Here is a 72,089-nt window from a genome sequence, read left to right as displayed (position 1 = left end):
TCGAAATATCATTCTACCTATAGTCTATCCTATACATGCCTTAAACCATGATGATATACAATCTTCTCAACTCACCTAATGACTCGATAGTGTGATGATATCTCCGGCTCTTTCAACTCGAGCTAAATTATAAACCTATAAGAAGTAGAAAAGAGAACACGAAGTAAGCTTCAATGCTTAGTAAGTTTTAAGCAATTCAAACAATTAATTTACTTATATATCGATTACTTCAAATTTTCAAGAAATCATTCCTAGATAATTGCCATTTTGGCCAAGTATCCATGAACATAATGCATATTTAGCAAATTCACCTCACTTGAATCTGAACTCAATTAAAACCAAATATTTAAATCACAAATAAGATCATAAGAACTCGAAAAGCATCTCATTAACTAGTTTTAACCATGTTTGCAACAAAATCACAAATTCACTACAAGCTGTCTTCCTGAGCAATAGTCACTAAATTATTTATAACTGGAGCTAAGAAACTCCAATTCAAGTGACGTAAATTTTCACTTAAAATAGACTCATATATCTTCCATCCATAAAATTTTCAGAATTTTTGGTTTGACCAATCAATACCATATTTTTATTGAAGTTTCCCCTGTTTCACTGTTTGACTATTCTGACCACTCTTCACTACGAATCAATTTTCTCATTATACAGAATTTTAAATATGTTATTGTTTATTTCATTTGAAACTAGACTCATTAAGGAGTCTAAGTATATAAATTTTATCTTATAATCATCATTGTACAATTTACAATGATTTTCTAAAAACAGAACAGGGGATTTCAAAGTCATTTTGACTCTATCTCACGCCACTTCAAATATCTCATTATCTACAATTCTTTTGCTTACAAAGTTTCTTTTATAAGAAACTAGACTCATTAAGCTTTAATTACATAATTTATTCAGCTTTTAATTCAATTTCCACAATTTATGGTGATTTCCCAAAATTAAGCTACTGTTGCTGTCCCAAGCAGATTTATTACAAATTTGCTCTTTCACACATTCCTTGCATTCAAATTATCTAAACATGTATATCATGTCATTCAAGTTCGAACTCATATAACATAGGCATCAAAATGCTTCACTAACAGCTTTAGTTCAATTGAAACGAATAAAATACAATATCATATTCACATTTAATTTTCCATGATCGTAATCACCTAAAAATAAATCATATACTTCCACAAACCTTTCCACAAGGACCAAGTGTTTATATTTGAATATAAACATAGAATCACTTCACATAACTTCACACATTTACCGAATATATCACGATCACATTTATAGTCATAACACTTATTCACAGATGCATCACTTTATATATTTATAATTTAATTCAAATTAAATCGCATACGAGTACATGATACGTACCTGGCCAACTTAATATGTAATGCACTTTCAATTTGTCAACTTAGTGTAGGATCTTGTAGTTGTATACTTTTATCAAATTCATCGGCACTTGGCCTGCTAGGTATAAAACCCGAAATTATATTACCAGCACCAGCACGAAGCCTGCGGGACTTTAGCCCGAATACATTTCCAGCACGAAGCCTGCGGGACTTTAGCCCGGATACATTTCCAGCACGAAGCCTGCGGGACTTTAGCCCGGATACATTTCCAGCACGAAGCCTGCGGGACTCTAACCCGGATACAATCTCAGCACAATTCATTTAATATATATTTATATTTTTACTAACTTTGGCCTCATTAAATATCTAATATTGCACACTTTTCACAATTGGTCATTCGGCCTTATCACATATACACACTTTCACATTCATCACATTGGCCATTCGATCTTAAGCTAGATATTACGCCTTGTCATTTTATTTCGTCTTAGGTACAAAATCACATTAGTAAATTGATTCAAATATGTAAAATTTTCCATTAGGCCTTAGAACATATCATGGCTACATCATATTTTTCAATTTAGCCATTTCTATAATAGTATCCATTAAATAAAAACTCAAAATAGGTTAATTACTTAGAGACTTACCTCGTATCTTTCTGAGTAGTTACGGGTCGGCTATTTCGTCACTTTAGCTTTCACCTTATATTGTGAATTGCTGAACCAAATTTTATCCTCGTCTGCTTGCCCAGAACACAATGTTCACAGAATTCCAATTTGCAAGAATTTGCACCTTTCAACAAGCCTTGCTTCGCCAAACTCTGCAAAGCTTTTTCACCAGCATGTCCCAATCGCATATGCCATAACCTGGTAGCCTCTGAATCTGCATCTTTCGTAAAAGCTGTTGATGTTGATCCAATAATTGTACTTCCATTTAAATAGTACAGATTATTCCTTCTTGTGCCTTTCATCACCGTCAATACCCCAGCTACTTAATCTACTTACAAAAGACTCTCATAACTAAAATCCATAAGTAAGTCATCCAATTCCACCGTTTCAATAAGTATTTTATACCAAATCTAATAACTAAATGTTATTAATGAGATTCATACCAAGACCGAATATTCATTAACAACCAAAGCATATATTCAACAATTTAACAATGTGTTTAACCTCCATGGCCGAATAGATCCTTTCTATTCCATTTAACTACCATAAATTTAAAGTATTTAAATCAAGTTCATGAGTTTCTAATTTCATTACTTCAACCATTCAAAGCCTATCTAATTTCTCAAATAGATTTCTAATACAACCAACCTACTAACCTTAACACCCACATTCGGCAAGTGACCGCACACACACTCTCATAACCGAATTTCCATACTACCAAAACCTCTATACACATATTCCCCTTATTCATCTTCAATTTAAGCTCCCAACTCATAAAACATAAGCAATAGAAATCATCTTCTAAGTTTCCTACCTTAACCGAATGCCCAAATTACCACAAGGATCAAAATTCACACATGGGCTCAATCAAAGACCTATTCATCAACTAAAATTTCATAAAATCTCAAAGAATTTACCTAAAACTTACCTTAATTAAGCAAGTAGAAGATCGAATGCCTAGCTTTTTTCCCCCCTTTTTTTTTCCTCCTTAGTTACGGCCATAAGAGAAAACAAAGAGAAAAGTTTCTTTGTTTTTTTATCACCATTCTTTTTTTTATTTAATTCATGTTTTCAAATTATAAACTATTAAATATTATTTACTAAATATAATATACACATAATGCCAAAATCATAACATCATTACCATCCACTAATGTTAAAAGTGGGCCATTTGACATGCAAGTCCACAACTTTAGTAATTTAACATTTTAATCACTTGGACATTTGCCTATCATATTTTTAAAGCTTCTCAAATATGTCCTTTTTAGCTAATTTCACATCCAAATGACAAAATTAAAACATGAAATTTTTACACATACTTATTCACAAATAATAAGCATAGAATATAACAATTAATTATTTTTGTGACTCGATTTTGTGGTCCCGAAACCACTTTCCGACTAGGGTCAAATTAGGGGTGTCACAATTTTTCAAGCCTTTATGTTACCCTTAATTTCCACAATTCATTACATATATTAAGGACATCATGTTAATGATTTAAGCTCCTTCATTAAGATATATTCTTAACATTAACATGTCATTATTCACGTATTTCGCATGCTCGTGCAATATTAAGTATAGATGCAAACATCCATGACCATTAACCTTACTATTGCACCACCTTTACTAATAATCTAGAATTATTCATTTATCACTTGTGTCATTAGACCTTGAGCATTCAAGTTCAATCAACATCATCATCTTTTTTTTTCTATATCATGCATTTTCTCATAGTAATGACCGGTTCGATTGGTCATGAAGCATTCATCATACACACATGTTATACACCAACATGCATTTTCAACAAGCATATCCACATCACAAACATTAGGGCTTAATATGGATAAACAGGCTTACAAGCCATAATCATTATAAGCCACATCTCATGGCTATATACAATGAATCATTATAAGCCAATACATTTGGCTACTTATAACAACATCTATCATAAAACTAAGTCCCTGTACATGCCACTCACTTGGAATCGCTAGCATAAATATTAATATTCCAACAAAGATGTCTCGATAGTGTGATGCTACCTCTGATGATCTCCAACCCTTAGCCGACCTGAAAATGCTAAGGAAATGGAAAGGAGGGAGTAAGCTTTACGCTTAGGAAGCTCGCATGAAAAATAATAAGCAGCATGATAACATGCTATTTTTAAAATTCTTTCTATTTATTCAAAGTCCAATCAAGCTGTTTTCCTGAGTCATGGTCACTAAATTATTTGTATCTGGAGCTACGAGATTTCGAATTGAGAACCATTAATTTTCCCTAAAACTAGACTCACGTATCTTCTTACCATAAAATTTTTAGAATTTTTGGTCTAGCCAATAAGTAAATTTTATTCTTTAAATTACCCCTATTTTGCTATCTGGCGGTTCCAACCTCTCTTCACTATAAGTTAATTATCTCATAGTACGGGACTTAGATGATGCTTCTATCTATTTCCTTTGAAAATAGACTCATTAAGGATTTTAAGAATATAAATTATAACTCATAATAATGTTTTTACAATTTTTAATGATTTTCCAAAATTAAGATAGGGGAGTCCAAGATCAATCTAACCCTATTTCACAAAAATTCAAATATCTACTCATATGAGATTCGTTTTCTTACACTGTTTCCTTTATCTGAAACTAGACTCAATAATATTTAATTTCATATTTTACTCACCCTCTAATTCAATTTCCACTATTTTTGGTTGATTTTCAAAGTCAGACTGCTGGTATTGTACTAATCTGTCTTAGTGTAACATGATGATAACCATCACAAATTTGTCATAGAAATTATTCTCATAAATATCACTCATTCATTTGCACTCTTATCACAAGTCCATTTTATTTCATATGGAAAACACATGCTCATGGGTTTCGAGTACGTACCTGTGCTATCTCTTAGCACAACCACTCATCTAAACATGATAATCATATACATCATACTAGTATCATCTAAACTAGATGAGTTTATCATTTCAAGTATTTCCATTCCATTTCTCATATTAGTTCTCCTTGAATTCCTTGGCATCTCGATGGATATCACATTTATCGTCAGGTCATGCAAGCGATCATTTCAAGTACTCACTCCCGCGAACCTCACTCATTACGACGGGATTATCAGTCCAGGCTAAATCCCCCGTATCATAACTCATAGAGTGTTGTCAGGATTACCAGTCCAAGTTAAATCCCTTACAATGACATACACTCTCATAAGTTCGGATCTGAATTACCAGTCCAGGCTAAATTCAATCCTTAATCGGATTACCCATCCAGGCTAAATTCTTAATGCACCCATATTATTCGGGAGGCTCGATCACTTGAGGAACACCCATACGGGCTAGATCCTTTCTATATTGAGATCAACGGATTACCTGTCCGGGCTAAATCCTTTTCTACAACACATGCAGGATCTCATGTCATGTAAACAATGATTTATCCATCGGATATCCCTTTTTATTCAACCAGGATTTCTCTTTTCATCAAGTATATCAATATGCATAGATGATCATACAATGTACATTCAATTCAACACATTTTCATGTTTATTTGGGCATTAGTCCATACAACCAAAAATAACATATCACCTAGTTTTCATACAAACTTATTCATTTCATTTAAAATGTCAATTTCCATCAAATGTCCATTAACATCAAATTCAATACAATCATATCAAGATATATTTCATGTATAACAATAATTACATGAATAATATGCTTATTAAATCACGCGAACTTACCTCGAATACGGAAACGGCAAAATTACCATTTTAGTCCAAAACTTGTATTTTCCCGATTTAATCCTGAATCTTGATTTCCTTAATATATCATTTCAAATATAGCCTATTTAGGACTGAAATTATTCAAATTGACTCAAAATCATATTTCAAAAAAATTACATTTTTGCCCCTAAACTTTGTTGAAATTACATTTTTCCCCCTAGGCTCATAAAATGATTTTTATTCAATTTTCCCACTCTATAAGCCTAGCCGAACCATTTTCATAACTATATCAAACTACAATTCTCATCATAACACCCTTTTATACCAATTTTATAACTTTTACAAAACGGTCCTTTCGGACATTTTCGTCAAAAATTGCTTAGTAAAAGTCATTTATTTAACACCCAACACTCATTTTCTACCATTATACATCAAAATTCATGCATGTCACACATGGGTAAATTTTTAAACATGAACCCTAGCTCAAATTAATGGTAGAAATAGATAGATCTTGTTACGAGGATTGCAAAAACGTAAAAAAATCATTAAAAACGGGGCTAGAACGGACTTACAATCGATCTTGGAAGCTTGAAAAACCCTATTCATGGTTTCTCCATGCAATTTTTGGCCAAGAGGTTGAATATGGACAAAATTTGTCTTTTAATTTTGTTTTTAATTCATTTTAATAACTAAATGACCAAAATGCCCTTAATAAAAAACTTTGAAAATATGCCTAACCATGTCCATTTTGTCCATCAACTTAACCAATGGTCTAATTACCATATAAGGACTTCCAATTTAAAATTTCATAACAATTGGATACCTTTAGCATGTAGAACTCAACTTTTGTACTTTTAACGATTTAGTCCTTTTGACTAAATTGAGTGCCCAAACGTCAAAATTTTCGAAGGAAATTTTCACAAAATCATCCCGTGAAATTTTATACCATAAAAATATAATAAAAATAAATTTTCTTACGTTATTTTTGTGGTCACGAAACCACTATTTCGACTAGCCCCTAAATCAAGATGTTACATAATACTCAAGTCAAAATGGTTAATCAGGTTAGATTCAAGTACTGTTATTTGTAACTTAGTTACATAATTTGAAATGGAATTATTTTTTCCATTTTTATTCTATCTTTTATTTATGCAATTGTTACTATTTAGAGATAAATATGAGACATTCAGTACTCCACAAGCACAAAGAGCTTAGAAGCAAATGAATTTGAGTAAATATTTAATTAAATTTCTATTATTTGAATATATCGTACATTTTGAAGTTATTTTTAAATTTAAATAAGATTATGCAGCTAAATGGTGGATAATATACGGCACATGTGTTCTAAGTTACAAAAATTTGCAATTAAAGTGCTTAGTCAAACAACTTCTGCATCAAATCGCGAACAAAATTGGAGCATATTTAGTTATATTCACACCAAGGCAAGAAATAGGTTGAAGCATAAAAAAACTTGAGAAACTAGTGTTTACCTACTATAATATGAGGTTTCAGATAAGACATCAAAAAATAATGAGCATTGATGATATAAACGCTAGTTTTAATTCTATCAGCCTTGATCATATCTTTGAAGATGTTGATCCACTATCAGAATGACTTCAAAAGTAAAAGAAATCATTGTTAGAAGGTGAAAATGCTGATGTGTTGCCGTGGAATCCTCTAATGATGAAATGAATGTTGATCAATCTCAACAACAAAATTTGTCTCATTCAAGTTCTACTGCAACGCCAAGTCAGAGTGGCGATGGACCCAATGGTGATGATTTAAGTCCAACTGATGACAATGATGGACATAGTGGTGATAGAGGTGAAATTAGGTCTTTTAGTCGTATGGAGGAGAATATGGGGTTGGTACAACTAGTTCCGTGATGGATCAAAATTTGATGGAAATATGTTTCCTAAACCTAGGAGAGATAGAAGTGAACCTAAAGCTCCATTAAGAGGAAAAGGCAAGAAGCATACTTCTGTAGGCTCTTCATCTAGTAGGAGATCATGTAACACCCCAAACCCGGCCCAGACGTTATGACCGGATCTGACATGCCACATCGAAGCGTTCAAAACATTTTATATTGTTGATCCAGAAAAACTTGCTTAGTGTTTTAAAAGATAATTTCATTATAGGTTAAAGTGAATGGAAGTTGTGCACCAGGTAGGAAACCGGAAAAGAGGTGGTGAGTCCATCGGACTGCTTAAGTACCAAGCTTCCTTCGGATCCAATCCTAGACATGCATACCGCCATTGCCACACCTTAATGTCATGGATATTTCTAGGAAACCGATTTGATTAAGTCATTTTTAGGAAAAGTGATTAATTTTGGAAAATACTTTCATTGCGAAAGCTTTGCTTGTTGTCGTGTTATTTTGAAATCAATTGTTGTTTTTGAAAACGCGCCCTAAAGCTATCCAATTTCAACAGTTAAAATAAGTAATACCTATCTTAGTAATACATATTAAAACCATCAAAAATAATTAAGCGGCCTTATTACATTTAAAAACCCCAAAACTTCAAACGTAAATAAAAGGATGTCCAGTTCACCAGAAGAAAATCAAACTTTCAGAACGGGTGGCCACTCCGAATTCCCTCACAGCTCCAAGCCCACTATGGTTGGGGATTACCTGCATGGATGAAAATAAAAGGGGTGAGTTTGGGGAAACTCAGTGTGTAAATTAACCCAACCATAGCCTATATCAGCTCAAACCACAGAAATAGAATAAGTTGGCCTTAGCCCAGAATAGAATTCAAAATAAAGCCCATAGGCCCATAATAGAACAGAACAGATATTACATGTTTATGCAGAAACCCAACCTAGATTCATCCATAACACCCCCGTACCAGCCTTACACCATGTGGGGAGACTACTCGACCCACCCAACCGCTACACACCACAGAAATCGCAGCGAGGCTGCCAGATATTGTGACAAAGTCACCAGATACAGATATTGTGGCAGAGCTTCCAGAACAGATATATATGGCAGAGCCACCAGATCAGATAATTGTGGCATAGCCACCAGGACAGATATATGTGGCAGAGCCACCATATCAGATAAATGTGGCATAGCCACCGGGACGCTTCCTCCATAGTATAACCCAAGTCCCCATGCAACAGATATATAATCATGGCATACATCATACAGAATCAGATCGTCATGCTTTTCAGTCAAAAGTAACCCTAGGGGTATAATGGTAATTTTGCATACATAGGGGTATTCAAGTAATTTAACTATTCTTAAGGTTTTCATACATAACATAGCCATTTACGTACAATCAGAAACACTTACCGCATTTTCTTAAAAATTTGGGCCCGTTGGCCCATTATCCCGTTTTTGGCCCATTAAGCCCAAAAATATCGAAATGCACAGAATTGCGCACTCTGTAGTCTTATCACTTTAATTTACCATATACATCAAACTATTAATCTCATGAGCATTCACACACTCGCAAGATCTCAAAATACCGGCTTTTCGGCATTTCGGCTTGTGCCGATCTAGTCTATAAGAGGGTGTTAGTTACACACCTGTTTGCGACAATATGCTGACGAGATCCACACACGAACCGCCTACAATTGGATTACTAACACGTTAATCTAACTATTCAAATACAAACTGCGTATTAACCCCTTACAATATTCGGCCAACCACACCTGCAGATCATAGTAAGCTTATAAGAAATCAATAAGCAACTCATTAACAAATTTTTGTCAATGTTTACCACATAATCATAATTTCACTGCAAGCTGTCTTCCTGAGCAATAGTCACTAAATTATTTATAACTGGAGCTACGAAACTCCAAATCAGGTTCAGTTAATTTTCCCTGAAAATAGACTCATATATCTTCTATCCATAAAATTTTCAGAATTTTTGGTTTAGCCAATCAATACCAGATTTTTCTCAAAGTTTTCCCATGTTTCACTGTTTGACTAATCTGACCACTCTTCATTACGAATCAAATTTCTCATTGTACAGAATTCAAAATATGTTCCCGTTTATTTCATTTGAAACTAGACTCATTAATCTTTAATTAAATAATTTATTCAGCTTCTAATTCATCTCCCACAATTTATGGTGATTTTCCAAAGTCACATTACTACTGTTGTTCCAAGCAGATTTATTACCAAATTCACTCTTTCACACATAACTTGCATGCATGTTATTTAAACATGTATATCACCAATAAATCATCACATATCTATGAATTTACTTAAGTATAATCTTCATTTTATCATTTTAAAGCACAACATGTTAGCCGATTTTCCCTTTAGCATCTAAGGCACATGCATGCTCGTTTGTTTGGCTCAACTTCACCTATCTTCCATTTTTCATCAAAAGAACATGAAACAACAACCATTTTCTTCATTTTAATTCATGACTAAATGCTCACAACACAACTAAAAACCAAAATATGCTTCAAGAGTTAAGGTAGAATCAAAAAGAACTCATGAACATCAAGATAGAAGCAAACTACCATGAACTTACCTTCAATTTTCTTCCCCAAGTGACCAAACATTCAAGAGCTTTCTCCTCTCCTTTCTCTTCTCTAACTTTCGGCTATGATGAACAAAGATGGACAAAACTTTGTTCTTTTCACCCCTTTTTCTTTTAATAAAATTTCATATTTCATCCATTTAATTCTTTAATACAAAAGACATGAAATGCCCATCATGGAACATTTACCTAAACCATTATCATGGAATATTTACCTAACCCATTATCATAGAATATTTACCTAATCCATTATCATGGAACATTTACCTAACCCATTATCAAATTTGTACCATGAATTATGGATATCAAGTGCTCATATTGTCTACAACAACATGATGGCTGGCCACTTCATGTAAAATGGGAGGTTTGTCATGCAAATCCTCCTATTTTGCACTCCTATTTATTTGGCCACTTCAATTTAGCCTATAGCATTTTCAAACATTTTCACATAGGTCCTATTTCATAATTTCACCCCCTTTTTCTTAAAGAACAAAAATTAACTAAAATTGTCGGGTTCTATCTTAAGCTTGGGCCTTCTAGAGGCCCACTAACATAATTAAACCTATGCCAACATTCACAGAATTCCCGAAAATTGGGGCGTTACAGATCAAGTTCTACTAACCTTGGGTATAGTGATTCATCTAATAGCACTCAAGGTTTTTATCCACCAAAACAACCTTCATATTTTCAATCTTCACATGTTTATCCACAACCATACGGTTATTATCCACCATTTCCTAATTATCATGTGTCATATCAACCTCAAATGCATCCTCCACCACCAATGTATCACCCACCTCCACCTCTCATGTATCCTCCTCCACAAATATATCCTCCATATCAATTATATGAAAACTAAGGTGAAAATGTTTTTTTTTTTTGAATATATTTTTTGACAAAGGCCAAGAGAAACAAAATTCAAGAACACTCTCATAGTGAATGTGAAGGATCTGATCCTCCTCGTCATTCCACTAATTGGTGAAAACTAAATCATACCACAACCACTATTTGTAAGGTATGTTTTTTTAAAAAAACTTTTTGTTAATGTTTTTAATTTAATGATATTAAAACATTTAAAATATATCTTTTGATAAACGAATTAAGTATATTTTATGAAAAGATAATTAAGAATTGAAGCATGTTGAACTATATATGAAAGTAGAATGAGAGTGAGAATAAGTGGTAGGAAATAGGAATAATTAATGAGAATATATACATTTATCTTTTCCTTTTTTCCTTGTGCAGCTTAGAATGTTTTGATATCTTCACCATCTTCAAAGTTGTTAATAAATATTGAAGACCTCTCTCATATATGAATTTTTAATTATTTTATCTATAAAAATTTCAAACTTATTAAATATGATGAATGTTTAATGTTTCCTTTTTTTTTTTACTTTTTTATTAGTTAATATAATATTTTTAGAAAATTTGTAAATAAAAATAAGAATAATTAATTATTGTAAAAATTGTTTTCACATATTAATAAAAGTTTATAAGTGTTAGAAAACCCTCTAAAAATCATTAAAAATGACTTTTTATAATTATGATTATAATGCTTTACAATAAGTTGCGCGAATTGAAAAAAATTTCACGACTGCGATACTTGCAGTGACGGCAATAGCATCTATTATGTCCGCAACAACGATAAACGCAACGCGACCGCAACCGCAATTTAAATCCTTGATCAAAACTAAATTCTTATTCTCCTTGCAAAAGTCTATTCAGTCAAAATCATAAATCTGTAGTCATCTAAATTAAATAAATCTAGTTTCCAACAATAGTTGAGCCTTTAATCTTGGATTACTTCATAGGTTGATTAACTGAGAAATTCTGTAGTAGAAGATGGTTTCCAAGCTACCCGGTCATCTTCAGTAGGAACTTAAGAGATGAAATAAAATTACGCGACCAATCCCTAGGTCAAGACCTAATCACTCTGTATTATTACATTGAAAATATATTAGAAAAAGGAAAAAAGAAAGGGACAAAAAATTTTGTTTGGTTGTCACAGTTGGAACTTTGAATTCGTCTCTCTTTATATGCCGAATACTGCAACTTGGGAACAAGGTGAATGATCTAAAACTTAGCTCAAATACTCTTGCTGACCCGCCATCCAACGCTTCTTAACCCGTTGCCTTGTCTCATGAACTCAATGCATGCCATTACATCAAAGAATAATAAATAAACAAATAGATCTTCATCTTGATTTCACAATTTTAGTATGATAGTACATGTTGACCGAGGATCCTCTTTGTGTATTTTATGCGGATGTTGTTGAGCAATTAAAATTTAAATTACAAGTACATCAATCATTTTGCATTTGCTTTGCAATTAAAAACTATATTAAGATGTGATTGATTAACCAAGGATATCGGGTTGGACCAGTTAGAGTATCAATTCGGAGAAGGGTATTGAACTGGTTGAATCGGATTTTAATATTTTTTATTTTTTAATGATTTATTTGGACGGATCAATTGGACCGATTAGACCGGTTGGCTTGATCGATTTAACCACCAATCCGATTCTAAAAACCTTAAAAATATCAGTCAAAACATTAAAAAATATGTATTATATCCAGATAGGATTTATGTCGCCAATAACATTTAATTAATATGATACTAACTAATAATTTTATTTGAATTTAATTAATATTGATTACAATTATTATTACTTTTACTTGATTAATTTTAGAGTTTAAAGTTTAAGATTTATTAGATCTTGATTTAATTGTTAAAGTTTAAAATTTAAGGTTTATATAAAATTTAAGTTTTAGATTTTAGATGTAAAATTTATGTTTAAAAATTTATTACTATTTATTTATAATTATGCACTGTTTTTATTTTTGTGTTGTCCACTACCAAATATACACTAATGACACCTTCCAAACAAATTAGGAAAAATGATATATTAATATTAGATTTGGTAAGAGTATTATTTTTCACATATTTAATATATAAATTAGTAATAAACTAATTATAATTGGTCAATTTTATAATACACAAAATTTATTTGTGACAAAACAAAATAAAAATTTTCACTTATTTTAAAAAATTCATATTTTTTTCAGAGTTTTACTCCTCCTTTTTACTTTTATGTTTAAAATTATTTTACTTATTTTTTATTTTATATATAGTTATTTTAATATATGTATCAAGTATTTTTTTTCTCCTATTATTAGACAGTAACAAAACATGTCGTAAATACAAATGAAAGATAAAAAAAAAAACCAAGGCTCATATGTCAAAAGAAAAGCATTAAGAAAATGAAAAAATATATATAGTTAATTAAAATAATTAATTAAATTTTTTTTATTGATCACGTTGATTGTTAAAATAAATTGATGAACTAATTAGATGATGGCACGTGATAGTTTTTGATTTATCTAATATTTTTGAGATAAATCTCAAAACTAGACATGAATTTTGATTGAATATGCAATTGTATACATAAACTTTAATTTGGTGCAATTATATACTTAAAACTCTAATTGTGGTTCAAATATATACTTGAAATTTTAATTTTGATTTAATCATACACATTTAAACAAATAAATACATCAATTTATTTTTAAATTGGATAAATATAATTATTTATGTATGCAATATATAAACATAAAATGATGTTATATCAATAATTATGTTAATAATTTATAAAAATTAGATCAAATTAAAATTTCATGTATAAAATTGTAAGAAATCAAAGTTCATGTATACAATTGCACATTAAACATAATTCATGTATAGTTTTGAGATATATCTCAATATTTTTCCATAAAAATGATTAAAAAAATTATAAAAAAAATTGGATAAATTTCATAAAAATATTAAAATTGATATATATTTAGATTATGAAAATTTATAAATATTATAAAATATAAAAATATAATAAATTCTAATAAATTATAAACAAATTATAAAATTAACAAAACTTATTTAACACGTTTAAAATTAAAAAAACATATTAGAATTCTTAAAAATTGTAAATAATTATAAAAAATATTAAAATTGATATAAACTTATAAAAATTATAAACAAATCGTAAAAACTTGAACTAGATTAGTTAGCCTGAGATTGGTAAGGGTATCAGTCTAAGAAAAGTCATTAGATCGACTGACGTGGGAGCCGAGAGGTTGAACCAATTTTTTATTTTTTAATATTTTTTATCAACCAAAATTTCATTACCCAACCATTAGCATATGATAAAATAAATTATTTTGATCAAGGTTTTCAAAAACGGACCGGTGGTTGAATAAATCAGGCCAGCTGTTTGTCAGTTAGACCGATCCAACCAGTTCAATTAAATGAAATATAAAAAATTAAAAATATATTAAAATTTAAAAAAAAAAATTGGTTCAATCGTCTGGTTCCAAGATCAACCGATCTAATGGCTTTCTCTGAACCGGTACTCTTACCAGTTTCGGTCTAACCAGTCCAACCGGCTGATCTAGTCCAGTTCAAGTTTTTATTTTTATTATTTTTATAATTTTTATAAGTTTATATCAATTTTAAAACTTTTAGTACTTTTTACAATTTTTATGATTTTTATAGAATTTTAATACGTTTTTATAAAATTTTAAATATTTTAATTATGTTTTATTAATATTTATAGTTTTTTTTATAAATTATTATATTTTGGATAATATTTTTATTTTTTTTATAATTTTTATAAATTGATATCAATTTTCATATATATTTTAATATTTAATAATGTATATTTTTTGATCCTTTTTTTCTGATTATTTATAATATTTTTTTATTTTTAATCATTTTTATTAAAAAATATTAGATTAAATAAAAAATTACCACATGTTATTATTTGATTAATCTATTAATTTATTTTAACAATCAATTTAATTAATGATAAAAATTGTTAAATATTATTTTAATTAATAACAAGGACTTAATTAAATATAAATTTAAACAAATAATTATTTTAATTAATAAGAGGGCTTTTTACATTGTCTCTCGACATGTAAGGCAAAAAAAAAAAAACGGCCAAGTTACAAATTTCCAAGTAACTATGTTGAATCAATGATTTTAACCAAAATTTAGAGGGGGAAGAGAACAACACGTGTCAACTTCCCATTGAGACATATCTACCTGATTGGAACTGGGGTGCGTAGATTAAAGTAAAACCATCCAAATTTCCACGCAAAACCTCACTTAACTTGAAAGACTCTACCCTACTCTACCCTACCCCTTCCTGGAAATAAAAATTAAAAAATAGAAACAAGGCTTCCACGGAAAATGTCTCTTCTAACATCTCTTCCTTCCATCTTCTTTTTGCTCTTTCTACTAAAACCAACGGCTGCTCAACCTTGTCCCACTTCATGCCCTGGCGGTGGACCACAAATAAACTTTCCTTTCGGGATCAACCCTCACGGCAACCCCAATGGTCGCTGCAGCTATCCGGGTTTCGGTCTTTCTTGCAGCAACAAAACACAACAACTAGTCCTTAATCTCCCCGAATCAGGAGAATTCATAGTCCGGTACATCGACTACGAGGCCCAACAGATATGGATCAACGACCCTAATTTCTGTCTCCCTCAACGGTTCTTGCACTCCTTCAATATATCAGGAACTCCTTTCGTCTCTGAGTTTTGGTATACCTTCACCTTCTTCAATTGCTCTGCTATCGAAGTTGCCGAAGGTGGGTTAAGGCCAATCCCATGTCTTAGCAATCAGAATTATTCTATTGTGGCTTCTCAGGCGCCGGCAGACATTTTCGTGGATTCTACCAATGCTTTGCAGTCAGCATGTCATCCTATAACAACTTTTACGGTTCCATTTGTTTGGTATGGGTGGTGGGACGGCGTCCGGTTAGAATGGACTAAACCCGATTGTCGATCATGTATTCAAGGTCGAGGAGACTGCTGGTTCAAGAATAGTACTACTCTGGAAATTGGGTGTTTTAATCTGCCAACCCAAGGTAAGTTACTGCTTGCTAAACTACGGCCATGGTGAATGCTCTGTTCTGAAAATGGTGAACTCTTTTACTTTATTTGTTTATGGTGACTAGGAACCTAATAGCACTTGAAAATAGAGTATTACTTGGTAAAAAAAGTTTTAGAAACCTTAATTTGGATCCATGTCATGAAATCATGTTGATTTTACTTTGTTTTATTTTGAATCAAAAGCTTTCAAGTAAAACTTAAAATGGAACAGGTGATGCAGAACAGAGCGATCAGCTTTTGTTAATTTAATCCAAAATATCAACGTCACTGTAGTTTTTTTGAAATGCAGAAATAATGCCAACACAAGTTACCAAGACTCCTTACAAACCATTGAAATGGTTTATTCCATATGTTCTTATAAAAAGGTTAAATTCTATAAAAGCTCCCTGTACTATGTATCTTTGGTGGATTTAGTCTCTCTACCACAATTTAATCCGTAAAAGTACCATAGAGGTCTTTATATTAGGAATCAGATTGTATTTTTATTTCTTTATTCAAAAAATAGGTAGATGAATCCCCGTACGTTAGATTAAAGAGCAAATGATCTTTTTTTTAAAAAATTCATCCATTTGTACTGTTAAAATTTGGTTCATATACATCAGCATGAGGTACATATAGCCCACCACGTAATACTATTTGATTATTCATTAGCCACACCAGTTTTTAACAATACCAACAGATAAAATTTTTGACAAAAATGATCAATTTATTTATTTTTTTAGTAAAGGAGGCAAAATTCAATTTAACTACCAGTAAAGGGTCTTCACGATACTTCTTCTACCCAATTTAATCATTTTCAACCTAATAGGCTGATACTATTTTTTTTTTTTGGTTATTTACGTCAATTAATTTGACGCTACTTACTTTCAAAATCATATGATGATATAATATATATATCTTGATTTAGATTTGGATTTGAATTTTTTGCATAATGAAAGGAAATTGTATAATATTTATCTAAACTATAAAAAAATGACAAATGTATATATGCTACCTCACTATATGTTAAAAATTATTAAGATAAATCAAATTAATTTACTGAATTAACAAAATAAATGGGTTAGGACTCTAAAAATACAAATTTGAAAAAAAAACCTAGTATGGAATTATCACTAGCATTGGAAACAGAGAGCTTAGACCCTGATATTGGTTTTCCCATTACAGGCGGTCTTCCAAGGGGTGCCAAGTATGGAATTATCATTGGCATTGGAATTCCAGGACTCTTGAGCCTAATTGGGTTGGTTTCGTTCATTGGTAGCCGAGTGAGATGGTATGGACGTGGAGGCAACCTCACCAGTCTCGAATTCTCCACGTCAATCGCCCCTTCACCGGCTGTTATCATAACAGGACTCGACGGGCCAACAATTGAGTCCTACCCCAAGACTAAGCTTGGTGAAAGCGGGCGTCTTCCCAAGCCGAACGATAATATTTGCCCCATTTGCTTATCCGAATATCAACCTAAGGACACATTGAGGACCATACCAGAGTGTAGCCATTACTTCCATTCCGATTGCATAGACGAGTGGCTAAAGATGAAGGCTTCGTGCCCTTTGTGTCGCAATTCGCCTGGTGGATCTGCTCAAGTTACCCCCTCTATGTCTTCTTCGCCTTCATCGTCATCTTCACTCTTATCACCGTAGACAAGTTCTAATTTATGCCATTATGTATATCAGCTGTTGTGAAATATATATATCCTGAGTTCTTTCTTTTGTCGTTGATGAATTTGGGTTATTAGGAAACATGTTACCTTTCTAATTTTTTATCTAGTTGTCATTTAATTTCACACATTTTCCCCTAAAAATGATTCCTTATCAGTATATGTGATACATATTTATTTATGAAATATTTGATTTTTAAAAAAGATTATTTGGTATACTATTAGTGAAATTTTGACTTTATAAAGTTAAAAGGTTGACAAATGTCCTATAAAATTATAGTAAAATAATTTTAAAAAATACACATATTAATTTTTTTTAAACTGTTCATGGAATAAAAAAAATACATTACCAGCAAGATCAAGAAACTATTATGCATTTCTTTTTTTTTCCTTTTTTTTTGGGTTATTTTTTATTTTGTTTTTTGTTTTCTTCATTATAATATATATATAAATTATATTCTTCAAAATATATAAAAAATTGAAAATTAAATTATCTCACATTTAAAAAAAATTAAGGTTTTGTTTGGTTTTAGGAAATAGATGCTATTTTTATTTTCGGTGTTTGCTTGAAATTTTTAAAAATAATTTTTGTAAAATAAAATAAAAATATGTGAAAATAGAAAATAATAAAAAGTTGTTTTTATTATTTTCACTAAAAATACTTTGCAAAAATGAAAATAATGTAGTTTTTAATTTTAGATTAATTGATATTGGTTTAAACCTATATAAACACAAAAACATTCCTTTTTTTTAACAATTTTTTAATATTAAATTTGGTATCCTAGTTCAAATACATATTAAGTTAAAATATTTTATTTTATTTTTTAGAGAAAAATAGTTAAAAAAATATGTTTTCATGTTAAATGAGAACTATTTTCTGAAAATAAAAATGAAATTGAAAATAAAAAATAGTTTTTAAACCAACAAGTGTTGGGTGCAATGGTAAGGCAATCGTAACATGCTACAGAATATGCTACAACATCTCTCCCATTCGTCAAACATATAAGATCACCCGTAACATGATTTGAACACCTCGTATCAAGAATCCAATTATTCTTAGACTTACCATTCAACCGAGTGGCAGTTGATTGTTATTACCAAACATCGTCAGAAGAGACTATCATTACTTAGTAGTAAAACAAAGAAGGGTTGCCCCCTAAAGGTGGTGGTGGAGGAGGAGGAGAAGTCTTGTCGCCGGCCATTTAGAATGATCAAAGAGAAGAAAAAATTGTGTCAAAACCTTGCTCAAATGCCATGACAATAATAGGATAATCTCTTAAATTTTATTGATAGACCTCAAGGGTATATATATCTATATAGTAGTCGTTACATATAAATCAAATCACTAAAAGATAATATCACATAATAATATCCTATAATATCCTATTAGGAATTAAATTTCTAAGAGATAATATCCTATAATATCTCTTTAGGAATCAAATTGCTAAATGATAATATTTCATAATAATATCCTAATAGGATTGTAATAGGCCCAATCTGCCCGGGCCCATCAACCATACAAAAACAAAAAAACAAAAATTAATAGAAACTAATAAATCCAAATAATTACAAAAGTCCATTAAAGCCCAACAAAAATACAAAGCCCAAATGGCCCAAAAATTAAAACACTTTCAGAAACCTTAGCCTTCCTAACCCTCTTCAACCGCCGCTCCACCTCCACGTCACCCTCCATACACCTCCACGTCGCCTCTGTACCTGCAAGAAAGGATGAAAAAAAGGACAACAGTAATGCAAGGACAGACAGCAACAGTAGCAAACAAAATAGCATGTATCAATTTCGGCTATAAAAAAGCCATGAATAAATTTTGTAATATGGGTACACACGAAATATATACAAATATCAGAGAATCAAAAAATTTCTAAAGGTTTTTCTTTCATCCTGCTATATTCTCTTTTTCTTTCTATTTTCACTTCGTTGTTGTTTCATTTTTCATTTGCAAAACAAAAAGTAATAAACGAAAGTATAAAAAGGGAGGGCGAACTAACCTGACTCCTCGAATCCCACCGCAGTGGGTGGCTGAGGTTCGTCGTTTTCAATGAAAAATGACGCCTTTAGGTATTTTTTTTATTTTTCAGGCCACCGTAGACAGCGACGCCATCGCCGGTGACCATCGACCTCCACCGTGGTCCGACGGCCGGAGTCATGGCCAGATTCTGGGAAGGGGGAGAGAGTTAAGAGGATTTTTTTTGTTTTTTTTTTAGGAATGAGGGTTGAAATGAAGAATAAAAAAAATTAGGCTTAAATAGGGGGTCAAAATGTCGTCGTTTTAGCTTAAGCTCACAAGCCTCAAAACGACGTCGTTTTGAGGCAACCCATGCATCGACCTGACCCGCTCCCAAGGATCCGCGTGTTTTCAACAAAAGGGTTATTTGCCGCGGTCTTTCCGCTTTTGCGACGCTTTGCAATTGGGCCCCTTTTTTATTTTTTCTTTTAAAATTTATCCGATTTCTTTTTCTTTTTTTTTTCATTTCAACCCTTTGAGAAAACGCTGCACATAAATAGCCTGGGACATTTTTTCTTTCGCTCCTTGGTATTTTTAGCGTGTTGCGAATTAGTCCCTTATTCCATTTTTGTTATTTTGAATGCTTACCTGAAATTTTATTGAGGTTCCAATTTAATTTTTTTATATCCTTGCATTTATTTATTTAATTTTGGACCCTAAACTTCATTTTAACTGCAATCAAGTCCTTATTCTTTTAAATTTGAACTCTCTTTATTTATTTTAGCCCTTTTACTTATTTAGTTATTTATTTTAAAAACCGTTTTATTTAATGTACTGTTTAATATTTTATTTATTTATTTAATTGATTTCTTTTTAAACCAAATTTGTATTAGCTTTTATTTATTAATTTACCCACCCTTTTTTAAATTAGCTTGTTTATTTTATTTTTGCCCTTGTCATTGTCATTTTATTTCCCTTTTTTATTCATCAATTTACTACTTTTCATGTACTTCCAAAATTTAGATTTATTATTATTATTGTTATTATTATTGTTATCATTATCATTTGCATTTTTATAAATATTATTATTCATGCATATTAACTTTATGATTCATTAATGTTAAGGTTATATATGTTATATTTTATTATGCAATATTATGTCATTGTTACTTCAAATGTATGTTGCACTATCATTATTAGCCACGCATGACCTTTTACGGTTTAAACAACTTTTTTTAATATAATCACTTAATCATATATCTTTTTAAATATTTCATAGATTTTTTTCCAAATTCGTAAAAAGGAAAATCTTGAAATAAGGTAATGTTTCGCATTTAGAAAATTCAAAAAATTGTACCCTAACTTTCAGGGTCTCAATTTTCTCGTTGAACCTAAATAGCCAAATATCCTTTCAAATTTCAAAATACATGAATTTTAAATAAGATAAAGGCAATATTCCGCGTTTAGAAACTCGAGAAGATCGTGCCCTAACTTACGGGGTTTCAATTTTCCTCATTGGATCTAAACAACCGAATATCCTTTTAAAAATCAAAGTGCGAATTTTAAAATAAAACAATTAAAGGGCGAGCTTATTTTCAAAGGTTCAAATGCCGCGTCCTAACTTAAGGGATGTAATATTTTGTTACCTCGAGACAATAAGGCCTTCAATGTTCGATTCAATTTATTCAAGCATTTCTTTTAAATCAACATTAATAAAAAAGATCGTATTTTAAATTCTTTTCGAGTTTTCAACTTTCGACGTTTAGACATTAGTTAATCAATTAGGTACCAATTTTGGGCATTACGAGAGTGCTAATCCTTCCTCATACGCAACCGACTCCCGAACCTGTTTTCTTGAATTTTGTAGACCAAAATTGTTGTTTTAGTAAATCAAAACGTTTTATTAAAACGATCGATCACAAGGTGACCCGGTCACACCTCATCAAAAAGGATTTTGGCGACTCTCATTTTTCGTTTTCTTTTTAAATAAAAGTCGACCTTTTTTACAAAAAATGGTTTCGACAAGGATTCTATTGAGAATTACAACCATACAAAAGATTGCACTTTTGATGGTATTTTCAAGCACCACAATTTATCAAATTCAAAGTTATCATATGGCAATAAAATCTAATTTAGAACCAATGAGACTTTTTTTTAATGAGAAAATCCCATGAGCATCCTTTTTCCCAAATAACAGAGCCTTTGATTCTTCTAGTTTCACCGAAGTTGTACAAGGAGCTCCACTTCCCATTAAAAAACCTCTCATTTATAGCATACTTGACAATCTTTGCCTACTTGTCCACAACAAGCATAAAAAACCTTGGGTATTTGTTGAAAAGTGGCTAACCATGCTGCTACGATGAGTGCATACAGCTTGTATGCATGCTATATTAACAAGTTTTTTGTTTTAATTGCAATTTATTTTAGTTTGGTTGAAAATGAATAAGCTTAATGACAGCTTGATGTGTTTAGATAGTTGAATGAATTGTTTAATTGGCTTGTTTGAGTGTACAAGCAATGTTTCACAACTTATTAGGCTGATTAGTGGTGTTAGTTGTGTTTGGTAAGATGATTGTCTACAAAAATCATGTATTGTTATGATAATGGTAATAAAAATCAATTTTTCATTCCTTACTGCACGTTTTTTAGCAAGTAAATTATATTAAGTTTCTGGTTGTTTTGTTCTCTGTCTTGTTCTTTGCTTTTGTTGCTGTAAAACCCCAACAATTGCTATCTAGAGCCTGTGATCTTTGAGGGCCTTTATTCTTTTTTGTTTGATAAGAAAGGAAAGAAAAGCAATGAGAGACAGTCGAAAGGAGAAATATCCACCTTGGTTAAGAATATGGACAAAGTAGAAACAATAGATTTAACATATCATTTTTTATTGCTAACTGGCTCGTTCCTTCTAAAAAAACAAGCAAATAAATTGAGTGCTTCAAAAACAAGTAAGAATGATGTAGATCAGATTGCAAACAAGATAAACTACAATCTTTGGCTTATTCTTGCTCTTATTCTTGTTTCTTTAGTAGTTTGAATCAATTGTTTATTGTTTGAATCAATTCATTGTTATTTAAATAGATTCTTTGTGGATTAACTCGATTTAAAACCCAACAGTATTGGTGCTTGAGAGCACATTCACCATGCTATCTATCCCACCAAAACAAAGTTTCTCTCCTATTACCAAGACACCATGTGCAACCATTAGCACCAATTAAACTTTCCACCCCTTCCTCTTGTTGGACATCCACAATCTATCTCCATACATTCAACATGCTCATTCTTTTTCCAATTGCAAGAATCCATTGTTGTACTTACACTCTATATTTTTGCAGTGATTAATTTGCACCACAAAGAGTTAGGTTCTTTAGTGAATCTCTACCACCATTTAGATAATAGTGCAGTGTTATTTGTTTTAAGGTTTATCATGCCAAAACCCTCGACTTCTTTAGTATGCATACGATATCCCATCTTACTTTACTATTTTACTTTGTGAATTAGTTTTTCCTTAAGAAATCTTCTTATCATTTTATCATTTTTTTTCAGAACACCACTCAACGTATAAAACAAATTCATGTAGAACAATGACAACAAAGACAATATTGAATTAACAAGAATTACAAGTATAAAATTATTTTATTTATTTATTTATTTTTACTACACAATTCTTGCATGAAAATTTCTTTTACTAAAAAGTCTCACACGAAGGGCAAAATGTAGATTTTCAAATTTAATTACTAACATTTTATCTCTCCCTTGAAATAAAGATAAAGAATGTTATATTTCAAGAAAATGTGCTTTTAAGCATATCTCTTCTAGAGCAACAACTATTATTTAAAATAGTTATTGTTCAGAGCAACTATTGTTCGAAAATAACTATGTTTAGAATAAGGCTTTAGTTAGAATAATTGTCATTCAATATAGTTGTTATTTGAGAACAGCTCCTGTTGAGAATAGTTAAAATTCAAAATAGCTTTTGTTTAAAATAATGGCATTTTAATAATAATTATGTTTAGAACAATAATTGTTTGTAATAACTTGTATATAGGACAATGGTGTTTTCTTTTCTAGAATAGCTATTATTTAGAACAAGTTTTATCAAAAAAAAGTATCACCATATAACAACTCTTGTTCAAGAACAACTCTCATCCAAGAACAACCATCATTTTGCGTTTCAAGAGATGTTCCATGAAAGATGTTTCGCGTGGTACTGCTTTACCAAAGTAGAAGAAGTGAAAGTATCTCGGAATATGGTAAGGCTTTTGGGTTATCTTCACTTTTGAGATGTTTCAAAGAGCTTGGCTTGGTGGATTAGATATAGAGATAGTTAAGAGTTCTCCTCTTAACCTTTTCTTGTAATGTTAAGTGTTTTTCCCTCCTTTTATAAATATAGTGAATTCTTCTTCACTATTCACCATCGCTACCCCTTCTTAATCATTAAAGTAATTGTAATTGAAAAATATTTATCATTACTATCATTAATTACTAGCTTTGTGACTCATATTCTTGAAACACTATAAATAGGTGCCTTTCACAATTGGTGAATGACTTTAGGCACTTTTGACATTTTTAATATTTTGAATTCTTAAAGGATTCTCCTTTAAATTCTATCAACTTGTTTTTTTTGTTAAGTCTGATCTTCAACCATATTTCCTTTTCTGTACCTTATCAACCACCACCTTGTTGGAAAAAAAATCCGATTTGAAAATGATTTTCTTGCACAACGAAAATTTAAAAATTTGATAACTAATCCAGTTTGTGATTTTTATAGCAATAAACTTTAATTGAATTCATACCTGTGTTTTTGGATAAACGGATCCTTGATGTTTTCCATATTTCAACCAAACGGTCTTCTCCGCTATTCTTGTACCATGAATTGCTTCAAGTGTGGGCTTGAACCAATTGAATCAAAGTACAAAACTAGAAAAAGAAATTCTTTTAGGGTGAAAATGAAAAATCTTTCTTCTTTAAAAAACTGGTAAAATTGTTATTCTGAAAAATATGTTTATAATTTGAGAATAAATTCTCTCTATTTTTTGGAAGAATAACAATTTTACAAAAGTTGTGTTAATAGCTCTACCGTGCCATCTATTTCTAGAAAGAGAAGGTAAAACCCTTGTAGACTTGTAGAGGTTTATTTTAAATAGTAAAACAACATCCTACTTAGAGTAGGAGATGGGTGAAAGACTTACCCTTGTATTTCTACTAGGGTTGCCGCCCTCTTCATGTTTTATGAGTGGTTTTGGGTCTCTCTCACATTAGGTAAAATTACGAGATTTTTTGAGCCTTTTTAACCCAGTACTCTGTAACATGGTCCAACTCGATTAAGTTTTTCTATTTCCCAAAATAAGTTTTAATATTTACATATTAAATCATTTTCTCATCCCAAATTTACCCCCAGTAAAATTTTGATAGTTTTACCCGCAATAAAATTTCAAGAAAATTCGTTTAATATGTCACAACTCAATATGTTCACTATGATCGAATGATTTATTTTTATTTTTGGCCTTCAAAATAGTCCGAACACATAAACTCAGCCTTCCATCATTTTTTAATTAATCATATATAGGATTGCAAGTTTCTATTTTCATTTTTAAAAACCTACATTCATTTTCAAATGATTTCATTTCTCCATTTCGGAGAAAACCATAATCATTTCTGCATGTTTCTCATTTCTCATTTTCTATTTATTTCGTTCATTTCTATTCAAACACACAATTCATTTATGGTTTCAATGAGCTAGTGGAGGTGCTGTGATCCGGCCTGGGTAGTTGAGTCGAATTCACTTAATTGCCCGATCGTAGTCGAGAGAATTGTTCGTGCCTCGAATCTTAGAATTAGAAGTAGATGAAAAGGAATGGATAAGCAGAAGGTTTCAAGAAATGTAGGATTAGTAATAGGTTCGGCTATGGGTAGCAACAAATGGATGAATGATAGAAAGCTCGGTTTGGTTAACAAGAAAGAAATTTGAAATGGGAATGGAAAAAAGAACTCAACGTCAGGAATGATTCAACAGTAAAAAGTGTCACCCCGATTCCTATATTGTTAAGGTGAAAAGGATGAATAATTGGATAGGTGAACGCCACACCAAGATTGGTGATAAGTTCAAATAAGGACGATTGACGCCACTAGCACAAGCTAGATAAGTCTTTGGAAACTTGTACGAGATATGAGAGAAAGCAACCTCACAAGAACAATGTTCATTAAACAAATTGGAAAAAGTCTTTTTACAATGAAATGCACAAACTATTTATAACCTATCAAGTAGTAACCAAATGGACAAACTAGTAGCTTAAAGACTAAGTACATTCAGTTAAGAATACACTAGAATATTCTAGAATAAATCATTAAAGGGTTAAGTCCACATTCGGCTGATTGGAACTTCAATGGGCAGCTTCATGGTTAAGCAAAATTGACTTGGATGAATGTGCATAGATGGCAGCCCATTAGCTTGTCTAAGTTCATCCATGGATTGATTGGTGCATTAAAGAAGTGTCTTTTGGCCGAATAGTCACCTAGGGAAGTCATTTGGGTAGCAAATGATTCATGTATCAAGAACTAGATGCATTCTCCCATTCGTTGTAGCTTGTTGTCCATGCATCTTCTCTTAATCTTTATTCATGAATTGAATTTGGAAATTAATTATGCAGCTACCCCTTGGCTGAATAAGTACTTAGGAAACCCAATAGATCTCCCACATACATTCGGTCAGGCATGGAACTAAAAGGGGTCTTGAATCTACTCATTCATGAACAACCATTAATTACTCTCCATTATTGCATGTGTGCCGTCCAAAGGGAATGGATCTTTATGGATTCATTGTACCGTCCAAATAGGGAATGTATGAAATTAATCCTTATGCATGTACTTAAGCCGTCCATGTACATGTACATAATTCTTCCCAAGCATTGAACCAAGTCGTACATGTATCTTCTCATCCATTGAATTAAACCTGTGTATGCACCTAGCCTTAAATGCTCTTCAAATATTCAGCTGAACCTACAAGAGAAATGAACACATTTAATTATAATATTTAGACATAATTAAATAGCAACTAACAACTTAACTAATTAGGACAAATTAAATTAAAATTAATTAGCTTATTAATTCAACTAGCTCAAACTGAATGAAAACATTTAATGAACTAATTTAAGCTAGGGAAATCGGCATGAGCTGTAGGAAATTTAATTTAAAACTAAATTAAAACTTAGTTTATTGAAATGAAGAAGGAATGAGCTGAAACGAGCTAGGTTCGAACTCAAACGAGCTAAATCGAGCTCAAGTGAGCTGATTGGAGCTGAATGGCGCATGGGGAGCTGGAGAGGAGCTGAGATTGGATTGCAAAATGGTGCATGGAGTCTTCAAGGCATTGTCCTTAGCTCCTCCAACGTCATTGACCTTGTTATCATCCCAAATGCGCAACATCAAGACTGATAAAGCATCTTGAATTTGCTTGGTTCGAGCTCGAGTCATGGGGCATTTTGGAAGCTCGATTGATTCATGATTTGCATTCGAGGATGCCCCGGGCGTGCTCACATCAGGAGGAACCTATTGGACATATGTGGTTGAGACTCAAATGATTTATAATTAAGTTTTAGCTTTTCACCTATTAATTATAAGCTCATTTAGTCATGAAGTCATTCCACTATAGTATCGTGATTGAGCTTTCCTCAACGACATACCATTACGAAAGCAACTGCTCAGTGCTTGTCCAATGACCTTGACATAAGTGTGTTACCTTCATAGGATATCTGTGATCTCTTTGGGATAATATCCGTTCTTCCAATATGATCCTATTTTATCTCATGATAGCCATTACATCTTCTTTCATGAAAAGTCAATCACTATCAAATAGTGGTCAAGCCATTCATCACAAAAACGGACGACCTGTGGCTACATTTACTTTTCATCAACCATGTAGTGCCCATGAGAGAATATCATTTACCCATGTTTTGGGCTATGAAATTTTACTATTGTGAATGGCACTACATACTACAAAAGTCATACACCCAACGCACTAGCTTTCAGTTCCTTATCTATTTAAACTCAGACTTTTACTTACATCAAAGTGTACGAGTCACGCGTACATAGTCCGCCATCCACTCAGGATTTAGGTATGTCACACTATGAAAGTCACAAGTGAATAAATTCATAAACGGATTCAGGATCTATTCTGCTTGGGTCATGTCCAATGTACTATTAGTCCAATCAGTTATATTTACGTTTCTATCTTCTAGGAGTCACCCGTTCTGATACCCAAGATAAGACATCTCCTTAATTGGACTTGATAGATGTCATATTAATCTTTTAATCGGTTTGCTCATTTTCGGTTAGACTAAGGACATGTTTAGATTCGTCTACTAATACAAGTTGCCTTTTTGTATTACGATCCGACCACGCAATATCTATTAGTATTAGTTAAACATTAGACAACCAATGAGCAACATTTACTTCTATTTTGCTTTGCGTGCAAAAACCATTTGAGGTCAAAGTATTAATGTAATTCATGAATTATTAAATAATTTGTTTGAAAAAATTACAAGCTTATATAGACAAAAATACTACACTTAGAGCACTAGATCTAACACACCTTCCATTGCACTCAATGTTACTAAATCAGCTCCAGTCTTCCTCTCCATCTTTTTTCAGTATATCTCATTCAATTGTTTGTGACGATTTCTCTCTCCATCAAAAGAACCCTCTACATTTCCATATTTAAAGTGTCTATTTGAATTGGTTTTAGTAGGTCACAAAGATCGATGAAAGCTTTTTTGAATTGGATTTCCCCTCCCATTAAGTTTAATATGGACGGTTCCAGTTCAGGCAATCCAGGACCAGCAAGTACTGGTGGTATTTTTTGCGACATGACTGGTAATGTTTTTATTTTCTTTCTCTAAATCAATCGAACTTGCTAATGCTTTTCTAGCAACGCTGCTTGCGATTAAAGAGGTTGTTTCAGTCTTCTAACTTGGAGGAGTAATTTTACCCTTATCATGGAGAGAGAAAGTGCTTGCGCGGTGGAGTGGATTCGTAATCCACCTTTAGCCCCTGGAAGATTGAGATTCATGATCAATGGCATTAAATCCACTGGGCTTAGTGATATTTAGTGGTTTGTTATATTGTGAAAAAATAAAAAAATAAAGAACACACAAATTTTACGTGGAAACCCTTTCGGGAAAAAACCACGGGCAGAGGAAAAAAAAATTCACTATGTCGAAAAATTGAATTCAATACAAGAGGAATAGACTATGTCTATTTATAGGCTTGTAAAGCCATATTCTAGTAGGATTGAAATATCTTATCTTAATCAATATAAAATAGATGGAGTTTAATAATCGAGATGTTGATTTGTTAGGCAAAGCAGGGTGCTTCTTTTATTCTGCTTCCTCTTTAGTTTTTTTTCTTTCCTAATTTTTCGTGTTTTTGCTTGTTTGCATTTTGTTGTCTCGCCTTTGCTTTGTGATTATACAAACTATGTTTGTTTTAGTGTTGTTTTGAATAAAATTACTACTTTATTTTTTTAATTAAAAAAAGAGAGTATGAATTGGAATCTTGAAAATCTTTTGATAAAAAAAAACTGAACTCAAATTTCATTTATTATACAAAATTGTAAGAAATTTATGTAAATATGATGTATATTTGAAGTTGTAAACAAGAATTTTGAAATAACAAATGTCAATTTCTATTTATCACTAAATAAACATAAATTTTAATAATAACTATAAGTATTACATTTATATATTTATCATCACAATTTATATTATTTAAAAATATAAACAAACAAGAATATATATACTGAAAATTAATATATCCATGTATCACAAGATTCTCTAAAATAATCCAAGATGTCAACCTCCTCCTTTGTTTCTTTCTATTTAACGTCACAGATGCCTCAATAATATATATACTGAAAATTAACATTTTCATTTTTAATGTATCAGACCACACTAAATTATCATCATTTTTTTTAAATATATATGTAGTCGCCTTCCGAGTAAGCATAAAATGACATCTTTGAACTCATTTTCTTTGGATTATCTGGTTTACAATAAAATTCTTCTAACTTTTCTTTTTCTTGTATTTTTAAAGTTAAATCTTGTTATTATCAACGTTATTGATTTAATTTTTATGCTTTAATTTGATCACTTTTAATCTTTATATTGATAATTTTTTTGGTTAAATTTAGTTACTAGTATTGTATGTAGATTTAGTTCATATTTTTTTATTGGATCATTATAAGTCCCCATATTTTTTAAATTTTAAAATTTTAGTTTTGACGTAAATGACAATTGTTAATCCATTAACTTGATCAGTTTTAGTCAGTAATATGTGGAAATAACAAACTCACATGTCATTATACAAATGATAATATATTTTTCGTATCAGATTTTAGAAACAATAGAATTTAATAAATTTAACAATTATCGCTTAGAGAGGATTGAAATTCTAAAAATTAAAAAATATAAAGACTAAAAGTGACCAAATCAAATAACGTGGATTAAATATACAACTTTAGTAAAGCACAGAGACTAGTATCATAATTTAACCATTGTGTAATAGTTGAGTCTCTCGCAAATTACCTAACCGAGGGTGCCAACTAACTCGAGAAAGCTTAAAAGGAAAATTGAAGGTTTTTTTTACTTAGTTTTCCGGTGAGCACCAAATGACTCTATTTGAAACCATCTTATTCATCGTCTTTTTTTTCTCTCTTCAGCCATCAGCAAGCGTTGAAATTTACCGTGTTTCATGTGGGAATCAATTGGTTCGTTTCCCTTTCCGTCTCAGCAACCAACCCGATCGTTGTGGCTATCCCCGGTTCAATCTCTCATGCAAGGACCAAGCCCAAACTGTCCTTTCGCTTCCATTTTCCGGAGAATTCAATGTCGTACACATCGACTATTTGTTCCAAAATATATGGCTCAACGACCCTGATCATTGCACCCCCAAACGTCTCCTTCATGGACTTAACCTATCCAGTACTCCTTTTGATTTGCTATATCCTCGAAGCTTCACGTTTTTCAATTCCTCCGCCGCTGCATCAACACAACTTCATCAAGCAAAGTATATATCTTGTCTCAGCGGCACAAACTTTTATGTCGTGGCTCTACCGGCGGCCCGACTCGATTCGTCGGCATCATTGTCAACGTCGTGTTTAGAGATAGCGACGGTTTTGGTTCCGTTTTCCTGAACGGGTTGGTCGAATCTTGGGAATGGTCTTATGTTGACATGGAATGAACCGAATTGCCTGAGGTGCGAAAATGGAGCAGGGAACTGCATGTTCAAGAGTGAGACCGGCCTGGATGTTGGATGCTCCGTTGGTTTTACCAATGGTATGTTTCTATTTTGCGGTGAAAAATTATGGAGATTTTAGTTAAAAATATTGCAATATAGTTGCAGTGAAAAAAAAAAAGTATATATCTTCAGCTACCATAAATATATTCAAGCCTTGCTAAACATTATTTGGATGAGGAATTTATTTGTAAGGACTAAGGAGAATTTTAAAGTATTTTTTTAGTATTTGCTAAAATAAAAATTAGATTTTTCAATTCTAGATATGGATTTTGTGAAATGCTTTTGATTTTTACTAAGAAATTAGTATTTATTGTGTCATTTTATACCAATGTTTTAATTTCTAATTATTTTTTTTTCTTTTTTACCATGTTATATATCTATTCATTTTTTATTTAGTTCTCAAACTTGGTAATTTTTTTTCAACTTAATCTCTAAACTTATTTTTGTTCAAATTAGTCTCAAAATTTGGAAATAAATTTTTAATTTAGCCCTTGAACTTGAATTCCATTAAGGTGTGATGATGTGATCACCTACTTTTTTAAAAAAAAATTATATAAAATCTAAAAATACAAAAAATTTTGAATTATAAATTTTTAAAATTTTTCATGTAATGATGTGGTAGTATGAAAATGTATCATGTCATCACACTTTAAGAGAAGCCAAGTTAAGAGATCAAATTAGGAAAAGTCGTCAAGTTCTAGGACTAAAGTAAATAAAAAAAATGTTTAAGGACCAAGGTGAGAAAAATTATCAAATTGAAGGACTAAATGTTACTTTATCCCTTATTTTTTTTACAAATCTAATAATAATCATAATGCCATTTTTTATTTTTTCTATTATTGTTATTTAATTATTTGATCAAATTTCATTGTTTAAAATTCTTTCTACTTACAAAAGTACATTTATCCAAACAATTCAATTAAATTGATAAAATTATATAAAAAAATCATTCAAGTACACCCTAAAAGTAATTAATACATAATACCCACATTCAATGGTGATATAAAAATATATATACTTGCGTGAGGTTTACTAGTTAATGGTAGTTAATGGAAAATGTGAGGAAAGATAAAAATGGGACATACAGAAAGAAAATTTCAAAATTGCTATCCACTTCTCAATCTGTTGGTGAGGCATCGCTTTCATGCTCCCACAACCACGTCAGGCGGCGATTGAATTTCATACTTGCGTCTTTCTTTTTTCTTTTTTTTTTTTTAAAAGATCAAATAAAATAAGGAAGATATATGTTTCAATATTTATTTTTAGGTCTTTCAAGACATGCTAAATACGGTATAATGTTTGGTGCTGGAATACCGGTGTTGTTCATCGTCGGCTTAGTAATTTACCTCCGCAACAAGGTTGAAGAAGACTACAACAATCGGCATCCAAATCAGCCAGAACTGTTGTCGACCACCCCAAGATTAGATGCTTCCGTCAAAGGTCTCGATGGACAAACCATCGAGGCGTATCCAGTAACATTGCTGGGTGAAAGCCGGCGATTACCGAGGCCTAATGATAATACTTGCCCAATATGCCTTAGTGAATACCAAGCTAAAGAGATGATAAGGACTATTCCAGATTGCGAGCATTATTTTCATGCCGTTTGTATCGACGAATGGCTGAAATTGAATGCTGCATGCCCCTTGTGCCGTAATACCCCGCAAACATTAGCTCCTATTGTTTCATCTTCATCATAACATATGATTAATTTACTTATTTTTCTTTGTGTATAATTTCTGTATGGGATCAATGTTAAAGAAATAAAGTGAAAACCAAACCCATCATTATGATTATTTATTTATTTATTCATTATCAACACCTACCAAAACAATTGAGGGTGACTAGGAAAACACAAAAAAAAAGGAATAAATTTCGTCGGTGAAAACAATACAACATAGTAGACAGCTAAATATTGTTTTTCAGTTTCTTCTGACATGCCAACTCGAGGTCTAGAAGTTTAATCTGCCAAAAAAGCAAGAACAAACTCTACGTTGTTTATAATCCTCTAAACTAACTACTTACATGAATGGACTTCTTTTACGTTATTAAAAGAATGGATTCGATTTCCATTCAACCTTTCTTGTTCATCATCATTTTCTTTTCTTTTCAACCATCAATAAGCCTAGAAATTTGTTCTACCCTATGCGGATCTCAAACTATTCGCTTCCCTTTCAGGCTTATAGACCAGCCCCAATACTGCGGCTATCAAGACTTTAAACTCTCTTGCAAATTCCAGGAGACGACACAAGACGTAACCATCCTCACTTTCCCATATGCCGGTAACTTCAGCGTCTTCCATATCGATTACGCCCAACAAGTACTGCAACTAGGCTACTCGGTAGGTTGCCTCCCGAGAATTCTTCTTCAGGGTCTTAATCTCTCAGGCTCTCCTTTTATGTCAGTAAACACTCAAAGCTACACTTTTTACAACTGTTCAACCATGGTGCAATATCCTGGAGTTTTAAAAATTCCATGTCTTAGTGGGTTCAACTTTTATGTCGTTGCTATACCGACGGATGGTTATACCCCATCGACGTCGGTGTGTTTGGAGATAGCAAAGGTTATGGTCCCAATGTCAACAGATTGGTGGGAGGACGGTATGACTTTGGGGTGGAACCAACCTGATTGCCGTTGGTGTGAAAGCCATCAAGGAACTTGCCTATTCGAGAATGTTGGTGCAGGCTTGCAGGTCGGATGCGACAGTGCTATTAAACACGGTATGCTTCATTAACATCTTCTACTCAACAACAGTAAGGCTGTCTTTTTCTTTAATCGTTTAAATGTGTGTTTTTTTTAATGCAAAAAGGTTAAAAGTGAGAAAAAAACATGCATAAACTTTGAAGTGTAATAACCAATAATGGTAATTGAGTTAAAAGAGCAGTTTTTCATCTTTGCATTCCATTGGTAAAGTGGAAGCCGGAAGCTTGTTAAGAAGGGTGATGTGGGGAGTATATAGAACAATTTGGTATTAGAATTAGGATTTACCGATGGAATGCAAACTACATTGGATCTTTCAAATGTGCAGATATCACCTTTCTTCTTCACGGATATTCCTTCAATATTTTTTTTAAGGTAATATTCCTTCGATATCCTGACTACATTCCTCTAGAAATAAGTGGAGTGTCAAAATTTTTATCCATATTTATATTTAATTTTTTCACGATTTAACCATTAAACTATACCCACTTTAGTAATTAGTTCTTTTTCTATTGTATTTTGATACTTAAAAGCTTAACTCCATTATCCGTTTTAGTTACTAAAAGCTAACAATGTTAAAAAAGCTGCCAATAACAACACGCCAAGTCACCAATAACATGACATATTAATTAATGATGTAATATGTTAACCAAAGTTGACCCGTATTCGCCGAGAATTAATTGCATTGATTGACCATTGTTTGGTAAAAAAAAATCATTAAAATTGTAAAAAGTATCATTTTTTTAAAATTATAAAACTGTAAAAGTTGTTTTAAAATATTTAAAAGTTGTAAAAATTATTAAAAACATTAGAATTTGTAAATATATATATAATTATAATTTTAAAATGAAAAAAATATTTTTAAAATTATTAAAAATTATAAAAAATTAAAAAGTGTTTTCAAATTTAAAAGAAATTTTAAAAAGTTGTAAAATTTGGCCTGCCTTAGCATAAAAGAAAATCAATTTGAGATTTATGGCAAATTCCATTTAGAATATCAAGGATGAATGTGAACCAAGTTAGCTGAAACTGATTATGGGAATCGTATACATTTTTTAATATTTTAAAAAATAATTTTCACAATTTTTTTACTTTTTAAATATTTTTTTTCAATTTTTTATAAACTTTTAATGATTTTATTAATTATCATTTTTTTTAATATTTTAAATGATTTTTACAAATTTTTATAGTTTTTAATAAATTTTAATAATTTTAATAATTTTTACAACTTTTAATGATTTGTCTAATCAACGATCAATCAACATGATCAATATAGCATACCATCAGTCAACATGTCACATCATCAATTAATGTGTCATTTCATCGATGACATGGTGTGTTCTTATTTGTCATTTTTTTAACATCGTTAACTTTTAGGTACAAAAAAGGATAATGGAGTAAAATTTAATATCAAAATGAGACAAAAAAAAAATTAGATACCAAAGTGGAAAAATCAGCATAGTTCAAAAGTCAAATAATGAATAAAGCCTTTATATATATATATATGATTTATTCTAAACTTTGCCCCTCTATCTTATGAAAATTGAAAACTTAATCTTTTTACTTTAGCAATGTATCATTAATTGTTGACCCAAAAGTTAATAGTCTAATAAATTAAAATAAAAGACTAACTTTTTAAATTTTACTAAAGTAGAGGGATAAATTTCATAATTAATATATATATATTAGAGCCTCAACCTTATAGTTTGAATTTAATTTGCATTCATCTTTTCTTGTGTAGGGCTTCCATCAAGTGTTAGAGATGCCTTGGTTTTCGGCTTGGGAATATCCCTTATGTGCCTCATCGCGGTTATAAGTTGCGTAAAACTCAACTTTACCGAGGGACAGAACCACCCCAACCCCGAAATCCTCATGACCCACCCTCGATCAACTCCAGGTTCAACAAAAGGCCTTGATAGACAAACTATTGACACATGCCCTACAACTTTGCTTGGTCCAAGCCGATGCCTACCCAATCCGAGAGACAACATCTGCTCCATATGCCTATGCGAATACCAAGCCAATGAGACGTTAAGAACTATCCCTAATTGCAGCCATTATTTTCATGTCGATTGTATAGACCAGTGGCTTAAACTAATGCAACATGTCCCGAATGTCGCGATAAGTTTGAGGAGCCTCCTCTTGTCGCTCCTACATTATCATCACTTATGCCCGTGGTTGCTTTTTTTACTTTAATATATGTGCTTTAAATGTTGTCAATTAATATTGCTTTGGGTTAAATGGAGACTTAGTTGTTGCTTTATATCTTCACTTATCATTTATAAAAATAGATTTTGTTGGAGGCATAAGGGCATGTTTACCTTTGCCTTCGATATATATTTTTTATTTTATATATGCACTATCAATGAATTCAAAACGATTATGTTGTATTATTTTATGCATAAACAAAGTTCATATCGTGTTATAAACATCATATTATAAAGGGTTAATGTTATATTTGGCTCTTGAAATTTAACTAAATTTGCAATGTGCTTGTACTAAAAAAATTGTAATTTACTACTTGTAGTATTTCTCTACAATAAAATCCACCCTAACACCTTAATCTATATCTATAATTTATATAAAACCAAGAATTTAGAAAATAGTTTGAATCAATGAAAATACCGTTTATTTTTCTTTATATTACTAAATTGACATTTAATAAAAGAGTTTTTATTCATTTAAACTATATAGTTGAGTTGAAGTTAAATTTAATATGTAATAGCTTGCCTAGCGTAGATCGTATCAATATGTTATTTGGCGTATAGTTAGGTAAGCTAGGGTAGAAAAAGGATGGGATTGGTGAATTATCCGTTGCGTCTAGGTGGCGTATTGCGTGAATACAACAGTACACCATTTTGCAGAATGTCTCACTAGAATTCGCCATTTGGTGGACTTTTTTGGGAGGCAATTCGCCAACCCCAGATACTTTGGGGTGAACTTGTTAGTTTATGGATTGATAGATTTGTTTTCTATGTTTTAGCATAGAAACAATGACTCAGTGAGTATCGTTAGAGTTTAGCTGAGACCTAGTTGAGATTGAACTAGAGTTCTGTAGATGACAACTTGATGTGCTTAGGTAGTTGAATGATTTGTTTAGTTGACTTGTATTAGTGTACAAGCAACATTTTATTACTCACTAAGCTAATTAGTGGTAGTAGTTATGTTTGGTAAATGATTAGGTTTCAAAATTTTAAGAAACTCTATTCTCAGGTTTCAAGGGCTATAGTGGGGTTTTCTAACCCTCTCACTAAACTTTGTCGCCATTGTTTGTGCTATATAAGGATGTCGATAGCCAGCATGTTTCACCTTTGTTTTTCTCTACATTTTTTTTGAGTTTTTGGAAAATTTTAAAGTATCTTCGTTAGAGAAGACGAAGGTGGTTCCAATAGCTAGTCAAAACACCCTTGTTAAGTACCAGCTTATTGGTAATTTCTAGAAAACCCTAAGGTGGTTGTCGAAAGGATTTACGTTTTTGCATTAGTGCATACATGATTAAATTAGATAAATGGTTTGATGGTTATAACTGTTTCTTATTTAGCCCAAGAAGCTAGTGACCATTAAAGTAGATTCTGTTCTGAAGCTTGCTGGTGAGTTCCTTCTTACTTCCTTTGATTTATGATACTTTCATGATACATAGGTCGTGTACGGTCAGTTGTTTCTACTGTAAATGAGTTGATGTGTTGTGTTTGGATGGGTGTGTAATAAACCAATGTTGTATGTGTGAGTATGGTCATTGTTGATGTAAAAACACCCTCATTGTTGCACGAGCCCAGTATTACACAAATTGTGATATGTGAAAATATGGAAAGGAAGTCTGTTTGTGATGCCTCCAGTAGGGTAGCTATATTGCAAACCGGGCTGATAGATCACGGTCTGGCCTTACGAGAGAACACATGTTCAACTTAATAAGGATGATATGAATATGACTAATTTATGATTTTGGATTATGGGTCCAAGGCTAGCACAAGGAAGGATAGTTTGTAAACATGCATGATTATGGGAGATACACATGAGTTGGAGAATAGTAAACGCTCGTGTACTGTGTGTTATATTTAAAATGGCAAAGTATTTCTGCCATTGAAATGTAGATATCATTATTGATTTATCATGTCCGTACGACAAAGTCTCACAAATAAGTCTGTTTTTCTTATAAGAATCGATGCTTGTTGAATAGCGGTATTTTTGTAATTTATTGCGTCTATTTTTGTAACTCACTAAGTACAATTGAACTTACTCCATTACTTGTCCTTCTTCAGACATATTTCTAGTAGAAGAGGAATCAATTGAATGAGACTACGCCAGAGCTACGGTTGCGAGTGAACCACTTGTTTATTTTTGTATCATGTATGGTTATTTTGGCGGATGACGTATACATATGTTTTGTATTTAACTTTTGCAATTAACTTCGTCATTGTATTGTTCTGTCTGAAAAAGAGAATTAACCCTTACTATGAAAGTGTACGCCAAACTCCCTTGAATTGTATTTTATGAATTTATTTTTTATATGCTTACGCCATAACTAGGTAGTGGTTGGATAATATAACTTTTCTTGTATAACTCCTATTACTTTCTTTAGAGATGCGTCAAAAGAATAATAATATTTTTTTAAAAAAAAAGAAACTTTCATAACTATTTTCTCAAAGATTTAAGTTAAGCTAAAAAATTTAAATCCATCAGTAATGGCCTAGCCCGTTGGGGTCTGTTTTTGGAAAAAAATAGGGGTTTGAAAAACGCAACGAAAAATAAATTTAAGGAAAATAGAATTTTAAATTTTTTTTCAAAACAAAATCTTAATTGTGATATTTAAAGTAATAAACACTTAATCAAAATTGTATTTTTTCAATTCGTCTAGGATGAGCACTTCGACTGAGTAGTCTTTTTCGCTATTCTCAAGCTCACGTCTACAGAGTGTAAGCTCGCTTCAAATTAGAAAATTTTTCACAAAAATTACTAGTGGGGGTAATTTCTCAATTTCTCTAAACTTTTAGGTAAAGTTGTAAATAAAAAAAATATCTCTAGAAATTTTCTAAAATAATCTTTTCAGAGAATTTTCTCTTTACAACTTTCTCTTGAATTCAAGTGTGTTAAATAATTATCTAACGCTCTCTTTATATAAGGAGAGTTTAGAGAGTTCAACAATTATTAAACTTAATCACTTTAATATTAAATTAATATAACATTTATCAAGATAAATATTAGATTAAATTTAATATTAAATCTTATTAAAATAATAGAAATTTATCTACAAGATAAACATTAAATTTAATTTAATATTAAGATAATCACTTTAATACTAAATTAATAAAATACTATTAAGATAAGTATTAAATTAAATTTAATATTAAACTATTAGAATAATATTATTTTTGGAATAGTTAATCTGAAATCAAATTCTTTGGTAAAGCCCAAATAGGAGTGTAACTTTTCCACTATTCAACCATCAAAGACCAACCGTCGTTAGCCACCAGGACATCGCTGCTGTAACCGCTGGCACCGTTGTGTCTGATGATGCAGGTGCGACACCCTTACGGCACCCCAAGCCAATTCGGTTATTTTCGGTTCGACCAGAGTCAGTGACAATGCGATTGGTCTGGTCTAACCACCAGTTGGATTGTCGACCTGGTTTTACAAGTCGGACCCAATTCGACCAGTTTTTAGGTCTTGGTATTAGTTTTGGGCTCCCAGACCCAATTTACGATCTTAGGTTCAATTTTCAAGTTCAACTACCCATTGGGCCAATTGTTTGACTCGAACATTAAGTTCTAAAAATATTATATTAATTTTAATTAATTTGATTAATTTAATTTTACTTTATCTAAATTAAAAATCACTTAGATTTTCCAAATTATTTTTTCAAGAAAATTCTTTAATCAAATTCTCTAGTTAAACAATTCTCATGACCACCTAATTTAATTCCACATCAAATAAATCGACTCAATTAAATTATTTCCAAAGTCATAGAATTTTCTTCTAATTCAACTGCAGTCTGATTGAGCTTTTGTTGAGCTGGCGGAGGGACCAATCGAACATATGCAATTAGACTCTAACAATTGTAATTATATCCAGAAGCATCGTTTCGATAATTTACAATTACTTAATCATGGAGTCAGTCCACAAGAAGTACCATGATTGAAAACTTCTTATTGTATACTCTTTATGTAAGCAATTCATCCAACTTCTTTGTCCAATGACCTCGTCATGTGTATGTTACCCTCATATGATATCCTTGATTCCTTTAAGTTAAATCCGTTCACTCAATATGATCTTATTTTATCTAATTGTCACCATTATGTTTTCTTAATGATTAATATGATCACTGTCAACAAATGACTGTGATAAATTGCTCGTTCAAGAACTAGCAACTCATAATCACGTTCCATATTTATCAATCCACACAATGTTAGTGAGAGGATATCATTAACTTTTTATTGAGCTATGAATTCCACTGTTGCTAGTAAAGTCATGGCATACACAAGTCATGTACCCAACATACCGGCTATGGGCTTGATCATCTTTAGAGAATAAGCCTCTACTTATATCAAAGCAATGAGTTGCATACGCATGGTCAGTGACTAACTCGGGATTTAGGTAAATCACACTATGAATGTCACAAGTGAATTAGTTAACAAACGGATTTAGAATTAATTCATCTTGGGTCCAGTCCAATGCATCATTCCACCAATGAATACATCTATGTCTCTACCCGTGGAATCAACTACTCCGATAGTCAGGACTAGCCATCTCCCCAATTAGAAATGTAGACGACATAATAATCCTTCTCAATATTTAAATCAAGTGTTCACTTTGATTCTTTTACGGGATTACGAACTCATTTAGATTATCTACTAAAGTAAGTTGTCTTTCTCGTAATGTAAATGTTCTTACAATACCACTTCTCTTCAATTTGAACTTAAATAATCAATGAGCTAATATTTGCTTGTTACAATTTCACTATATATGCAAAATATAAAAGATAGAAATGCAAAAGATATAATTGTGAAATGTGAAATTAACTTTATTTATTTATTCATCATTCAAATATATAGAAAATAGTTACATGTTTACTACAATATGGACATATTTCCCAACATCTGTTTGGCTGAATGGTACACGTTATGCCTTCCTGACGGGCTAAGAGGTGTTTCACAATGTATTAAGAATAAGTAATTAAGTACTAATAATAAAAAATTCATATCAATCAATTTTTTCATTTTTATATAATAGAGTTTTTAATTCGTTTGAACTACACGGTTCAATATATTAATTAATTATTAATAATTTATTATTTAAATTAATCATCATCTAATTAGTATTAAAGTTGTATAACTATTAAAATAAAATTTATCATTATAAATAACATTAAACATTTAAGCAGTTTCATATTCAAATGATGACGACACTCGTGAAAATTTATTTTAAACGATGACAAGTTAATATTATAATATTTATTCATCACAAATTTATTTATAATTTATTATACATATTATATTAGATTTATTTAAACTCACTTTTATTAGCTTCTTATTAATTTTTTTTCCTAACGTGATTAGGAGTAATTTTCATTTTTGAATTTTTCTAAAATTTTAATTTCTATTATTTTTTTCTATTCGATATGCAAGGTATCACTACAATTTGTTCCTATGATCTAATCGGTATGATTTTTGTTTTCCCATATTTGCCTAAGTTTGAGAGCTAAATACTTATTTGTATGGATAAAGAGTAAGTAAAATAAATCAACTACACCTGGCCAAGTCCTCCACTCATGTTTAAAGATTTGCCTAAAAAATAAAAAAATTTGGACAAAAAAACGAGGCCCAAAAAATGGACTTGTGTAAAATTTAAGACCTATTTTCTATATGAGCTCGCCTTTGGGCAAGATTATTTTGCCCGAGCTTGACCCAGCACGAATGTATTATGTTATAAAAAAATTATATTAATTATATATGCTAATTAATAATTATATATTTAAATTTAATCACTGACCCAATAACAATTAAACACATTACTCAAAACCTAAAAAAAAAAACCAACTAAATAACCCAACCTAGAATATAAAATTTTAAAAATTTTATTTAATACAATAAAATATTTATTTGTGTTTTTAATATAATAAAATATTTATTATATTTATGGTAGTATTTTTTTAATGTACTTTTAACGTGTTAGAAAAAAAATTTGTATTTTTTTGTGCATTTAGTGTATTATATTTTTTAAAAAATATATTTAAATAAAAACTAATCTAAAAAATCAAATATGGATGGATTCGGTCCGGTCTGAGTTTACCTATCTTAAATTGGGTCAAGCTTGAAAAAAAGTAAGCCAATTTTTCGAGTCGAGCCTGGACTTAGAAAATTGGTTTAGATACCTTATATGAGCTCGATCTGATTCAACCTATGAGCACATTTAATTGTAACCATACCCAAAAAATCATAATTGAGTAAAAAAATTAAAAGGAAGTGAATTATTATAATTGTAATTATATAAATTATTTGATTTATAATAATAATTTTTTATTATTTATCATAATTTTTTATTTATATATTTGCAACTTCAAATAATTAATTGTACGAGAAGTTTAATAATGATAGGAGATAATATATTGAGAAAGAAAATAAAGACGGTAGTAATAAGAATGATAGATTGAAATAGAATATTAAAATAGAAAATTTTGTTACGAATATCTTATTAAGTGGATGTTCATCAAGATTAATATAAGTTTTGATGTACTTTAAATTTTAATAGTTATTAGAATTAGATATTTACTTCATTTATACTTCTTATGCCTATAAATAGAGACTTTGAAGAAGAATTATAATCATCCCATTGATCAATAAAATACATTCTCTATTGATTCCCATATTTTCTTTGTTCTTTATTTTTTCTATCCCTATTTATTTTATAACATATTATTAGCACGATTCTCAATTTTTTTTCTAAACCCACCTTGTGACAGCCCTAAATTGACCCTAGTCGGAAAGTGGTTTCGGGACCACGAATCCGAGTCATAAAAATAATTAACAGTCATATTTGATGCTTATTATATATGAATATGGATGTGTGAAAAATTCATGCTTAAATTTTGTATATAGTATGTGAAATTTATTAAATAGGACTTGTATGAGAAAATTTAGAAATGTGCTAGGCAAATGCTAAAGTGGCCTATTAATATATGTTGGAAAGTGCTTGTACTTGCATGTCAAATTAGCCAAACTATAGGTAGTGGCTGGCCATGCTACAAATTATATAATAAAATATGAATTTTCTATTAACTTTAATTAGCTAAATGGCATAATATCATGAATTAATGAAAAGAAAATATAGAAAGTGGGTGAAAACAACAAAGTGTTCACCTAGTTCATTCCAAAAGGCCGAAAGTGAAGGGGAGTTGGGAGGAAAGGAGCCATTCGGCCATTTCAAGTCTTCATTAAGGTATGAAATTCATGTTTATTCTTGAAATTTTAGATAAAATTGAACTAGTTACCAAGTTCTTTAGGTAACCCATGTTAGGAATTTTGATTTTGGGAAGACTAGAACTTTCGGCCATAGTAGCTATTGAGGATTTAGGTTTTTGTTTCATGTTAAATTGGATGAATCTTGGTGTATGGGTGTTTGAACTAAACTAATGATCAAATAGGTGCATAGATACAAAGTGGGAAGAATCGGCTACTAAGTTTGATACTATTGCCGAATATGAAAATGTTATGCTTGAGTAATGCATGTGGTTAGAATTGGTAAAATGAAAAGAATGCTTAAAGGTGTTATAATTGATTAGGTGTTAAATTAAAAGCTACTAAAATTTTCATTGTTTTAGCCGAATATGTGTTTGTTCAAAGAAGGAATTATTGAAGAATGTATATGAACTTGGCAAGTGAATTCGGCTTAGTACATAAATGATGTGAAAATTTTGGAATTTATTTTTGATTATGTGTATGTATGACCAAGTATAATCGGCCACATGAGTAAAATGAGTTTGATATGTGATTGCCGAATGTGACAACAAGTAAACATTATTGGTAAAAATATTGAATACTTCTACTTGTATTCATTAAGCTCAAGAGCAAGGGGGATCAAAGTTAGATCGGGGAAAGGAGAAAGCAATAGAGTAATCAATCCACAACCGTTTCAATATACCGAGGTAAGTTTTTAAGTAGGCTCTTCTAGTATACATAATTAAAGATGCCTATAAGAATATGGTAAATGAATCGAAATTTTTGGTTGGCACTTGAATAAAATTGTTCATTAATTAATGTGGGTATGCGATTCATAGTGAGGATCATTTGGAGTTAAGCTGTAAAGGTGTTATGAACATGTAAATTTGAGTATAACTTTGGAGTTGAAATGTGAATGATGATATGTATATTGATAGAATCTATTCGGACTAAAGGTCCGCAGGCTATGAGCTGGAAAAAAAAAATATAACCGGGTTAAGTCCCGAAGGCATTCGTGCGGGTTATTATAACCGGGTTAAGTCCCGAAGGCATTTGTGCTGGTTGTTACATCCGAGCCAAATTCCGAAGGTATTTATGTTTGGAAAGGTGCGACTCTGTCGTAATAATTCCGATTAATGTGCTCATAATCCCTAATATGACCATGTATGGATCGTATATACATTGGAAAAATTTGGTACAATGTCAGTTGTGATTACATAATCGAATAATGCTCTTCCGGCCATTTCTTAGGATTATATGAAGTCTATAGCTCACTCGAGCTACATGAAATTGAATCAAATGAAATTTAGTTAAGTTTGACTTCGAATGTATAAACCTATTGATAAAAGTGTAAATTAAAACGAATACGTGATCTTGTGCATAGGCATTATTTATCCTTATGAATGCTATTTCTTTTGTGTTTTTGTTTCAAATGAGGTCCTTACTTATAAACTTACTAGGCAACGAAACGCTTACTCTGTTGCTTAAATTCTCTGTATTATAGATTTTGTTCGTCAGCTATCGGACTCGGAGGTGTCAAAGTTGAAGTCATCCACACTATCTAAGCCACTTTTTGGTACTCTTCAGTTGAACTTGATAATGGCATGTATAGGGCTGACCCTTGTTGTTAATTAAGTATCTTTTGGTAATGTATATTCGTATAGCCATGCGAAAATGGCTTGTATATTTTGAGTATAACATTATGATCATTTTGTATATATGGTCTTATGATATGGTTATTAAGTGGTGTGGAAATGTTTGGTAATGATTAGCCATTGGAATGGCCAATCATGGTCCTATTGGTGCTACGTATGTCATGGCTAATCGTGATTATACTTGGAAATAATGTATGTCAAATTACTAGTTGATTCATGGAAAATTATGAAATAGGTAAAATTTACCTTAAAATATATGCTGACAGCAGCAGTGATGTGAATTTGAAAAATCACTAAAAATAGTAGAAATGGAATTAAATAATGAATAAATTATGCAATCAAATCTTGATGAGTCTATTTTCATATGAAAGAAACGAAACGACCATATCAGCCCTATTTTATGAGATGTTTAAGTTTTCGTGAAACAGGGCCAGAGCGATTTCTGGATCCCCTGTTCTGACTTTGGAAATTCACCATAAATTAATCAGAGATAATTAGAAGTCATGCTTTATATGTACAGATTCCTTTTTGAGTCTAGTTTCATTAGAAACAAATGGAATAAGTATTGAAGCCCTGTACAGAGAGATATCTAAGTCTTAATGCATGAAGGTCAGAGTAGTCAAACCCTGAAACGGGGAGACTTTAACTAATAAACTGTACTAATTGGCCTGACCAAAAATTATAGAAAAAGATTAGTAAATATATGTATGAGTCTAGTTTCAGGAAAAATTTACGGAATTGGATTTGAGTTTTGGAACTCGAGATATGATTTTTAGAGTGACTGTTATGCAGTTAGCCAGCTCGTCTGGAAATTTTAAAAATGAATTGTATGAGCTGTTTAAGTAAGGAATTAAGTCCGTTAGCACCTCGTGTTCGACTCCGGAAACGGTCTCGGGTACGGGGTGTTACACACCTCGTCCTAATTTTTCATTTGATAACCCCTCCAAAATTTGAAACCCATACCTCAATTGCTTTCTATCCCTTTCTAATCCCTCGTTGAATTACTTTCATTATTTTTCTAACCTAGCATTCCAATTGGTTGCTTGGTTACCCCAAAATTGACGACAAAATAGACTTTCAAACTTGTGTAGCGATTTACTTAAAGTTCTCTGAAGGAATCAAATTTAATTTCTCTATCGATTTAAGGTAATCCTAAATCTTATATCACAAATTGTTCTATACTATTTCCTATTTTCATTCTTAAATACATTATTATAATTACATTTGACAAATAATTTGATTACTATTATTTTACTAATATTTTTTTAGTTTTTTTAGTGGTTATAATGTCAAATCTTGCTAAATTTGAATTTGCTACCCTAGATATCTCAGGCAAGAATTATTTGTCATGGGTGTTGTAATAGCCTATTTTCAGTAAAATCGGAACAGTGGCTTTGGGACAATAAATCTGAAGTCAAAATATTTATTTAATTATTATTTTAATGTCTACAGCATGTTAATAGAGTCAAATGAAAATTTCGTTAAGAAATTTTGAAGTTTACATGCTTAATTTAGTAAAAAAGATTAAATCGCGTAAAGTGTAAAAGTTATGTTCTAATAGCTAAAGGTGTCTAATAGCTATAGAACCTTTAAGTGGATGTCCTTATGTGGTAATTAAACCATTTTAATTGTGAGTGGTCATTTATGTGCATGATTAAGTGACTTTAATGATTTATAATAAAGGTTAAAAGTGTAATTTAATAAATAAAGTAAATTAAATTAAGGAAAAACAATGTATCATCTTCCTATTCTCATCTACCACCGAAATTTTAACCTAAGAAAAGTCATGGGAGAAGTCTAAGCATTCGTCCATCTCACCTTACTTGCATATAAAGAAAAGCCACGTTCGGATTTAGATCAAGGCAAAGATGAAATAGTGGATTGATAGATAGATTTTCTCCAAACTAATTCGAGGTAAGTTTGTACGTTAATAAGAATTAAAGTAATTGTATTTTAAATGCTTTATTATTGCATTTTTGATGAATACGATTTCACAGAAATACTCGACGAAGATTTGGTGACGTATGAGATCCCGATTGAACCTTAGGAATAGATAGGATACGAATGACATGTCATTAGAGGTTACCATGTTTTAGGTGCTGGTCCTGTACGTTCTACCGATGGCTAAGTTTTCCAGCTTGTGTTGAGGTTACTCATTAGCTTGTGTGATCAGACCGTGTAGTTATGTCTTGACCGTCAGCTTGTGTGAGTAGACCCAGTGATAGCTCGAGAGTGAGCATATATATATATGAGATATGAGATAAAGATGGTTTCGACCATGTATTGGCACTTAGTGTGCGAGATACTCGAGTATCCTATATTATTCCAAATGGTTCAACGAGCATAGTTATGTTTTGAGAATGTATGAGTTTAATATAAACAAGTCCAGGTATGTACGTGAATCATGTGAGAATTGATTCTATGAGATTTGTGATTTCATGTCTAACTTTGTGGATGAATGTGTGTTAGACTTATAGATTAAATTGAATTGCATTAAGCTATGTTTATTTACTTAAAATGTGATTAAATGGTAAGCTAAGTTTTAGGTTATACGAATTTATTAAGCTTAATTGCTTACTTTGTTTACTTTCCGTGTTTTATAGTGATTCGGAAGCTCGCTTATTTTGGAAGTTGTCGGAGATTGCATCACACTATCAAACTCTTATTTTGGTACTTTTGGACTTTATGTATTTTGGTTATAAGACATGTATAGGTTATTTGGCTAATGGAAGCCTATATGGTTTGTTATGTTTTAACCATTGATGTGGCTTGACAATGATATATGTTTTGATATGTAAATAGGTGTAAATGACCCTTTGATATGTGGTTTATAATTGCTATGTGAATGCCTTGTTGTGAATTGTTACTTAAGGTAGGAAATGGTTGAAATTGAGAATATATTCACATGCTAATTTTTAGGCAAGATAGTGCATATATGTAATTGACCATTTAGGTAGTTTTTTTTTGAGGTGATTTTTGGCATGTTTTAAAATGATCATTTGAAATGTCTATGAACTTAGAATTGATGGTAATGAAATTGTATGATATAGACTTGTTTGTGATTGGTTTGAATGCCTATTGATGATATAGTCATATGCTTTTTGGTATCTGTAGGTTGGTAACACATTGGATGAGATATAAAGCTTGGAAAATGGCTTATTTTTTTCCACACGGGTAGAGACATAGGCGTGTGTCTCAATCGTGTGTGATATACGACTAGGTGACATGGCCATGTGTCCTCTTATACTTCTTTAGAAATCAAGTCAGTAGCTTCACACGGCCTAGCACACGGGCGTGTGGATTGGCCGTGTAGCACAAGTCAATATACCCTCAAGTTTTCACATGGTCTAGCACACGGGTGTGTGAGGCCATTTTGAAGGGTACACGGCTTGGCACATGGGCGTGTGGTCTGACCGTGTGACCCAAGTTAGTGAGTTACACCGGGTCAGACACAGGCTGGGACACGACCATGTGATCCCTCTTCGAATGTCCATATGACCTATGACACGAGCATGTCTCTTAGCCGTGTGAGACATATGGCCTGGCCACATGGGCGTGTGTCCTCTGCACTTTGAAAATTTTTCATGTTTTTCTAAAAATTTCTTAAGTACTCAATTTAGTTTCGAACCACTTCTAATGCTTGTTTTAAGCCCCAAGGGCTTGTGTTAGGGACTATATGACTGAATTTGATTGACTTTTGTTGGATATAAGAAATGAATATGAAATGTATGATTGTTTAAGAGATAAGTCTGGTAATGCTCTATAACCCTATTCTGGTGATAGATACAAGTTAGGGGTGTTACATTTCTTGGTATCAGATTTACGGTTTAGTCGATTCTCAGACTAACGTAGCGTGTGTAAGTCTAGCTATACATGCCATATTTAACTTGTGATAGTGTGATATCTCTTGACAGTTTTAAATCATGTTTTCATATAGTAATGGATCCCAATCGAGCAGACTCTAACAATGTAGAAAGTAATGCACCAGCTTCCGTTCACGGAGCAGTGCCGTCTGGTTTGAGACCCGTATCTAAGGGTCAGGGAGGAGAGGCCAATGAAACCTTCTTCCAAATGATGAATTAGTGGTTTTTTGAGTTTTTCTGAACGAATCCAGTTGCTCAACAACCTTCATCCCTAACTATTCCCCAATCGATTCCCATAGTTTCTCAAGTTCTAGAACTCATCCGTTCAAGCAAACCACTTGTGGATAAAATTTGAAAGTACGGGGCTAAAGAGTTCAGAGCTACAATTGATGATCATCCTAAGAGAGATGAGTTTTGGCTGGAGAATACGAGAGTTTTTGATGAGTTGTCTTGTACACCATCTGAATGTTAAATGTGTTGTGTCTCTTCTGAGAGATTATACTTATCAGTGGTGAAATACATTGATATCTGTTGTACCAAGAGAACGGGTCACGTGGGAATTCTTTCAGATTGAGTTCAGGAAAAAGTACATAAGTCAGCGGTTTCTGGATTAGAAACGTAAGAAATTTGTAGAGTTGAAACAGGGTCATATGATAGCAACCAAGTATGAAAGAGAAATCATGAGACTGAGTAAGTATGCTCAAGAATGCGTCTGCACTGAAGAAATTATGTGTAAGTGGTTCAAAGACGGGTTGAATGAGGATATCAAGCTTTTAAACGGAATTTGGAACTGAAAGAATTTATTGTTTTGGTAGATAGAGCTTGCAAAGTCGATGAGCTTAGCAAAGAAAAGAAAAGAGCTGATTTTGAGGCTAGGGATTTGAAAAAGAGGTCAATGGGTAAATCATATCATTCATTGTCAAAGAAATCAAGGGATTCTTATAACCATTCGACTGCTTCAGTGGGGAATTCCAACAGAGATCATGGAAAGCAACACACGAGTCCAAAAGCTCAAGTCACTTTAGTATCGAGCGTTGGTAGCGTCAAAGTTAACAAACCTGAGTGTCAACAATGTGGAAGACTGCATTTTGAAAATTGTTGGATGAATAATAAAGCTTGTTTCAAATGTGGCTCGCAAGAGCATTTTATTCATGATTGTTCTGAGTTATCCGAGAAAGACAAATTTCTAACTACAAGGCCGAGTAATACAGTTGCCAGGGGAGACCACCTTGAAATACTGGAAATATGAATAGTAGCAAAGGTACAACAAAGGATTCTGCTGTGAGATTCAAGGCTCGAGCGCTAGCCAGAGCTTACGCTATTCGTACTCGTGAGGATGCATCGGCACCAGATGTTATCACCGAAAATTTTTCTCTTTATGACACTGATGTAACTGCCTTGATTCATCTTGGATCGACCCATTCATATGTCTGTACAAATTTAGTATCTAGTAAGAGTTTACTTGTTGAGTCCACTAAAATTGTGATTAAAGTATCGAACCCCTTAGGCCAGTATGTTTTAACTGATAAAGTTTGTAAGAATTGTCCGTTGATGACACGGGGTGTAACACCCCTTACCTGTACTCAATGCCGGAATAGGGTACGAGACATTATTGTACTTGAATGCAATCGAACACATAAGAACCAGACCATAAAATTTTGTTCCAATTAAGGTCATTTAAACATATAATTAACATCCTTTATACAGGCCTACAAGGCCCAAAACATGCATCGAAAAGGATTTGGGACTAAAACGGGAACTTCTGGAACTTTTACAACACTTATAAAAATTTTCATGTTTTAGAGAGTCGCACGCCAGTGTGGGTAGGCCATGTGGTCACACATGCCTGTCTGGCTTGGGACACGACTGTGTCCTCAGCCCGTGTAACTCTTTAACTATGATGTCATCAACCAAATAAGGTCACATGGCCAAGGAAACCGCCCGTGTCCTTAGGCCGTGTGGCGAATTAAATTCCAAAATCAGGTGTAGACTTCACACGGCCCAGGCACACGCCGATGTTCTGAGGCCGTGTCTCTCACACGATCGTGTCTCAGCCTTGTGTTTCTTACTAGGCATTCTGTTTTGCATTAATAAGGGTGCAGGGGACACATGGCCGATCACATACCTATAGGGCGAGCCGTGTGTCACACACGGTCTAGACACATGTCCGTGTGCCTACCCATGTGATGACTTTAAGGCTATTTTCCAAGCCAATTGCCACCCTTATTTGTCCAAAACCTTAACACTCATAAACATAGCTTATGCATGACAACTTCCCATCACATTATACTTGCTTAAGACTCCCTTATATGACAAATCAAATCATACCAACACGCATATACGAATAAGCAATATTTCTTAGACTTGCATGCATGCATTTTCATACCATTTTATACACACACATGACATTCATTAACGTTCAATCATCAATAACCATAGGCCATATCATAATAAAATTGGCACATATATACATGGATGAATAAGTTTACAACCAATAATCATTATGAGCCATATCTCATTGCCATACACAAAAATGAATCAACTATCTTTATAAGCCAACATTTTTGGCTAGACCAATATGACATATAGAAAAAAGACCAAGTCCCTAGCATGCCATACTCAAAATGTTGAGACTAACTATACCCAAAAGATCCAATTGATAGTGTGAACGAGCCTCCAATGTCCTTTGATCCCCGAGCGAGCTTGGTGACACTATAAGGAAATGGAAGAGCGAGGGAGTAAGCATAAAGCTTAGTAAGCTTGCATGAAATTAATAAGAAATAAAAATATGCCTTTTTATCCACAACATAACATAACTTAAATCATCCTATTCTCAATAACCATCGTAGTCATACCCTATCTCATTCAATTTACATAAAGTTCAATGGAATTCAAGGTCATAATTCCTTCATTCTCATCTTACCGAAGTCTTATCATTTTGTAATCTCAATAACTACGAGCTTGGTGTACATACCTGTACCCTTTCAACATGATCATACCTCGTCATTTCCTTGACAAATCCTTGGACTGCCCATTGAACCACTTGGAATACTAGGGACACTCGAAATTACCATACACAATAAGATGTCAATGCCATGTCCCAGATATGGTCTTTACATGGGATCTCACGTCAATTTCATATCCCAAATATGGTCTTATACGAAATCTCACTTCAATGCCATGTCCCAGACATGGTTTTACACGAAACCTCATATCAACACCATATCCCAAATATGGTCTTACATGATATCACATGCCAATGCTGATGCCATATCCCAGATATGGTCTTATACGGGATCTCATCGATTCAATTGTCGTGATATTTGTACCCTAAGTATTCCTAAGGTTCAACCGGCTTTCATTACCTCAATTCTTTGTCGGACAACATCAATAATATTCATAAAGACAATTATACAATTCATGCAACATTAAATGTTAAGTACATAATAAAATGCTATATTAATTTCACACAAACTTACTTCGGTACAAAAATATGGACAATCAATTCAACTTAGTCCAAGATTTTGCTCTTTCCCCGGTCTAGGCTCGGACTCCTTTTTTCTTGATCTATAATAGCAAATTTCACTTATTTAGTTACCACATTATTTAAAACAGCCCATAAATCATATTTTGGCAAAATTATAGTTTTACCCCCAAACTTTTACATAATTATAATTTAGCCCCTAGGCTCGTAAAATGAAATGTGTCCATTTTCTTGGTTACCCAAGCCTAGCCGATTCATATTCCCTCTCATAGTAGCCCACAATTTTCATCAAATCACATTTTTAACACCTATTTTTACATGTTTTACAAACAAGTCCTTTTAGGTGTTTTCCTAAAAAATCACTTAGAAAAAGATGTTCATCTAACACCAAACTTCCATACTCCTCCATTAATCATCAAAATACATGCATGACACATATGGGTAAATTTTTGAACATAAACCTTAGCTCAAAATAATGGTAGAAATAGTTATATCATGCTTCAAGGATCTCAAAAACATCAAAATGACTTACAGGTATAGGGGTTTATTGTGCTGAAAATTTTAAGCTTCCATGGAGGATTTTCTTCTTCAATTTTTGGTGGAGACAAGATGGAGAAGAAAGATGACCATTTTTCTTTATTTTATTCATTTAGCTATTGTCATCAAATACCAACCCTACCAACATTCCATTAATCATCAAAATACATGTATGACACACATGGGTAAATTTTTGAGCATAAACCCAGCTCAAAATAATGGTAGAAATAGTTATATTATGCTTCAAGGATCTCAAAAACATAAAAAACTAACATCAAAATGACTTACATGTAGGGAGTTTATTGTGCTGAAAATTTTAAGCTTTCATGGAGGATTTTCTTCTTCAATTTTCGGCAAAGACAAGATGGAGAAGAAAGTTGACCATTTTTCTTAATTTTACTCATTTAGCTATTGTCATCAAATACCAACCCTACTAACTTTGACTTTTTGACTTTTCTTCTCCATGTACATCCATTTACACATATAATAGCCTATTTATTCATTAAGGACCTCAATTTTTAAGTTCTATAGCTATTTGGCACATTTACCTAATAACACACAACTTTAGCACTTTACGCAATTTAGTCCTTTTTCACAAATTAATCATTCAAACGATAAAGTTTCTTAACAAAATTTTTACACAACCACATTATCATGATGTAGATCTCAAAATAATACTAGAATAAATTTTATGACCTCAGATTTGTGTTTCCAAAACCACTGTTTCAACTAGGCCCAAAATTGAGATGTTACACGGGGTTACCGTTGTGGTCCCAAAACCACTGTTTCGACTAGGCCCAAGGTTGCGATGCTTATCTTGCTTATGTTCTTCATACAAAGGTGTCTAAATCGAAGATTAAATTAGTACCAGTGGTTTGTGATTATCTAGATGTTTTTCCAGAAGAGTTACCCGGGTTACCACCGATCAGAGATGTTGAATTTGCTATTGAGTTAGTACCGAGAACATTACTGATATCGATAGTGTAACAATCTGGTTTAGACCCTAGTCGAAATAGTGGTTTCGAAACCACAAATCCAAGTCAAATAAATGTTTAAATATTATTTTTTGTGTTTATGATGTGTGAATTAGCATGTGTGAAAGTTTATATGAAAATTTGAATGTTTGTGTGCTTAATTTAGAAAAAAGGACCTAATCGTATAAAAGGTAAAAGCTGTGTGCTAGATGTTAAAAGTGCCTATTTGATTTGGATTCCTAAAGCAAGGGTCCTTATGTTGTTATTTGTCCATTGGAAATGTTAATGGACTAAAACAACCATCCATTAAACGGTTTTATAATTGTTTAAAAAAGGGCAAAATAGGAAATTGGTTGTTAAAGTCATAATAATTAAAGAAAATCTATCAAATTCATTTTATTTTCTTGGTTCATCAACCAAAAATCACACATAAAAAAAAGAAAAAGATAGCTAGGGTTCGGTCATTGAATTTCTTAATTAAGGCATAGATTTTGTTCGGTTTTTGATTATTTCTACGTTTTTGTAATCGTTGCTTTGTATACTATCAAACCCACACCTCAATTTCTAATTTTGATGATGATTTTGAAATGTGCCATGGATGAATTCATGAGCTTTATGATGTTTTATGTTGAAATATGAAAGCTTGATGTTGGGTTTACATGTTTTGTCTTTGGATTTTTGATGATTTTGAGTAAAATGGACTAAATTGTGAAATTTGTAAATGAGGGACTAAAATGTGAAATAAATGAAATGTATGGATTTGTATGAGACCTATGAAAATTTGGTTAAGCTTGTGTACAAGCAAACTTTGTGTATTTTGTGATTTTGTGAATTAGGGACTAAAGTGTCGAAATGTAAAAATGTGAGGGCTAGTTTGCAATATGCCTTAATTGTCGTATATGGATTGGTTTGAATGATTTAGTGAATAAAAGGGTTAATTTTGAATACATATAAATCAAGAAAAGAGGAATTCAGATTTAGACCGAGGGAAGTCGAAGGTTATTGAGTAAACAATCCGAGTCGACAACTCCGAGTATGAGGTAAGTTTATTCTAAAACATGATGTTATAAGTATGTTTTGATGCTTTGTTTATACATAGATGGTATACATATTTAGTTTGGATGAATACGATGATAAATCAATGGTATTTGGCACTAATTGTGAGATTTAAACTAGCTTCGGCTATATGAGGCACTAAGTGTGCGATACCGAGATAACTTCGGTTAATTAAGAAATCACTAAGTTTGTAAAATTATTGTAGCTTTGGCTAATCTTTTAAGCATTAAGTGTGTGGATGTTTAAAGCATTGATAATCTACGGAAAGTCTTAAAATATCCTAACAAGAGGTGAGAATGAAAATGAATGAATACGAGAATGTTCAGGTAAGTATAGTACCTATGTGGTTGATGGTATTATGCATATAAAGTTTATTGAATTGGTGTAAACATATGGATGGTGTTGGCATGAAATTGTTAGATGAGTTGAGAATTTATAAGTACTTATGTGTTGTTGTTTCATATTTTATACACTGTTAATGATTTTGGTACGAACTTACTAAGCTTGTGAAAGCTTACTTTGTGTGTGTGTTTGCATTGTTTTATAGATATCGAAGCTACTGTGAGCTCAGGGATCGTCAAAGATCATCACCACACTATCGAACCTCATTTTGGTACTTTGAAAATGTATATATATTAAAGTATGGCATGTATAGGCTAGAAGTTGTGGGATTATGTTTTGTGATGTATATATTTAGCCATGTGATATGGCTTGATATGGTTGTGGATATGCTATGGTTTTGGTATAAGATATGTGATGCAATATGATATATTTGATATGTTTTAGTTGGATAAAAGAAATGGTAAAGGTTGATAAGGTTTCATCATGAAATTGAAACTTATGTTTGGTATGATTTTATTTTAGATTTGTTATGATTTGGTTGATGTATTGAGATGGAAATTTGGTTGGCAATGATATGTCATGAAAGGCTTATGTTTTGGTTATGAATTGATCATAAAATGTTGTGCAAATATGCTTGGTTTGGTGCTTGTAAGTTTGATCCAATTGGGGTGGCAAGTTGGCTATTCAAATGGCATATTTTTGTCCATACGGGTAGAGACACGGGTGTGTGTCTCAGCCGTGTGTGACATTCAGTGACGTTACACGACCGTGTGTCCCCTGGGTACCCTACGAAATTAAAGGCAGTATACCCTCCAGTTTTGACACGGCCTAGACACACGAGCGTGTCTAGTGGTCGTGTATGGCACACGGGTGTGTGGTCAATCATGTGATCCAAGTCAGTAGCCTCCCTAATTTTCACACGACCTAGCACACGGGCATGTCTTACGGCCGTGTGGACAAGTTAGTATGTATGCCTTGTTTTGACACGGTTTAGGCACACGGGCGTGTCTAAAGCCTTGTGAGGCACACGGTCTGTTCACACGGGTGTATGACCTGTACAACTTTGAAAAATGTTTAAGTATAGAAAAATTTTGTATGCATTCAGTTTAGTCCCGACCCCTTTCTAAAGCATGTTTAAGGTCTCGTTGACCTAAGTAAGGGACATTGTAATGATATATGAATATGTTTGAATGATGCTTGTGAATTTATTTGTCAAACGTTTAGATTTGTCCGGTAATGCCTCTTAACCCTAGTCCGGTGATGGATATGGGTTAGGGGTGTTACATTTTATTGGTATTAGAGCTATGGTTTAGTCGGTTCTAGAACTACCATAGCATATGTGAGTCTAGCTATACATGCCATATTTATGAACTGCTATAATATGATGAATCCTGACATTGAAATATGCTTTTATATAGCAAATAGATCTTGAAAGAGTCGTAGCAGATGATGTTGAAAGCAATGGGCCTGCTCCCGCGTAAGGGACTATGCCATCTGATTCTCGACTGGCTACGAGTAGTCATGATGGTGAGGCTAGACAAGCCTTCTATTAGATGATGAATGATTGGTTCACCCAATATATTAGAATCAATCCGGCTGTACTACAACCTCCACCCCCGGTTAATTCTCTTCAAACTCTTATTATGCCAGCAGTGAATCTGGTTCAATTAAGTAGACCACCAGTTGATAAGGTTAGAAAATATAAGGCTGAAGATTTTTGAGCTACAACGAGCGATAATGCTGAAAAAGTCGAGTTTTGGCTAGAGAACATGATAAGAGTGTTTGACGAATTATCATTAAATCCTGAAGAATGCATAAAATGTGTTGTTTCCCTTCTGAGAGATATAATGTACCATTGGTGGAAGAATTTGACATCTGTGGTTCCGAATGAATGGGTTACTTGGGATTTCTTCCAAGCGGAATTCAGGAAGAAATGTATCAGTCAGACATTTGTTGATCAGAAACATAAAGAGTTTCTTGAGCTTAAAGAAGGCCATATATTTGTCACAGAATAATGTGCAAAAGATTCGAGGATGGCTTAAACGAAGATATTCGTCTATTAGTCGGAATTCTGGAAATCAAAGAATTTGTTGTGCTTGTTGAATAAGCATGTAAAGCTGAAGATCTCGGGAAAGAGAAAAGAAAAGCTGATTTTGATGCTAGAGAGGTACAAAAGAGATCATCGAACAAGTCATTTCAATTTGGATCAAAGAAATTCAGAGATGATAATAGCTGATCAAAGGCTAGTGTGGGACATTCAAACAGAGATCGTCTAGATAACAATTGAGCTTTAAAGCTCCAACTATGTCTGTTGCCAGTGTTAGTAATGCAAAGAATGAAAAACCTAAGTCTGATCAATGCGGAAGAAAACATTTTAGAGAGTGCTGGGGAAAGAGTAATAATCAAGCTTGTTACAGTTGTGGTTCACGAAATCATTTTATAAAAGATTGCCCAGATTTAGCTGAAAAAGATGATGTTCAGAATTTGAGGCCGAGTGGCAACGTTTCTCATGGTAGACCTCCCAGAAATATGGGAAATGTTAGCGGTAGTCAAAGAGGAACAAAAGATACAACTATTAGATCCGAGGCTCGTGCCCTTACCAAAGCCTATGGCATTCGAGCTCTCGAAGAAGCTTCATCACCAGACATGATTACGGGTACATTTACTCTTTATGATACTTTTGTGATTGCTTTGATAGCTCCTGGATCGACACATTCGTATATATGCATGAACTTAGTGAACAGTAAGACTTTGCCTGTAGAGTCTACTGAATTTGTAATTAGAGTTTTGAACCCCCTAGGCATATGTGTTTTGGTTGATAAAGTCTGCAAAAATTGTCTGTTAATGTTTCTAGACACTTATTTTTCGGCTAATCTGATGCTATTACCTTTTGATAAATTTGATATAATTCTGGGTATAGATTGGTTAACTTTGCATGACGTTGTTGTGAACTGCAAACGAAAAACTATTGATTTGAGATGCAAGAATGATGAAATAATCAAAATTGAATCTAGTTATTTGAATAGATTGCTTACTGTAATATCTTTGATGAAAGCTTTGAGTATGGTGAGAAAGGGCTGTGAAGCTTATTTTGCATATGTGATTGACTCGAGAATACCAGAAAAGAAAGTTGAATTTGTGCCTGTTGTCTGTGAGTTCCCTAATGTGTTTCTTGAAGAACTTTCGAGATTACCTCCGGTTAGAGAAGTAAAATTTGGCATTGAATTGGTACCTGGTACTACTTCGATTTTGATAACTCCATATAGAATGGCTCTGATCGAACTAAAAGAATTGAAGTCTCAATTGCAAGAATTGACCGATAGAGGATTTGCTAGATCGAGTTTCTCACCTTGGGGTTCTCCGGTTCTATTCGTGAAAAAGAAAGACAGAACGATGAGAATATGTATAAATTATCGTCAGTTGAACAAAGTGGCTATCAAGATTAAGTATCCTCTGCCTTGAATTGATGATTTGTTTGATCAGTTGAAAGGAGTTGCTGTGTTTTTGAAAATAGGTTTGAGATCAGGCTATTATCAGTTGCGAGTGAAAGACTTAGACATTTCAAAAACTGCTTTTAGAACGAGGTACGGTCACTACGAATTTTTAGTTATGCCTTTCAGATTGACTAACGCACTTGCTATTTTTATGGATTTGATGAATAGAATTTTCAGACGGTATCTAGATCAATTTGTTGTTGTATTCATTGATGACATATTGATTTATTCACGTAATGAATCCGAACATGATGAACATTTGAGATTAGTGCTATAGATTCTGTGAGATAAACAGTTGTATGTTAAGTTCAGTAAATGCGAATTCTGGTTGCAAGAAGTTGGTTTTTGGGTCATATTGTATTAGCCTCTGGCATCTGAGTTGATCCGAGCAAAATTCAGCTATTTTGGATTAGAAACCTCCAAGGAATGTCTTTGAAATTCGCAGTTTTCTGGGACTTACTGTTTATTATAGAAGATTCGTAAAAGGTTTTTCGATGATTGTGACTCCGTTTACAAAACTGCTTCAGAAAGATGTGAAATTTGTGTAGTCTGAAAAGTGCCAGAACAGTTTTGATCAGTTGAAAACTTTGTTGACTGAAGCTCAGGTATTGGTACAGCCCGAATCAAATAAAGAATTTGTGATATACAGTGATGCTTCATTATTGGTTTAGGATGTGTTTTAATGTAAGAAGGCAAAGTCATTGTTTATGCTTCGAGACCGTTGAAGCCGTATGAAAAGAACTATCTGACACACTATCTTGAATTAGCTGCGATTGTGTTTGCTCTAAAAATATGGCGCCACTACTTGTTCGGTGAGAAACGTCATGTGTATTCTGATCATAACAGTTTGAAGTATTTGATGACTCAAAAAGATCTGAATCTGCGACAAAGAAGATGGTTAGAGCTACTAAAAGACTACGAACTTGTGATTGATTATCATCCAGGAAAAGCAAATGTTGTTGCTGATGCCTTGAGTCAAAAATTGTTGTTTACATTACGTGCAATGAATGCTCATTTGGTTCTATCCGATGGTATTTTAGTTTTACCTGAATTGAAAGCAAGACCTTTTTTCTTACAGCAGATTATTGAAGCTCAGAAGATTGATAATGAGATTTTAGCTAAAAGAGCTCAACGTGATGTAGAGTATGATTCAGAATTTAGAGTTGATAAAGATGATTGTTTGAGATTTTGAGATCGAATTTGTGTCCCAAGAAATTCAGAGTTAATTCAGATGATTTTGATTGAAGCTCACAATAGTCGGTTATTTGTACATCTGAGTAGTACAAAAATGTATAATGATCTGAAACAGCATTATTGGTGGTCTGGAATGAAAAGAGATATCTTTGAATTATTTTCTAAATGTTTGATCTATTAGCAAGTTAAAGCTGAACATCAGGTGCCATCTGGTTTGTTACAACCGATTATGGTTTCGGAGTGGAAATGGGATCGAGTGACAATGGATTTTGTTTCGGGCTATCTGGATTGTAGTTGATCGATTGATGAAATCAACTCATTTTATTCCGGTTCGATCTGATTACTCACTTAATAAATTAGCTGAGTTATACATTTCCGATATTGTGAGATTGCACGATGTGCCATTATCTATAGTATCAGACAGAGATCCGAGATTCACATCACGATTTTGGAAGAAATTGCAAGATGCTCAGGGTACTAAGTTGCACTTCAGTACTACTTTTCACCCTCAAACTGACGGTCAATCTGAGCGGATTATTCAGATACTCGAAGATATGTTGAGATTTTGTATGCTTGAGTTTGAAGGTACGTAGGAATAGTATTTACCTTTGATTGAATTAGCTTATAATAATAGTTTTCAATCAAGCATTAAAATGACACCATACAAAGCTTTATATGGTCGCAAATACCGTACACCTTTGTATTGGATGGAGCTTACGAAAATAAGATTCACGGGGTTGATTTGATAAAAGAAACAGAATAAAAAGTGAAAATGATCCGAGATAGTCTGGAAACAACTTCTGATCGTCAGAAATCTTATGCAGATTTGAAAAGAAAAGATATTAAGTTTGAGATCGGTGATAAAGTGTTTTTAAAGGTATCTCCATAGAAGAAAGTGCTTCGGTTAGGTAGAAATGCAAATTAAGTCCAAGGTTCATTAGGTCGTATGAGATTATCGAGCGTATTAGGCTAGTAGCGTATAAATTGTTGTTACGACCAGAACTAGAAAAGGTTCATAATGTATTTCTTGTATTGATACTTCGAACGATACAAATCAGATCCGTTGCATGTAATTCCTTCGTCTAAGATAAACATTCAGTCAGATATGACTTACGAAGAAAAGCCGATCGTATCTTAGCTCAACGGGTTAAAAAACTGCGAAATAAGAAACTTTTGTTAGTAAAAGTGATGTGGCATCAACACGAAATTGAAGAGGCTACCTGGGAGCCTGAAGATATTATGAGGCAGCAATATTCGAATCTGTTCAATGATAAGATTTTTGAGGATGAAAATCCCTAAAGGAGAGAATTGTTACAGTCTGGTTTAGACCCTAATCAGAATAGGGGTTTCGGCACTAAAATTTGAGCCATAGAAGTGTTTAAATAATATTTTCTGTATTTATGATGTGTGAATTTGCATGTGTGAAAGTTTCGTATTAAAATATGAATGTTTGTTTGCTTAATTTAGAAAAAGGACCTAATCGCGTAAAAGGTAAAAGCTGTGTGCTAGATGTTAAAAGTGCCTATTTGATTTGGCTTCCTAAAGCAAGGGTCCTTATGTTGTTATTTGTCCATTGGAAATGTTAATGGACTAAAACAACCATCCATTAAACGGTTTTATAATTGTTTAAAAAAGGGCAAAATAGGAAATTGGTTATTAAAGTCATAATAATTAAAGAAAATCTATCAAATTCATTTTATTCTCTTGGTTCATCAACCAAAAATCACACGTAAAAGAAAAGAAAAAGATAGCTAGGGTTCGGTCATTGAATTTCTTAATTAAGGCATAGATTTTGTTCGGTTTTTGATTATTTCTACGTTTTTGTAATCGTTGCTTTGTATACTATCAAACCCACACCTCAATTTCTAATTTTGATGATGATTTTGAAATGTGCCATGGATGAATTCATGAGCTTTATGATGTTTTATGTTGAAATATGAAAGCTTGATGTTGGGTTTACATGTTTTGTCTTTGGATTTTTGATGATTTTGAGTAAAATGGACTAAATTGTGAAATTTGTAAATGAGGGACTAAAATGTGAAATAAATGAAATGTATGGATTTGTATGAGACCTATGAAAATTTGGTTAAGCTTGTGTACAAGCAAACTTTGTGTATTTTGTGATTTTGTGAATTAGGGACTAAAGTGTCGAAATGTAAAAATGTGAGGGCTAGTTTGCAATATGCCTTAATTGTCGTATATGGATTGGTTTGAATGATTTAGTGAATAAAAGGGTTAATTTTGAATACATATAAATCAAGAAAAGAGGAATTTAGATTTAGACCGAGGGAAGTCGAATGTTATTGAGTAAATAATCCGAGTCGACAACTCTGAGTACGAGGTAAGTTTGTATGTAAAACATAATGTTATAAGTATGTTTTGATGCTTTGTTTATACATAGATGGTATATATATTTAGTTTGGATGAATACGATGATAAATCAATGGTATTGGCACTAAGTGTGCGACACCGAGATAGCTTCGGTTAATTGAGAAAACACTAAGTTTGCGAAATTATTATAGCTTCAGCTAATCTTTAAAGCACTAAGTGTGCAGATGTTTAAAGCATTGATAATCTACGGGAAGTCTTAAAATATCCTAACAAGAGGTGAGAATGAAAATGAATGAATACGGGAATGTTCAGGTAAGTATAATACCTATGTGGTAGATGGTATTTTGCATATAAAGTTTATTGAATTGGTGTAAACATATGGACGGTGTTGGCATGAAACTGTTAGATGAATTGAGAATTTATAAGTACTTATGTGTTGTTGTTTCATATTTTATATACTATTGATGATTTCGGTATGAACTTACTGAGCTTTTGAAAGCCTACTTTGTGTATGTGTTTGCATTGTTTTATAGATATCAAAGATACTGTGAGCTTGGGAACCTCATTTTGGTACTTTGAAAATGTATATATATTAAAGTATGGCATGTATAGGCTAGAAGTTTTGGGATTATGTTTTGTGATGTATATATTTAGCCATGTGATATGGCTTGGTATGGTTGTGGATATGTCATGGTCTTGGTATAAGATATGTGATGCAATATTTTATATTTGATATGTTTTAGTTGGATAAAAGAAATGGTAAAGGTTGATAAGGTTTGATCATGAAATTGAAACTTATGTTTAGTATGATTTTATTTTAGATTTGTTATGATTTGGTTGATGTATTGAGATGAAAATTTGGTTGGCAATGTTATGTTATGAAAGGCTTATGTTTTGGTTGTGAATTGGTCATAAAATGTTGTGCAAATATGCTTGGTTTGGTGCTTGTAGATTTGATCCAATTGGCGTTGCAAATTGGCTATTCAAGTGGCCTATTTTTGTCTATATAGGCAGAGACACGGGCGTGTATCTCAGCCGTGTACAACACATGGTCACGTTACATGGCCATGTGTCCCCTGGGGTACCCTACAAAATTAAAGGTAGTATACCCTCTAGTTTTGACACGGCCTAGACACACGGGCGTGTCTATTGGTCGTGTGTGAGACATAGGTTGGCATATGGGCGTGTGGTTAGCCGTGTGTCCAAGTTAGTAGCCTCCCTAATTTTCACACGACCTAGCACACGGGCGTGTCTTGTGGCCGTGTGGACAAGTCAGTATGTATGCCTTATTTTGACACGGTCTAGACACACGGTCGTGTCTAAAGCCGTGTGAGGCACACAGTCTGTTCACATGGGCGTGTGACCTGTACAACTTTGAAAAATGTTTAAGTTTAGAAAAATTCTGTATGTATTCGGTTTAGTCCGACCCCTTTCTAAAGCATTTTTAAGGTCTCGTTGACCTAAGTAAGGGACTTTGTAATGATATATGAATATGTTTGAATGATGCTTATGAATTTATTTGTCAAACGTTCCGATTTGTCCAGAAGTTCCTCTTAACCCTAGTCTGGCGATAGATACGGGTTAGTGGTGTTATATTTTATTGGTATTAGAGCTATGGTTTAGTCGGTTCTAGGACTACCATAGCATATGTAAGTCTAGCTATACATGCCATATTTATGAATTGCGATAGTGTGATGAATCCTAATATTGAAATGTCCTTTTATATAGCAAATGGATCCCAAAAGTGCCATAGCGGACAATGCTGAAAGCAATGCGCCTGCTCCCTCGCTAGGGACGGCGTAATCTGATTCTCGACTGGCTACGAGTAGTTGTGATGGTGAGGCTAGACAAGCCTTCTATTAGATGATGAATGGTTCGTTCACCCAATATATTAGAACCAATCTGGCTGTGTAACAACCTCCACCCCCGGTTAATTCTCCTCAAACTCCTGTGATGCCACCAGTGAATCCGGTTCAGTTAAGTAGACCAGCAGTCGATAAGATTAGAAAATATGGGGCTGAAGATTTTTGAGCTACAACAAGCAATGATGCTTGATTTGGTGTACAATGATCTGAAACAGATTTACTGGTGGTTGGGTTTGAAACGTGACATTTCTGAATTTGTGTCAAGATGTTTGATTTGTCAACAGGTTAAAGTCGAACGTCAAGTGCCTTGGGGATTATTACAGCCAGTAATGATACCTGAGTGGAAGTGGGATAGAGTTACGACGGATTTCGTATTGGAATTACCCTTATCTATGAAAAAGAAAAATGTTATCTGGGTTGTTGTTGATCGTTTGACGAAATTTGTACATTTCATTCTATTACGTACATATTTTTCACTTGATAGATTAGTTGAGTTATACATTTTAGAGATTGTCAGATCTCCATTATTTCGAATAGATATCCGCGGTTTACATTAAAATTTTGGAAGAAATTGAAAAGGCTTTGGGTACTGATTCAATTTTAGCATTGCATTTCATCCTCAAACCGATGGTCAGTCTGATAGAGTGATTCAAATTCTCAAAGATATGCTTCATTATTGTGTTTTAGAGTTTGAAGGAAACTAGGAAAAATATTTTCCATTGGTGGAATTCGCGCATAATAATAGTTATCAATCAAGCATAAAGATGGCACCTATGAAACTTTATATGGTCGTAAATGCCGAACTTTGTTGCACTGGACTTGGTTTAGTGAGAAAAAGATTCATAGGATTGATTTGATCAGAGAGACCGAAGAGAAAGTGAAAGTAATTTGCGACTATTTAAAAGTAGCTTCAGTTCAATAGAAATCAATTGCAGATTTGAAAAGTAAGATATTGAATTTCAAATAGGAAATAAAATGTTTTTGAAATTATCACCGTGGAAGAAGATTCTTCGATTTGGTCACAAAGGGAAATTGAGTCTATGGTTTATTCGGCCGTATGAAATTATAGAGAGAATAGGGCCAGTGGCATATCGACATAAATTACCGTCAGAATTGGAAAGGATTTATAATGTGTTTCATGTATACGACTGTACAGATCAAATCCTTCGCATATAATTTCTCCGACAGAGGTTGAGATTCAGCTTGACATGTCGTATAACGAAGAACTGATCAGAATTTTGGCTAGAGAGATTAAAGAGTTAAGAAACAAAAGCATAGATTTAGTGAAAGTTCTTTGGAAACTTCACGGTATTGAAGAGGCTATGTGGGAACCCGAGGAAGCTATGAGAAAATAGTACCCTAACATATTTTCTGGTAAGATTTTCAGGGACGAAAATTCCCAAGGGGGAGTGTAACATCTCGAAATAGGGCCTAGTAGGAATAGTAGTTTCGGAACCACAAATCCGACATTAAAATAATTATTTCATGATCATTCTGAGGTCTAGGATATGAAAATATGCATGTGTTAAAGTTTCATGAAGAAATTCTATGTGTAATATGTCTAATTGGAAATTAAGGACCAAATTGAATAAGTTGCAAAACTTGGGTTCTAGAAGCTTTGGAATGTTAATTAGAGGTCCTTAAAGAGTAATTTACCAAATTTCTATGTTTGTGGACAAAAATGGACATGCATGGAAAATTTGGAAAGGTTAGTAAGGAAGGATATTTTGGTCATTTAGTTAATTAATAAAATAAAAAGGGAAAATCAAGCAAACATTCACTCATTTTCTTCTCCATGCTACCGAATTTGAAAGAGTCTCCATAGCTAGGATTTTCCAACATTTCAAGCTCAATAACCCCGAGGAACCAATTCCGGAGGTCGACCGTGGAAAACGAAAGGTTTCGAAATAACCGAGACACGAATCCGAAACGACTACCAGGTAAGTTCGTATAACCTAAACTAAACTCTTAATATACTTAAATATGTATTTTCTTGAATGTGTGAAAAATTAGATATTCATTTCATGAAAATCCATGAAACGTGGTGGTGTAATTGAAAAGGATGATAAATGTCCCAGTTGAAATAGAAAGGGAAATCCAATGGATAAATTATGGCTTACATGACATGAGTTCCTGCATGTGTTGCAGAAAAGGATTTAGCCTAGACGGGTAATCCGATGATCTCAAAATAGAAAGGATCTACCCCGGACGGGTGTTCCTTGAGTGATCGAGGCTTCCGAAGAATATGGGTACAATAAGGATTCAGCCTAAACGGGTAATCCGATTGAGGACTGAATTTAGCCTGGACTGGAAATTCAGATCCGAGCTTATAAGAGAAATTGTCGTAAAAAGGGATTTAGCCTAGACTGGTAATCTCGATATTACTGTAAGAGTTATTACTACAAGGGATTTAGCTTGGACTGGTAATCCCGTTGTAAATTGTAAGGTTCGCGGAAGTGCGTTCTTGAGATGATCACTTGTATGACTTGACGGTTATGGGCTATTCATCGAGATTTCCGAGAAATTCAACGGGATTAACATGAGAAATAAAGAATGGAAATATTGAATTGATGAGCTCATCTAAGACTAATAACATGATGTATTGTTATGAGACAAACTTGATGATTAAGTGCATGTGATAGAGAAACCATTTCATGCTTGTTGGAATTATTGCCTAAATATGATTGTATGCTAATTAACAGGTAAGTTTACTTTCCAGTTATCCAGACACTAAGCATATAAATGCTTACCCCCTCCTCTTTTCCCTATCTTACAGAGCTCGTGGACTCGTGAAGATTGGAAGATGGTTGGAGAGTCAACACACTATCGTCTTATTTCGCTTCGGTATATAGATACTTTTATTTTGTTTAATGGCATGTCTAGGGCTTTTGGTTATTTTGTTATATGTGTCATTTGGCTAGCCAATGTAAGGGTTTAAATGGTATACTTATTTTTTTGTATATGGCCATGAGATGTGGCTCATATTGATGTAAGTTGTAAACCGACTAATGATGCATGTTTATGTTTAAATGATTAATGAGATATGGTGACGAGGTTTATCATGAATGGATGCTTGAAATGAGACCTAATAATTTGAGAGTGGTCATAGCATACAATGGTATATGGTTATAATATGGCCTAAGTGTAAAATATAAAATCCGCTACGTTAATTCCTCATATGAAAAGGATAATTTTAGCATGTACTAAGTTGATGAGATGAGGCTAACATGCGATGAGTCATGCCAAGGTTGTTTAAGAGTATAATGAGGCTATGCTAAATACCATTGAAGTCTTTAAGTGTGTATGGATGATAGAGGGTGACTAAAGGCTTGGAAAATAGCCCTAAAAAGGTCCACATGGGTAGACACACGGGCATGTGTCTAGAACGTTGTGACACACGGTCAGCCCCCATGGGCGTGCTGCCTGGCCGTGTGTCCCCTGCACCTAAAATTTTAGGTCAATTTGCATGGTAGGTAAATACATGGGCAGAGACAAGACCGTGTGTCTCAATTGTGTGGAGGACACAGCCTAGCACATGGGCATGTGCCTTGGCCGTGTGCCTCAAAATGACTGATGATGTCATAAATAGAATGTCTAGGTTTTTGGACACGAGAGACGACAGGGGCATGTCTAGGTTGTGTGAGGGACATGGGCCAAGGACACAAGCATCTGCTTGGCCGTGTGGAAACCTCTATAGGTTCGAAATGAAAATTAAATCTAGATAATTCAACACGGGTGAGGGACATGGGTGTGTCCCCAATCACATGGGCATGTGCTTTACTGTGACAGCCCTAAAGTGACCCTAGTCGGAAAGCGGTTTCGGGACCGCTAAACCGAGTCACCAAATTATTTGAATATGATAATTATTGTCTAAAATATATGAATATGAATGTGTGAAAGTTTTAAGCTTCGATTTAGTTAATTGCATGTGAATTTAGTTAATAGGACTTATGTGTGACACTTTTGAAATGTGATAGGTTAATCTATAAGGATCAATTAGTGCATGAAATCAAAAGGGTGGACTTGCATGTCAATTTCCCCACTTAATTAGTAGTGGCCGGCCATGACATTGAGGATAGACAAAATGTGATGGGTAAAACATATTATAAACAATTTGTTATAACATGTTGTGGGAAGAACAATAAAATATGAGGGGAGTGGGAGGAGAAACCAAAGTTGTTTCATCCTTGCTCCCCCCCTTTTGCCGTACCTAGAAGAAAAAAAAAAGAAAAAGGCTTCATCTTCTTTGTTCTTCTTGACTGAAAAATCAAAGGAAGAAGAAAGGAGTTCTCTTGCTTCATGTTCGGTTTGGATGAGGATTAGGAAGAGGTAAGTATCTTGAAATTCTTGGAAATTTATGTATAAAGAAGGTGGTTAGTTCAAGTTCTATTCATTTCATGGATTAAATTTTGATTGATTGGAGGTTTGATATTCGGCCAAGTAGTTTGAAGCTCTTAGTACATATATTTTTCTTCCTTCTTGAAGGTTGAAATTGGGTTGTTCCTAAGGGGTGCCGGATGTGGTCATTGAAGGGCCTTGGGGAAACAATATGTGAGGCTTGGGTTATAGCATTCGGCCATGGTAGTAAATAGAAGAGATAAATGGTAGTAAGGTGAAGTGCAAATGTTAGTGTTTGATTGCTAGTGTATATATGTGTACTAGCCGAGTTTTGAATTTGAAAAATGGTTTGAGCACCATGTGTGGTATTGAGATTGTTTGAGTGAATTCATAGATATTTATATGATGAATTCAGTTGTAGATATACATGCTTAAATAAGATGCACACATGAATGAATAGATAGATTGGTGTTGCATGTATTCGGTTATAGGCAAGCATAATGATGAATCTATCTTGACTTAGATAATCGGCTCAAGGAGAATTTGTTAAAGTGCTTAGTTAATTGATATTAGGTTAATGATGTGTGTATTCGGTCATAAAGGTGGACATGAGGAAATGTTAGATTAATTGTATTAAATTGCTCAATGTGATTAAAAATGCGTATGACCATTTTGTATTTGAGCTAAAGGTGGCCATATGACCTATCAAACTCCTTGTCATATTCGGCCATAAGCTAGCATAATGAGACTTTAATAAGTTAAATTTGTTTGAATTAGCTCAAGAGCTTAGAGGACCAAAGTTGGATAAGGGAAAGGAAAAAGTGATCGAATAGCCGCCGAAATCGTTCGACAACATCCGAGGTAAGTTTTTGAGTAATGGATCTTAGATTATGATTCGATTAGATCATGTTTTAAGTAAATCAAAATCATGCTCCTTGTATGTAGCTATTGAGCCGAAAATGATAATGCTTGATAAGTGACTTGTGTTTGAATTCTAGTTATGAAAATGAAATATAGATGTGTCATGATTTATTGATATGTGCATGGATATTCGGATGATAACCGAGCTAAGTCCCGAAGGCATTTGTGCTAGTGACTAATTTCGGGCTAAGCCCGAAGGCATTTGTGCAGGTTACTATATCCGGGCTAAGTCCCGAAGGCATTTGTGCGAGTTAGTATATCCGGGCTAAGTCCCGAAGGCATTTGTGCGAGTTACTATAACCGGGCTAAGTCCCGAAGGCATTTGTGCGAGTTACTATAACCGGGCTAGCCCCGAAGACATTTGAGCGAGTAGCTATATCCGGTTAAATCCCGAAGGTACTTGGTTTGGGAATGAGCGATCTTGCTGTAATAATTTCAATTAATATGCTCGTAAAATCCCAACGATGAGGTACGTTTCGTATATGCATTGGATTGTTGATCCCTTTTAAATAGTATTCGCTCAGTCGTTTAATGAGCTTCCGACTTTTGGTTAAGTTGATCTTTTATGTATGAGTATAAGGGTTGGTAATGTGAAGTAGGTATGATTTTGAGAATGTGTGTATATGAAATTATCCGTATGTCATATGAATGCTATACTTCAATTGTGCCTAATTTCATTGCTCAAAACTTACTAAGCATTAAATGCTTATTCCGTTTCTTTGATTCTTTGTTTTATAGATTTTGGTTCGTTAGCTATCGGACTCGGGATTGTCGAATTCGAAGTCGTCCACACTATCAAAGCCCTTTTGGTACACTTTTGGTTGAACTCTGAAAATGGCATGTATAGGACTACCCTTTTTGTTGTTGGTCATGTACCCTTTGGTTTTGTATAAATTTGGATAGCCATGTGAAAATGGCTTATATACACTTTGAGCATAGCATTATAATCGTTTTGTATGTTGTTCATTGAAAGGTATGGAAATGTTTGGTAACGATTAGCCATTGGAATGGTTAATCATGATCATTTTGGTGCTTTGTATGACAAATTCTAGTTGATTCATGGAAAACCATGAAATCGGTAAAGTTTACCTTAAAAACATATGCTGACAGCAGCAGTGGTGTGGATTTGAAAAATCACTAAAAATAGTAGGAATGGAATTCAATAGTGAATAAATTATGTAATCTAACCTTGATGAATCTACTTTCATATGGAAGAAACGAAACGATCATATGAGTCGTATTTTAAGAGATATTTAAGTTTTCGTGGAACAGGGCTAGAGTGATTTCTGGATCCCCTATTCCGACTTTGAAAATTCACTATAAATTAACCAGAGATAATTAGAAGTCATGCCCTATATTTAAAGATTCCTTTTCGAGTCTAGTTTCTTTAGAAACAAATGGCATAAGTAATGAAGCCCTGTATAGGAAGATATATAAGTCGTAATGCATGAAGGTCAGAGCAGTCGAACCCTGAAACAGGGGAGACTTTAACTAATAAACTGTACTAATTGGCCCAATCAAAAATTCTAGAAAACAATTTGTAGATGGATATAAGAGTCTAGTTTCAGGGAAAACTTACGGAATCAGTTTTCGAGCTTCGGAACTCGAGATATGATTTTTAAGGTGACAGTGACGCAGTTAGCCAGCTTGTCTGGAAATTTTTAAAATGGACTGTGAAAATAAATGAATTATGTCTGTTAGCACCTCGTGTTCGACTCCGGCAACGGTCTCGGGTGCGGGGTGTTACATTTACCTCCACATGGACGTGTGAGGCATAACCCTAGGAATTTTACTAAAATTTTCTATAGTTCTCGGTTCAATCCCGGATCGCTTTTAATGTATTTTTTGGACCTTGTAGGTCCATAATTGGAACACTATGATGTTGTTTGATCGGTTTTAGATTGAATAAAATTTTATAAATCATGTTTTCTGAAAGTGTTCGAGTATGTGTCTGGTAATGCCTCGTACCTTGTCTCGGTCTCAGGTACAGGTAAGGGGTGTTACACTTAGTTTTATCTGAGCTATGGTTTAGTCAGTTTTAGGACTAACGTAGCATGTATCGAGTATAGCTATACATGTCATTACACAAGTTATGATAGTGTGACATCTCCTAATCGTTTTTAATTGTATTTGAATATAGTAAATGTCTTCCAATCAAGCTCAAGATGAGTTCAAGGGAGTTGAGAGCCATGCTCCAGCTTCCGTTCAGCGAGCTATTGCCAGTAGTAGTAGACGACCTATGTCTGAAGGCCGAGAAGAGGCAAGAGCTGCCTTCTTCCAGATGATGGATGAATGGTTTGGGGATTACTTGAGAAACCGCCCCAATATACCACGAGCTCCTCTGCCCCCTGCTCGGCCTGAGAGAGAAGTGCCACAAGGTATGGCACCCGTGAGAATTGGTAAGGCCCTAGTGGATAAACTTATGAAATACGGGGCTGAAGAGTTTAGGGCTAGGGTCGAGGATGATGTAGAACGAGTTGAGTTCTGGCTCGAGAACACTGTACGAGTTTTGGATGAATTGTCATGTACATCTGAGGAATGCTTGAAGTGTGTTGTATCTCTTCTGAAAGATACAACATACTATTGGTGGAAGACGGTATCCTCAGTGGTACCGAAGGAAGGCATTACATGGGAGTTCTTCCAAGCTGAGTTTAAAAAGAAATACATCAGTCAAAGGTTTTTAGACTCGAAGCGAAAGGAGTTCCTGGAACTCAAACAAGGAAATAAAATTGTGTTAGAGTACGAAAGGGAATTCATTAGGTTAAGCCAGTATGCAACGGAGTGGGTCCAATTAGAGACAGA

The 72,089-nt window shown here is 33.0% G+C and overlaps 3 protein-coding genes across 3 annotated transcripts; all 3 read left to right on the top strand.

The window, feature by feature from the left end:
- Nucleotides 1–15,419: 15,419 nt before the first annotated feature.
- LOC107945815 (RING-H2 finger protein ATL20) lies at nt 15,420–18,038 on the top strand. Its single transcript, XM_016879961.2, has 2 exons — nt 15,420–16,170; nt 17,360–18,038. The coding sequence occupies exons 1-2, from the start codon at nt 15,489–15,491 to the stop codon at nt 17,833–17,835; spliced, it is 1,158 nt and encodes a 385-aa protein (XP_016735450.1). The 5' UTR covers nt 15,420–15,488; the 3' UTR covers nt 17,836–18,038.
- A 12,273-nt stretch (nt 18,039–30,311) lies between these two features.
- Nucleotides 30,312–32,902, top strand: LOC107945824 (putative RING-H2 finger protein ATL69). Its single transcript, XM_041074681.1, has 2 exons — nt 30,312–31,143; nt 32,372–32,902. The coding sequence occupies exons 1-2, from the start codon at nt 31,032–31,034 to the stop codon at nt 32,800–32,802; spliced, it is 543 nt and encodes a 180-aa protein (XP_040930615.1). The 5' UTR covers nt 30,312–31,031; the 3' UTR covers nt 32,803–32,902.
- Nucleotides 32,903–32,991: 89 nt separating this feature from the next.
- On the top strand, nt 32,992–36,235 carry LOC107945835 (RING-H2 finger protein ATL20). Its single transcript, XM_016879982.2, has 2 exons — nt 32,992–33,822; nt 35,544–36,235. Exons 1-2 carry the CDS (start codon nt 33,132–33,134, stop codon nt 35,996–35,998), a joined length of 1,146 nt encoding a protein of 381 aa, XP_016735471.2. The 5' UTR covers nt 32,992–33,131; the 3' UTR covers nt 35,999–36,235.
- The last annotated feature ends 35,854 nt before the right edge of the window (nt 36,236–72,089 follow it).

The sequence above is a fragment of the Gossypium hirsutum genome, chromosome A08 (genome assembly GCF_007990345.1).
Source record: "Gossypium hirsutum isolate 1008001.06 chromosome A08, Gossypium_hirsutum_v2.1, whole genome shotgun sequence".
Classification (NCBI taxonomy): Eukaryota; Viridiplantae; Streptophyta; class Magnoliopsida; order Malvales; family Malvaceae; genus Gossypium; species Gossypium hirsutum.
The sequence above is the reverse complement of the archived record's forward strand: the minus strand, read 5'-3'. Positions and strand labels throughout refer to the sequence as shown.

Excerpts from the sequence above, each read along its gene's own strand:
- LOC107945824 (XM_041074681.1), top strand. The coding sequence starts at position 31,032 with ATGTTGACATGGAATGAACCGAATTGCCTGAGGTGCGAAAATGGAGCA. Across the intron at positions 31,144-32,371 it reads CTCCGTTGGTTTTACCAATG|GTCTTTCAAGACATGCTAAA; the intron begins GTATGTTTCTAT and ends ATTTATTTTTAG.
- LOC107945835 (XM_016879982.2), top strand. The coding sequence starts at position 33,132 with ATGGACTTCTTTTACGTTATTAAAAGAATGGATTCGATTTCCATTCAA. Across the intron at positions 33,823-35,543 it reads CGACAGTGCTATTAAACACG|GGCTTCCATCAAGTGTTAGA; the intron begins GTATGCTTCATT and ends TTTCTTGTGTAG.
- LOC107945815 (XM_016879961.2), top strand. The coding sequence starts at position 15,489 with ATGTCTCTTCTAACATCTCTTCCTTCCATCTTCTTTTTGCTCTTTCTA. Across the intron at positions 16,171-17,359 it reads TTTTAATCTGCCAACCCAAG|GCGGTCTTCCAAGGGGTGCC; the intron begins GTAAGTTACTGC and ends TTCCCATTACAG.